This window comes from Indicator indicator, chromosome 17 (genome assembly GCF_027791375.1).
Source record: "Indicator indicator isolate 239-I01 chromosome 17, UM_Iind_1.1, whole genome shotgun sequence".
Taxonomy (NCBI): domain Eukaryota; kingdom Metazoa; phylum Chordata; class Aves; order Piciformes; family Indicatoridae; genus Indicator; species Indicator indicator.
In genome coordinates, this window is record NC_072026.1 from 14,254,231 (window position 1) to 14,326,319 (window position 72,089).

At 44.3% G+C, this 72,089-nt stretch overlaps 1 protein-coding gene across 1 annotated transcript; it reads right to left on the reverse strand.

Moving 5' to 3' along the window:
• Window positions 1-22,817: 22,817 nt before the first annotated feature.
• AMOT (angiomotin) lies at window positions 22,818-54,374 on the reverse strand. The gene is made up of 11 exons (XM_054388603.1): window positions 53,488-54,374; window positions 45,918-46,374; window positions 43,989-44,133; window positions 41,779-41,871; window positions 39,018-39,163; window positions 29,335-29,484; window positions 28,124-28,314; window positions 25,869-25,991; window positions 24,951-25,183; window positions 23,943-24,167; window positions 22,818-22,918 (listed from the first exon to the last, which is right to left on the reverse strand). The coding sequence occupies exons 1-11, from the start codon at window positions 54,357-54,359 to the stop codon at window positions 22,818-22,820; spliced, it is 2,736 nt and encodes a 911-aa protein (XP_054244578.1). The 5' UTR covers window positions 54,360-54,374.
• Window positions 54,375-72,089: the final 17,715 nt, after the last annotated feature.

Genomic DNA, 72,089 nt, shown 5'->3' on the forward strand with positions numbered 1-72,089 from the left:
TCACCCCATTTTGGTCACCATACAGGGCTCTCTCTACTTTCTTGGGAGCTTTATTCCCTGGCAGCTGAAATTCGATGCTGCTGCTTTTGAAGCTGCTTGGGAGAAGGAGGATAATTAGTAAGGAAGCATACGTGTTAAGAACATGCAATTAACACCCATTGGGTTATAATTTATATCTCATCATTCTGTGCAAAGTAATTAATACAGTAAAAGATTATTTATACCTAAGTGCCTGGAAGGCAAAGTTAGCTCTGCAGCGGAGAGGAAAGCCAGCTGCCCAACTGCGCCCTAACTGAGCTGGAAACCCAGTACAGGCAAGGAGAAGCAGATTCCAGCAGAATTTCTTCTTGAACAGACACTGATGGTTTGGATATCTTCTCTTCTGGGCACCTTTAAGTGGAGGAAAAGTTCTGCTAAACAGCAATGCGAGGCACCTTGCTGGTCCCAGCTCAGCCTTCTGCTCCTATCACATTTCCTCTTTGGGGCCTCCCCTGCTCTGTAAGATGGGTCCCTTAGAATCATAGAATGGTAGAGGTTGGAAGAGACTTCTGAACATTAACCAGACCAACATCCCCTGCTAAAGCAGGGTCACCCACAGCAGGTTGCCCAGGATCACAACCTCCAGGTGGATTTGAAATCTCTTTAGAGAAGGAGACTCCACAGCCTCTCTGAGCAGCCTGCTCCAGGGCTCTGGCACCCTCACACCAAAGAAGAGTCTCCTTAAGTGCAAACAAAACCTCCTGTGTTCTAGTTTGTGCCCATTGCTTCTTGTTCTATCATTGGGCAATACTGACAAGAGTCTGGCCCCAACCTCATGACTTGCACCCTTTAGCTATTGATGAACATTGAGAAGATCCCCCCTCAGTCTGCTCTTCTCCAGCTCCAGGTCTCTCGGTTTTTCCTGAGAGAAGAGAGATGCTCCTTGATCCTGCTGAGGCTTTAGACAATAGGACATTAGATTTGTTAAATCCTAATGCAGAGACCTTGTTTCTCATCTGGTAGCAGCTTCTCCTTGTCTCCTGGCCATATAAGCCTAGAGTAAGCAAAACAAAGCAAAGGCTGGACCTTCAGCAGGCTGGGTCCAGCAAGGTGGAGTAGAGCAGAACATGAGGCAGCTGGGACAGGAGACTTCAGCCAGTCACCAGTGTCACTTGGAAAGGAAAATGGGACCAGATTTCAGCTCTAACTACAGTCATGCCTATGCCTGTGCAACAGTTTATGAGCAAATTAGCAGGGACTAATTTATTCTTCAGAGGGTGCCCAAGCAGTTAGACCCCACGGTTTAATGAGCTTTCACTCATCAGCTCTGTCCTGCAGCTGGTCCCCACCAGCACAGCAGCCAAACACAGCATCAGTCTGATGCGCACACCAAAATTGCTGCAGACTCCTTCCAGGTCATGCAAAGAGGGAATTATCAACCCTCAGCAGGCCAGGGAAGGGTGCAACATGTCCACGATGCTGTAGGATGAGGTTTCCTTGCCCTGTCCCTCTTATTTCTGGAGCTGTATGCCCAGGGGATGGAGGCTGAAGGCAGCAGGGATGAACATAGTCCATTCTCCTGCCAAGTCCCCCCCCGTGGCTGCTCAGAGGCATATTTTGTTTGCCTTGGCTCTCTGTTTCCATGGCAATTTGCTTGGGAGCATCACTGCAGAGGGAGCCTCCACATGGGATGTACCTGGAAAAAGCAGGGGCAGCAGGGACGGATGCAGGGTGAGATGGTGCTGCTGTGTCTGACCTGGGCTGCTCTTGTGGGCTGGCACTGGGGTGGGCTGCTGGGTGTGCCCGTTAAATTGTGGAGAAGTAGCACAGAATTTGACTTTATCATTCAACTTACAAACTGCTGCACAGCTTCATGTTCACCTTCAGCTCCTGTTGGGCTGGTATGTCCTCTACATATATCACCTGGGCATCAAGGAGCTGTTTTAACTGGCAGATCCCAAACCAAAGGACCAGACGGTGCTGCCAGCCTCCAGCAAGGCCAGACCAGCTGCACAGGAGCATAAACACAGTGTCTAGGGCACCAAAACAGCTGTAATATCTCATCTGCCCACTGTCCCTATCTGTGAGAACCCACCTGCAGGGCTGAGTCTACCAGCATGGACCTGTTTGAGAGGGGCCAGAGGAGGCCCCAGCAATGATGGGAGGGCTGGAATCCCCCTGCTATGAAGACAGGCTGAGAGAGTTGGGATTGTTCAGCCTGGAGAAGAGAAGGCTCCAGGGAGACCTTCCTGTGGCCCTTCCACACTTAAAGGGGCCAGTCATAAAGTTGGGGACAGACTTCTGAGCAGGGCCTGTTGTGATGGGACAAGGGGTGATGGTTTGAACTAAAAGAGGGAGATTTAGACTAGATATAAAACATGTTTTACTATGTGGGTGGTGAGATCCTGGCCCAGGTTGCCCCTCTAGAAAGGTGGTAGATGTTCCATCTCTGGAACCATTCCAGGTCAGGTTGTTTGGGGCTCCAAGCAACCTGCTCTAGTTGCAGATGTCCCTCCTGACTACAGGGGGGTGAACTAGGTGAGCTTCAAAGGTCCTTTCCAACCCAAAGCATTCTGTGATTCTATGATTCAACACAAGACAAAAGACACAACCTGGATCCTGAGAGAGCCAGGTCTGTCTGGAGCAATCATAGCATGCTGAGGAGGAACATGAGGTCTCCCTGGGGCTGTGGCCTTGTGCAGAACCTCTCAGAGAGGCTTAGGCAAGTGCCCTACAAGTAAGACATCTGTAGATGCCAAAACCAGGTCCTGCTTGGGCTAAAAAGAAGCCACTGCAGGAGGTTTGGTGCCAGAATTGGCACAAGAGACTTTCAGCTGAACCATGTTGGAGCAAGAACAAGTTAAATGCAGTAGCCCCTTTGAAAATGAGAAGCTAGAGTTGTTCCTGAGTTTGCCACATGAAATAAATCTTACCAGGAAACCAACCTCAACAGCAGAAGCCTCCTCTGCTTCTCCAGGCACAGGTCACTGCTGCCGGAGGGACCCCAGGGCAGGACAGACACAGTCAGGTGTGCTGGGGAGCCCTGGTTTCTGCTGTCAGGCCAGAGCTGAATATTTCATTCTCGGAGTAAAAATGAGTATGAAAAAGCAGAAAAATAAGTCATTTACTGGAAGCACCCTAGTGATGGGTCCCTGATAAATCTCTCTGTACTTGTACTCACCACAGAAATTGCTCTAGATTCTGCTAGAGGTCTGCATGGGGATATACCAGGCACCAAGCTGGCCCACAGCCATCCCAAAAGGACCAAATTCACTTTGCTTTTTTTATTCTAACACAGCCTGCATCAAGAGTGATTGCCAAGGACCCTTTGACAGTCATTCCACCTCCTGGATAACTGGGATTTTTTTTCAAGGCCATGAAGTATTATTGCCCTTCATCAGGGCTGGAAATGCTCAGCTGATGTCAGCACAGATTCCACAGTTTTGTCCATCTGGCCCTAAGCCTGCCTTGGTGTCACTGGCCCTGGGATGCATCATTGGGCTGGTGAGCAGACCAGGAGCATCCTCAACCCTCTGAACAGCACTTGCTCCTCAGCCTGGTCCATTGTGTCTCTGAGAGCTCATCAGTACCACGGTGGATGCTCAGTTTTTGCCTTTCCCCATGGCAACAGGACATCCCATGTGCATGTATTTCATCTGGGGTGCTTGTGCTCCTCCTAAAGGTCACCGCAATCAATCAGAGACACTACTTCTCCATTCAGGCAACATTAAAACTTGAGAAGGCCTCATGAAATAAGGCTTAAAGCTCATTCTGCAGGGAGAGATGAGCATTAACGGGTATAAGAAGGATGTGCCAAATGACAGCACTGAAGTTTATCTTTTAAAGTCCTTCTGGTTCTGTAAAGAGGGGGACTTCAGCAACAGGGACCCCGGCTGCTGGTGATTTATGTTGCTCCATGATGGACATGATGCAGAAACAGCCACTACTTCTCCCTCTTCCCTTCCCTTGCTCAGACAAGACTTAGTCTGGAAGGACAAGCCACAGAAAGCTGTCCAGTTCTGTACAGTGTCTGCTCAGCTGCTGCCCTGGGCTCAAGTGCTGCTAAAGTGCTGGTGACCATGGGAGGTGCTTGTCAGCAGATTCTCTTCGCTGCTGCTTCCAGAAACTGTGTTATAAAATGTAATGCAAGGGGGGGAATTGGGAAAAAAAAATAGTAAAGGGAGCTCTCCAACTGCAGCTCTGCCAGCACATGCCTGCTCTGAAGGCCACATGGGCAACCTCCCTGGGGTACTGAGCTGATTTGTGCTGCTGGATCTCAGTGCCAGTGTCTCAGCTGGAGAACAGGAAGCCCCAAGGAGCTATTGGTGTGTGATGCTCAACCCTGTTATAGGCAGAAGCCAGTCCAGAAACACTTGGTGTGTCTCACCATTGTTGCAGCCAGATGGTGATGAGGGCTTTGATGTGCTGACAGAGGCTGATGGAGCATCACTGATGCCAGTGAGGACCTGAGTACCCAGCCCTGGCTGAATGCATGAGGGGAGGACCTGGGCATTGAGGGCATCCCAGCTCCCTGCCCAAACCTCGCTCCTTATTCCAGTGGGGTGAGCAGCCTTGGTGCCACCCTCCCTGCTGGTGACAAAGCACTTCCTTGTTGCACTGGGAGGTGGATCTGCTCTTTCGATATCCTCACTTCCCATGAGTGAGTGTTTTGGCAGAGCTGTGTGTGGAGATGGCAACTTTTCAGGGATTCACATTTTTCACTCTGCAATCACCAATATTCCCCCTGGAAACCGTTGGGAAGGGTAACAGAAGCTGGCTACGAATGGAAAGCAGAAAACCCTCATTGTGGCCATTCACATGCATCCTGAATTGATGGGGTAGGGAAAAAAAATAAAAAAGAGGGAAGAGAATCTCCTGCCCTGCTGCCCTGGGCAGAGGCTGTTTGGACGTGTTTTGATTGGAAGAGACCTTTAAGATCATCAAGTCGAACTGAGCACTGCCAAGGTTACTACTAAACAGAATCACAAAATCAAAGAAGCATTCAGGTTGGAAAAGACCCTCAGGATCACCAAGTCCAACCCAGAACCCTGCTCTAAAAAGTTCACCCCTAAACCATATCCCCAAGCACCACGTCTAAATGACCTTGAAACACATCCAGGGTTGGTGACTCTACCACCTCCCTGGGCAGCACATTCCAGTGACTGACCACTCTTGCTGGGAAAAACTTTTTTCCTAATGTCCAGTCTAAACCTACCCAGTCAGAGCTTTAGGCCATTCCCTCTTGTTCTATCACTAATTACCTGTGAGAAGAGACCAGCACCAGCCTCTCCATAGCTTTGAAATCTCTCTAGGGACAGGGACTTCACCACTGTCCTGGGTAGTCTGGGCCAGGCCTTGACAACCCTCAAGGGGAAGAAATTGTTCCTTATGTCCAACCTAAACCTGGCACAACCTGAGGCCACGTCCTCTTGTCCTAGCACTTGTTCCTTGGGAGAAAAGACCAACCCCACCTGGCTCCAGTCTCCCTTCAGGGAGTTGTAGAGAGCCAGAAGGGCTCTCTTCCAGGCTAAACAGTGCCAGGTCCCTCAGCTGCTCCTCACAGGCCATGTGCTCTAGACCCTTCACCAGCTTTGTCTCCCTTCTCTGGCCACACTCCAACACCTCAATGGCGTTGAAGTGAGGGGCCCAAACCTGAGCCCGGGACTCACGGTGCAGCCTGGTTGTGTGTCCTGACTGCCTGCCACACACCAGCCATGCTGTGGGGCCTCCTCCAGTGGGAAGGCTGCTGCAGGTCTTCTCTCACCTTTTCTTTGGCGGTTCAGGTGCACCCTGGTCTGCTCTGCAGATGAGGAGCTCAAAGGGCAGGAGGCCTCTGTTCTCCAGCAGGAAGCTGCAGCTTCTCCTGGTGCCGCTGACCATGGCCCCGCAGTCGAGCAGCGCCGCAGGGCTGATGCTGTACTGGCTGAACACAGCTCTGGCTGACAGCCTCACTGGGATGCTGGCAATGGGCTCCCCTCCTGCACCCAGGCTGGGGTCCAGCACCTGCAACCAGGGCAGGGCTTGGTAAATCCAGCAGAGACCAGCCTCTCTCTCTGTCCTGCGACCACATCCCAGGTGCCCATCACCTCATCACCCTGGTTTGAAGGCCTTCTCCAGAGCTGCCTTTCCAGCCTGTCTTAGAATCATGGAATGGGTTGGGTTGGAAGAGCCATTTGTTCAACCTCCCTGCAGTCAGTAGGAACATCTTGAGACCAGAGCAGGTGCTTCAGAGCCCCAGACAACCTGACCTGCAATGGTCCCAGGGATGGGACAATTACCACCTCCCTGGCCAACCTGGGCCAGGCTCTCACTACACTCAGTGTCAGATGTTTCTTCCTCCTATCCAGGCTGAATCTCCCTCTTTTAGTTTCAAATCATCACCTCTTGTCACAACAGGGCCCGATCAAAAGTCTGTCCCCAGCTTTCTTACTGGCCCCTTCAAGCACTGGAAGGACCACAACTGGTTTCTGAAAGTCTTTGTTGTGTACAAATAAGAGAAGGTTCCCCAGCTAAAGCTTTCCTTCCAGCAGAGCTATGTCCCCCTGACACCCTCAGCCCAGATGTGCTCACCCTGCCTGCCCCTGCCAGCTCACCTGGCACAGCAGGATGGTTTGTCCTCAATACTGATCTTCCTCTGGGGGTGGAAGAGCAGATGGACATTGACAGGGTGCTCAGAGGCAGGCAGCAGGCCCTGCTGTGGCTGCACAGTGAGGTGGGATGCCAGGTTACAGGTGGTAGGGTCTGTGGGGCGCAGCCTGAACCTGAAGATGATAAAGAATATTATCAATAATGTCCCTCAGCACATCTACACAGCTTTTAAATCCCTCCAGGGATGGAGACTCCACCACTGCCTTGGGCAGCCCAGTTCAGGCCTTGACAACCCTTTCAGGAAAGAAATTGTTCCTCATGCCCAAACCAAACCTCCCCTAGCACAACTTGAGGCCACCTCCTCTTGTCCTGTCACTTGTTCCTCCTTTCAGGGAGTTGTAGAGAGTGAGGAGGTCTCCCCTTGCCCTGCTTTTCTCCAGGCTGAACAACCCCAGTTCCCTCAGCTGCTCTAAATGCCTCCTCTTCTCTGTGACAAGGGCAGTCTGCCCACCACAGTGGGTAGAGAATGATTTGCAGGGGCACAGGTGTCCCACCACCCAGCAGGGCTCCCCAGCTGGCAAAGCACTGAAAGATTGCATCACTGCTAAGAAGTGGCTGTGACGGACCCCTGGCCCATGCTCCTTCACAGCCACCAGCACTCTACCCACCACTGTTTCATACAACCCTTTTGCATGCAGGGAGGATGCACCTGCCTTGGGCCCTTCAGAGGACCATTCATTCCCCTGAGAGAAAACCTGTAGAGCGTTCTGTTGCTTTTCAGCAGGACCTCAGTTCAGGCCAAGCTGCAACCTGCAGTGTAAAATCCTTTTCCCATTCACAGCTCTGCAGTGGGCAAAATCCTACAGGTGAGCAGGGATAAATGGCCCTGTGATGCTCCTGCTGAGCACCATCTTCCCTGCCCTGAGATGGGTTTTTCCATCATCTTCTATGTCCATTGTCACAAGATAGGCTTTTCCTTTGTAGAAGCTAGGACAAAGCCATCAGCAAGCATGGGATGAAGGCAGGGAGAAGCAGAAACAGCCAATGTGTTCCAGCCCCCTTTTCTCACACGTGGATCCACGATCAGGCACTGCAAAGTTCAGACACATGTCTTGGATTGCCCAGGCACAGAGCACCCCATCTCAGGGTAGATGTGATGAGGTTTGGTACCCAGCCACAGCTTCCAATCCTGCATCTTCTGCTCTGACCAACACATTCCTGCATGTCCAACACCCAAATATCCAGCAGGCTGCTGGGAGAGGAAATACTTAGGACAACATTTTGGCAGCTGCTGCAGGGGAGGCTTCAGGGCATCTCTGAGTTATCACAGCAGGAACATGGCTGTGAAGTGCCATGTGGCACTGAAGTGCCTTCTGGCATTGCCATTTGCCCTCCTGGCCAAAGGCACTGGAGGCTGCTGTTCCAAGAAGAGTCTCTGAAGCCAGTGGCTGCAGATGCAAGGGCAAAAGCCAAGCAGCGCTCAGAGCTGGCAGCTTCATATCTGGATTCTGCTGCAAAGGAAGTAATTAACAGGAATAATCACACCACAGCAGCAGTAGGCACAGGAGGTGAGCACATTTTATCAAGCCCAGTGTGCTGGCCAAGGAGATGTCTGCCTTCAGCAGCACCAGCAAGGGCAAACAGCAGATGGATGTAAAAATGCTCTGCAAAAGGAGAGACCAAAGCTCTGGGCAGAGCCTGGGGACTGTCCCTCCAGAGCAGAAACCAGGCTGATTTTTCAGAAGAGATGAATAATTCAGTGGTGGCCTGGCAGGGAAGCAGCATTGTCCTTTTCTAAACCCTTCCCTTTGCAGAGCAGTGATAAAGTGCCCCAGTTACTGGTGTGGGGAAAGAGGCAACGCTCAAAGAGAAAGATGAACTAGTCCTCTGTGGCGGCTGTCCCTATCACTGTGACTGCCAAAACAGAATGGGACCAATCCTGGCACCCATTACCTCTTGTCCCATTTGCTCCCTGGCATAGCGGCAGCTCCTCCTGCACCGGTTCTGCTGTATGGTCACAAAATTCCTCCCCACCACCTCATCCTCACAGGAGCTGAAAAATCCATGTAAAGTTAAATGAAACCACCTGAAGCACCCCTGGGAGCTTACAGGAAGGGCTCAGGTCCCCGTTTCTTGCTGACAGCCACCTCAGAAGGTGGGGATGCTCCCCACATGCCACTCCACTGGGGGACAACATCAGGTACTAGCAGTGGGACCTATGTGGGGACATGGAGCCTTGTGAGGGCAGGCAGGGGGCAGCAGCCACTCTGACTCATCCGGCTTGCAACAAAGGCTTGCAGATGGATGTTCAAGGCATTGAGTTTGAATTTTTGATGGTGTCTGATGGTTTATTTTTTAATTAAAGCTGTGCTTGAACAGGAAGGGCTGGAGCTGTTGCTTCTATGGCTGCTCTGTCCTAGCCGATGCTTGTGGTTGGTTTCGATGCTCCATGTCCCAGGCTCCTGGATATGATCAAGCTAAGAGGGTACTACACAAGAGTCTGCTCCACATCCCCTGCTTCTGGGTATGGCTGAGCTGAGCAAGTACCTCAGGTGAGGCTGCTCCACATCCTGCACTCCTGGCCAGGGCTAGTGGGGACTCCTGACCTCATTGCTCCAACCCAAACTAGAAGTACTTGGGAAACACAATTCCTAATGCAGAGACTCACTGGTTGGATCCAGCTGGAGTCAACCTGACCCATCTCTGGGAAAGAGAGACCAAAAAACTCCTGTCTTGGATGGATAGATGTATCGCAGTGGTGATGGCTGAATCAGTCCCTCCTTGTGTTGCTCTCCACAAGAGCCCTGTTCTTAGCCAGTCGCTAAATCAAGGCATAAAAGCAGATTTAATTACGTTAGCAAATCGCTCCCAGGAAATAATTGCCTCTTTTATGGAAGTGACCTCATTAGGCACCGTTAAATTGGGCAGTAACAGAGACATCTGGTGTCTCCGGCATCGCTGCACCAAGGGATGAGATGTGACCATGCCTATAATGCTTTCCCAGGTCCAGCCATGGGTTATTTTTCTGTCCCCAGTCTGATCTTATACTCATGGTCATGTCTGTGCTGAAAGACAGCAAACTGCCCAGTGCTGGTGTAATATGGGCTGTGCCAGCGAAATCTGGGAGTAGTTCCTGGACCACAAATCCTGCACAACCCCACCACACAGTGGGCTTTGACAAAGGGAAGACAGAAAAACCCTGATGAAGTCCTGAAGGATTCAGGGCTGCATAGGCTAGAAGCACATCTAAATCCATAACCAGGCAGCACAGTGTAAACGCAGAGAATCAATTGCCCTGTCTGCATTATTTATTATTCTAACGATTTCTCGTTTTCTTTAATGGTTCATTATTTTCTATTTGCTCCCTTCTTTGGCTCTTCATTCATGGCTGAGGGAACTTCCAGCCCCAGTGAAATACCTCATCAGATAAAACAAGTCCTCCAAAGATACTGGGAAAGCCCTTTGGTGCCCAGTAGGTCATCCTTCTCAGGAGAGATTTCATACCTGCCTGGACACAATCCTGGGCAACCTGCTCTAGGTGACCCTACTTTAGCAAGGGGGGGTGTTGGACTAGGTCTCCAGAGGTCTCTCCCAAACCCCACCATGCTGAGGATTCTGGGATCCTGTTTCTGACCCAGGGCAATGAACAGCCTCCTTTTTGGGAGGATGAGGGGAAAACTGGTGAGTGTGCTCAGCCACACTAGGTGACCACACTGGACTGTTCTTCTGGGGCTCTTGCTGCTCCCCACCCTGACCACAGATGCTATGCCTTCACCTGCATATATGTCTCATGGAGGTGGAAAGGGATGGAGGAGAAAGAGCCCAAGCACCTCCCTCGGAAAATCTTAATCTGTATCTGAGAAAAGTTGTTACCTGGGAACTGAAGGTGAAGTGTGGACAGAGAGATGAGCTAGCACTGTAAAATGAGTTGATGATACAGGATGACTTGGGAATGTGGAATGAGCCAGGGCAGCAGCATGAACCAGGGCTGTGGGATGAGCTGGGGCAGTGGGGTGAGCCAAGCCTTGTCCTTAGCTGGAAGTCAGATGCAGCAATAGCATCAAGTTGAGGGTCTTCATGTGACAGCCACCTGCCTTTCCTGCAGCTCCTGCAGCAGCTCAGCAATGCACAGAAAGCAGAGATGGGCAGTGGGGAGCAGAAGTGCCTGTGAGCGAACAGAAACAGAGCTGGGAGGTGACTCCTGCTTTTCCCCGTCTCCCGTCGCTGAAGCTGGAACCGGCATTTTATGATTCGATGGAAACCGCCATCAAACTCAAGGATTCCTCTCCAGACAGGACAAATCATCGAGGGTCGCTGTGAAGAAGCCGGTGGCTCCACGAGCCCCAGTTTTCCCAACGAGCTCCGTGTCAACCCGGGAAAGCAGAGCAGCCTCGGCAGCACTGCAAGAGATTGCCATCTAGAGGCTTCTGAGAGACCGATGACCTCAACCCTACCAACAGCCCGAGCTGGGGAGCACCTGGGCACGGTGACGTGGGTTGACTCCATCCAAGGCTGAAGATAGCTATAATGTGCCATGGAATCCACCCCAGCAGGTGCCCTCCAGCCCGCAGCAATGTGGTGGCTGGGATGGGATGAGAAGGTGGTGGCAGTGAAGTCACTGCCCTTCAGCCTGTGCTGGGACAGACTGAAAAAGAATGGGCCGACAATGGTTGGATTTGTCAGCTCCTAGAATGAACCCCAAAGGTCTGTAAGGGCAAGGGACAAACTGGTGTAGGACAAACCAGATCAGGGATGCTTTTGTGCCAGCTCCCAAGCTCCACTTCATGAGATGGCAAAGGGTAAAGATGCTCCAAAACAAGATTAGGTTGCAAAGATGCAACATCTACTTCACCCCACCCCAAATACATCATTTCGATATTGTATCATCTATGAAGTTTCTTCTTCAATATCAAGGTGACCTTGCAGTCTGTCCTACCTCCCATTCTCAGGTTCTGATGTGCTTAGGAAGAGGAGAGTGTGGAATGCTTTGATTTTTTATTTTTCAAAGTTAATTGCAGTTTAGATCTCTTTGCTTCTTAGTCTTCCAGTAGAGCCCCAGGCTGCTCCCCTGGGGCAGCATCACGTTTCATGCCTTCACCAGACCCATACTTTGCAGCTATGTAAGACCCAACCAGGTACCAGTTGTTTCCAGAAGCACAAACAAATGTAATAAGGGTCTCAGCAAGTTTTTGAGACCACAGTTGCCTTGACACACCTCCACCTTCCAGGCTGCATTTTCTTAGTGATGTGTTTATTGCCTGTGCTGAGAGTGCTGTTGGTCACCAGCACCAGAATCCAGCCTGAAGCATGGGGAGGATGCTGATGGGGGTACTTAGGTGATAAATGAGTCGTGCCTCTCATTTATGGTGTTTGTGGAGCATGAAGTATTCATTTTTTAAAGCACTGACTTCCAGAAAAGTCAGCAGTCAGTTCCTGATTCTTTCTGTAGGCATCTCACATCTGTGCTGGGCTGAGGGTGGAAATACCACTGCGAGCCCAAACGCTGCTGCTAAACTTTGGAGCTTTGCTTGAAGCTCTTTGGAATAAAGGCTGCTTGTGACCTTTCAGTACTTACATGAGGAGGGACATTTTACCAGAGCTTGCTGTGATAGGACAAGGGGTAATGGGTTTAAACTAAAAGAGGGAGATTCAGACTAGATCTGAGGGAGAAATTTTTTATCTGAGGGTGAGACCCTGTCTCAGGTTGCCCAAAGAGGTGGCAGATGCCCCATTCATGAAACCATTCCAGGTCAAGTTGTTTGAGGCACTGAGCAACCTACTTTAGTTGCAGATGTCCCTGCTGACTGCAGTGTTGTTGGACTAGATGATCTCCAGAGGTCTCTTCCAACCCCTATCATTCTGTGAGTCTATGAAAACCCCAACCACCAGCTCTCTTTTTTATATCACCTCTCACCAAGCTGCAGATTTTCTTCTAAACAATGCTTTTCTGTGACTGTAAGGAGGGGAACCAAGAAGGGATTTATTTTGCTGCAAAAGGCCAGTCTCCTAGGGCTGCACCATCCTCTCCTTCCAGCCTGGTTCGAACACCCAATCCCAGAAGCTACAGCCCAATCAAAACACAATGCACCTTTCCAGAGAAATCTCAGCTCCTGGAGGGGTCCTGCCTTAGAGGCTTTAGGACATTTTACAAGAGGAACTTAAGGTCTTCAGCAAAATCTGAAATTGGGTTTTAAATCCAGCATAATTAAAAAATATAAAGAGTGTTTCAGCATAGTTTGCACCTCAAGGACAAATATTGCTTTCTTCCCCTGATAACCTCTATGCAAAGGGGAATAAAAAAAAAAAAAAAAAAAGATGGGAGGATGAATTTAGCCATGAAAGCTGCTCAGATGCTTTGATGGCGGTTTATTTATTCTCAGCACTGGGGGATAACCATACTTAAAACAAAGTCCTACAATGCACAAACACATGAAGACAAAGCACCAGTGAGATGTTTAACATTAATCCAGAAAAAAAATTGCCTGGAATCCATCCCTGACATCCCCAAACACACGGTTTCATTCCTCCCTTCTTTCACACTAACAAAAAACAGAGAAAAAGGCACAGTAGGAACAGCACTGTGGTGGAAGAGGAGGGCACTCAAGGTGACCTATCCCAGCTTGGTCTGGTTTCCCCAATGTGCTGTACACTGGAAAATGAGCCTTTTCACTGTGCTGATACATTAAAGCTGGCTAATGCCCATCAACATACCTGCACCGTGAAGGAGGACAATGGGCTGAGCAGCACTTTGTGCCACGGCATCAGGGAGTATGGCAGAACATCATCTTGTGGGTGATGCTTGCTCAGGCAGCAGACAGGCCCAGTGTCCTGAACCGTGGAGTGCCTCTTCAGAGCAATCTGGCCAGCCTGGGTTGACAGATCAAGGCCAATGGGATGAGGTTCAACATGGCCAAGTGCTGGGTCCTGTACTTAGGTCACAACTCCATGCAATTCTTCAGGCTTGGGACACTGGCTGGAAACCTCCTGGTGTAAAATGATCTGGGAGTGTTGGTCAACAGCTGGCTGAACATGAGCCACTGTGTGCCCAGGGGACCAAGAATGCCAACATCAGGATTAGCGTGGCCAGCAGGAGTAGAGCAGTGATTGTCCCCCTGTATTCAGCACTGGAGAGGCCACACCCGAAGTACTGGGTTCAGTTTTAGGCCACTCACTCCAAGAAGAATAATAGGGTGCTAAACCTGGGGTTCAACTTTGTAACCATAGGTATTCACCCAGCAACATTCATTTGGGACTGATCATGGTGATACTTCACTATCTAAATCTCTTCACCCTTTGTAGGTAGAATGATAACCACCTCCTTAAGGAGCAAGCCTGAACAGAAAGGCTTTCTGCCAGATTGTCCAGATCCAAAACAACAGAACCTTAGTCTTGCTGGAGAACCTCACACAAATAGCACCTTTCTTTGCCTGCCTTAGGATGTACACGAAGCTACCTCAGATGTAACTGGGAGGGCTGAAAGCCTCAGCCTTGCCAATCTGTGGTTGCTGGTGAGCTGACCCCAATTTTTAACCCTCTGTAGCCAAGTCTTCCATGATACTGACTTCCAAGAACTCAGATCTGCCTAGAGAGAAGGGCTGGAAGACTTAATTAGCTGCCTGCTGGCACCCAGCAATTACTGCTGTGTGGAACGTCCCAATTATGGTACTATTAACTTAAGTTCTCTGGAAATTCAGTGATTAATAATACTAATAATTCTACTGACCTCAAAGTAATTGCAGAACATTAACAGAAAACTGCTTCTAATTAAGCAATACCCAATCCTTACTTTTTCTATTTTTCTAAACCTCTATTGCCCTCTCAACTGTCCCAGCCTAGGGTTTCCTTGGCTGGGGAGCTGGTATGTGTGGTGGGATAGAACTGATTTTTTCTCTCCCTCCAAGAAAAGTGACATCCCTGGAATGCTTCAGCATTTAAAAACTCAAAAGCCTGTGCAAATCATAATGCTGCACTCCATAAGTGACTTCTGATGGGAAGTCATTGTTTTAACCCCCAGCAGCCAACACTGGTCTCCGAAAACATTGCTACAAGCTGGAAAGCAGCAGAGACACTGGAACATCATCTCCCTCAAGCCTGGAGTCTATCCATCAAGCCAGGACTTAATCACAGAGCTGAATCAAAACAGTAAACATTTCCCTCTAGGAAAGCTCTTGAGGATGATGAAAGAGTCTGGACTGCTCTCAGCTTTACATGGAGGAGGCAAAAGGATGGGAATGAGTTGAACAAAGATGAAAGTTTATCAGGAAAAAAAAACACCAACTGACCTACCCCATTTCTACAGGCTTTTCCAGAGCTGGACAGGCTAAAGAGATGCACTCCTAGAGCATGCAGGATGCCAGGCATGGCAGTCACACCACAGGTTGTCCCTTTGATGCTGGTTGGCTTCAGAAGGAAAATGTTTGTGGTTTCTTCTTCCTTCTGCTGCAGACAGCAGTGAGGCTGGGGGCTGGGATGGGGCAGTGACCAAAATGCAGCTCAGGATCTGCTGGGTGCCACATTAGAAACTTTTGCAAGCAGGGTAAGAGGCAGAAATGTTCCTCTTCCCAAACTCGGAACTATCTCTCTCTATAGGGTGGTCAAGGAAAATCCAAATCCCTTCAAACAAAGGAAACAAAACAGCCCAGGGTGTTTGGAGATGAAGAAAAGGCCTAGGTCCCTTTGGCACTGCTGCTGTGCAAGCATCACTGCTGGCTGGCAGGGCTCTGACTCAGCCCCAGGCAGCCCCAGCTCCTACCTTCTTCCTGCCAACCTCTGAAAATGTTAATTTAATAAAAGTTAGTGCCAGTTCTCTTGATCTGAACATGATGCCTTTCCAAATGAGGAATAAACAGGAGTCCAGCCCCAATTGGTGCTGGCTACTCACAGCAGTGCCAGGTGAGGCTTGAAGCAGAGCAATAAAGAAAGCTGTGGTGAGCCCTGCTGATGCTGAAACCTAACAAGGACAGCGGCTACGTGCTGCAAAGCACCTTGCTCTGGGCCCTGCAGCTCAGTGGGGACAAAGCCCAGGTCGTGCTCAGCACACAAACAGCTTCAACAGCTCTCCACATGGCCCTTTGGCAGGGGGCAAATCCACGTCCTATCCTCTTGTGCTTCAATCAGCGAGGCAAAAGTGACTAAAACACCGCCAAAACACGGAAATAAAGAACTGAAACGCTGCAGGCAGAAGAGTTTCCTTATTTTTTTTAGTTCTAAAATGCAGCAATAGAAAACAGAAGAGTAGAGAAATAATAATGTCCCCAAATTGACAATTTCTGTTTAAAAAATGACTAGGGATGAAAAGAAAATTTCATCTTGTACAATGAGGTTCTCAAACTTCACAGCTTTCATATATTGCATGAATACATTTCATACATATGTATGTGTATGTGTGTGGGGGCATATATATAAAGGCTTTGTATTTCAAAGGTTAGTCCTCCTTTTGGCAAGTGATCAACAAACATTTTCCTCCACAGTTTACCTCCAAAACACAAAGTGACAATTATCTCATTCAAACACATAACTATATGTAAGCAGCACTTTAAAGGCACCTTTCTGAGGTCTTTTGTTGCCATTTTATACTACTGTTTCATTCAAAATTCAAAGAAATGTCCCAGAATATAGAAAATTATCAAATTTTGCTTGCCTTGGGGAACAGAGAGCTGTCTGTAGAAAGGTCTAGAGCTATTATGGAATTTTGCTTTTCTTCACAGGTATTTAAGAGCAATGATAGGAAAAGTTTTACAGTAAATACAAGTGAAAAAAATGCAATAAATAAAATAATGCAACTGTCTTAGTTTCTGGGAGCAACAGGAAACAACTGACCACTAGCTAAACTGCACTTAGGAAGGGCTTGGAGCAAAGCAGCCAGACCATTTAAAGGCTGAGCCAATTGAGAGGGAAAAAAACAACCAACCAAACAACAGAACACCCAAAACTCAAACCAACCAACCCTTAAATCCTTTTCTTCCCTTTTAAGCCCCAAATCTTGGCATACTAGAGCAGCATGAGATGGGATTGTCTTTACCATGCAAATGTCCAAGAGATGCATCCAACAGTTCCTGAAGGGACAGCCTCTAGCAGATGGCCATGTCCAAGTGGGCTGGTCAAGACGATTCCAGGAAAGGTAAGAGGACCTGAAAGTCCATGTCACCCTTGAACAGCTCCTTGCTTCTCCCCATTGAGCTGCAGCTGGCTTTCCACAGACTGTCCTCAGAGACTGAAGCCATGCTGACCAGCCCATCACACTACCTGGGGCATTGTGAAACATCCAAACACTCTGTTGACACCCATGTGCAGATGGGCCACAGCTGGTTTGCTCAATAACCCAGCTATCTGCAAGCTTCTGGAGCTGGTATTTTTTGTCAGGCTGGTTTTTGAATTTTGTTTTCACTCTGGCATGCCAGATTTATGGAAGCAACATCAAAGGGTCTGAAAGTGCCAGGGATGTGTGTGCTGGACCGGCCAGTACCCCCTCGCTCTGCCAAGCTGGTATTTATTATGGCACTGGCAAACACAGCAGGTGATAGCTACATTGAGATCAAATTCAAAAGTCAACAGTGAAAATGCATCAAGGCTGACCACTTGTCACCAGCTTCCCAGTAACCCTTGCTCTTTCCTTCCCACAGAGGGAGGAGAGAGGGAAGTGAGCGGGAGGCAACAAAATTCACCAAATATACAGGAACAAAAAGCATGCTGAAGAGAATCAGAAAATACTCACATGGCTGCAGGTTACCCGTGTGTTGGTATGCTTAGGCAGCTGAAAGAGTTCAGCCATCAAAGGAGAGATGATCTCCCTCATGAGATGGGGTTGAAACACTTGGGGCTGTTTGGCCTGAAGAAGAGCAGCCTGAGAGGGGATCTTCTCAATGCTCAGCAACAGCCAAAGGGTGGAGGGTGACAGGATGGGGCCAGACTCTTTTCAGTGGCACCCAGAGACAGGACAAGGGGAAATAGGCACAAACAGGAACCCAGTAAATTCTACCTAAACATAAGGAGAAACTCTTTGCTATGAGAATGCTAGAGCCCTGGAAGCAGGCTGCCCAGAGAGGTTGTGGAGTCTCCTTCTCTGGAAAGATTCCAGACCCACCTGGACATTGTGATCCTGGGCAAGCTGACTCTGCTTTAGCAGGGTGGCTGGCCTAGATGGCCTCCAGAGGTCCCTTCCAAGCCCCACCATGCTGGGATTCTGCGAAGGCACTGTCACCACAGCTCAAAGTTAGGGATCGATGTGGTGACGAAAAGGTGTGACAGCGGCCAAGCAGCAACAAGGACTAAATAAGGTGGTACACAGGTTTTGTTCTATAATCTGTAAGGCTTTCATACTAAGAAAATTTACTATGAAACAAGCAAATTAGTGGAAAAAATTGAAAACACAGTATCCATTCTTTAAAACACACAAAATATTTTTATAGCTAACTGCAAATATAGCAATAGACATTTACAAGCTTTCTTAGTGCATATTTACACTTACTCTTCTGTTTTCTTTCCTAGAATTAAAGCTGCTGTAACCTTCAAAGACTTTAGGGCTGTTTCAACAGCTGAATTACAAAACAGCTCAGGCCCAAATTACAAAATAAACTAGATGGTTTAAATAAAGAGGAAAAATTAATCCACAATTCACTTCAATATATATTCATGTAGGGAGGACCATTCTCCTGACATATTTTCTAAGGTTGCGAAATGGCAATTATTTATTTTTTTGTATTTATTCTTGGACATTTTGGTTCCTGGAGAGAAGCAGCTAACCCATCACTCATTGCTCACCTTTTAGGCCAGAACCTTGCTGAAAGAGAAACTGTGTTGAAGCCATTTGTCCCCCAAAGCTCCTCCTCTACACTTGGAAGACACCTAAATGACAGGAGTTCTGAGTGACTGTGATAAACCCTGCTCCACATACAAAACAAAAGGGCAGCTACTTCTGAGCTCACTTCAGACTCTCCACTTACTCCAGCATCTCCATCGGTGATCCTGAGCAGAGCCCAAATTCAACAAAAGTGTTCAAAGACTTCAGAACTTGGAACACCACTGGTTCTGCTTGAGTTTAGAGAACAGCTGGTCACCCTTTTCTTAAATCTCAATACATTAACACAACTCTAAAGGTGTAGTTGGGCAGCAGAGTGCAAACCAGAGGGGTTTTGATGCTTTTGAGAGCCTAAGAGATGACGTTGTTGAAAAGACTCGAAAACCAACTTAGAATAAGATCTTTTTGAAAAGAAATGTATTTTCTTCATAAATACAGTACAATTACATTTTACAATGTCTTTTTGCTTTCTAGACATAAAAATGCTATTTTTTTAAAAAAAGAGTTCCTATACAAATACATAAAAAGAGACTCCCCTGCTGCCCACAGCCCCCCACCCCTGACATGGAGCAAAACCATCGGCATGAAGCAGCACAGTGAATCCCAGGCTAACCTGTGCCAGCCGTCACAGAGAAGGAGAGGAAGCCAGATTATCCCTGGGGATTTGCTGGCCCTGATTGCACCAGTTTTCTGTTGCTACCATTTTCTGGGCAATGGAAAAAGCACATTGTGCAGTCACGGGTGTTGGGATTCACTGGCTCATGGAGGGGTGGGTGCTCCATGTGCCACATACTGCTGGTCATTGGTGTGGGCTCCTGGAGCAGCAGGTGTCCTTGGAAATAGTTCTGGCCTAAAACTCTGAAAGTCTCCTCCCTCAGGCAGCCTCCAAAGCAAAGCCAGTGCCAGTTTTCAGCCTTACTCCACTAACCTGCCAACAGAGGCAGAGACCACACAAAGAATTTCAGCCCCCTGACAGTACTTGCTGACTTCAGCCACCATTTGCAGTCTCCTGATGAGCATCTAAACAAATCCCCACGAATTCACAGACAGAAAATTCCTGCTCTAGACCCCACACAAGTTGCCAGATAGGAGCTATTTGAAATTAATGATGACATCGGGCCAGATGGGAACAAAAGTCTCTAGATTCCAGGCAGTTCTGAGCTGCCAAATCCCAAAGGAACTGCCCAAGGGAAGAAACTTGTGAGTTTGGCCACTGAAAACAGTGAAAGGAAGAGAGGAAAAATAACTAGATTTGATTTTTTTGTTCTGCTCTACAAAGAAGAATATGTGGCTTTCTTTATAAAAGCTACAATTCTGCTTCTAATATCCGAGTTTAAGAAAAACTCTTAGTCTAAACTTTTGGTTTGCAAAGGTCATTGCAATCATCATGTTAAAAATCACTTCCTACTAGAAATAAGCTCTATGGAAGGAAAAAGAACTAGGTGTGCAGTTTGTCTCCTTAAAGCAGTTCATGTTTAAAAAAAACAAAACAAAACAAAAAAATCTGTACAGAGGGACTGAAGACTATAGTACACATCTTCCTCAAAGCAAGCAGCTCTTTTACATTCACATCAGGATGGCTCTGAGGAAGCTCAAGGGAAAGAATACATTCCTGATGGCTCCAAGTTTGTCTGCACAGGAAAATGACACCAAACTTCCATGTTCGAAGTTTGGGGGGGTTTTGCTTTTAGAAGAAATCAAAACTGTAAAAGAGGCCAAAGAACCTGACCTAAGCAATGTAAAACTGCACCATCTTCTCCCAAATTAGCTTCCACAGGCACAGAATGGCTAAGGCTCCTACAATCCTGATGTTTTGGACTGTTAGAGACCACCTGGCTTCCATTTCTGGAGGAGACAGTTGCTGTTCATAATCTGTACTTTACTCACAGAAAGCTATTACGTCCTTTTTTGTTTATAAAATTAGATTAGAGTGGCATTCAGTTTGAAAACAATGAGCTGCAAGGAGGATAAACACATTATTTTTACCTAGTCCAGCTGGGCAGCCAGTTTTGATTGGGGAAAAATCAGTTTTCTAAAGCTTTTATCTCGTAAGCACATAGACATTTTTAAATGAATGTGAATAAGGCAAGTTGGAACTGTTTATCTAGAGCCCTGCAGCTACAAAGCTTCTCTCTTACTGATGAAAAGTACTTGTAAAGATGGAATTTAATTTTTCTGACTTGAAAAGAACAGAAAAGCACTCAGGTATCTCTCCTCCCTTCTCACACAGACACTCAATGGCATTTGATCTCCGTTATTGTTCATTCTCAGCCCAAACCACGAAATAGAATACAGAAAATTATGCTGAAATAGCGAAAAGATGAACACCTTGAACTAATGAGAAAAGCTTTTCCTGCATTTCCAACTGTGGAAAAGGAAGACAAATCACATCATCCAGAGTGGGCATTACTTCATATAATAGGATGGAATTAAGCCAAGAGAAATAAATGTGAGACATTGTCAGGGATGAGAACAAAGAGGTTGTGAACAGTTTGTCTAGAAAAGAGGAGAGAACTAATTTGGATTACTGGAGTACACTTAGGGAAGGTCTACCACATTGCCCAGAAAGATGCTGTCCCACAGGGCAGAGACAGTCAAAGTCTCAAAGTGAAGCTCTGAAGCGTCTTAAGTAGTGGTGATGAAAGAAGCTCGTGCTGCCTGTTAGAGCGGGCATGAGCAAAGCCAGGCCATGGAGACTTAGCTCACACCTCACCGTATACATTTTCCTCGAAGAACACTAACAAGCAGCACATCTGCTGGAAATGATGGGAAGTGCTTTCCTTGGGTTTTAGGTGATTATCACTAGAAGACAAAGAGAATCCAACTTATGGCTTATCTTTAGCACCACTAAGTCACCAGTGCAGCAGGGAAAAGGCACCTTCTTTACCCTCTCAACCCTCCTTGGTGACATTCATGTTGTATCTTGATCTGATAAGGCCACTTCAATTGGATACCATATCTGTAGTGTCAACTAAGTAAGAAATGAGGACATTCACTAACTGTCTGATGATTAATTACTGATTTTCCTTATTTCTGGGGTGAAACAATCTGAAATGAAAATATGGCTACTCTAATGCTGCACAGAAAGCTGAGACCAGACAGGTTCCCAATGTATGACCATTGGCTAATTAAATATTTTAACATTCAAGTAAAATGTAGTAGTTTTTAACAGAAATTAATATTGAAGTGTTTTAATAAAATGCAACAGTAACAAAATATTCTCATTTACGTCTACTGGACTTAATATCTCCTTGTACCATCTGCTAGTTCCCCAAAGTTTGAAAGTGAACCTGATGACTTAAACATTTAACTTTCTTCTGCAATGCCTCTGGGACCTTCTTTAATCTGCTCTCTCTGGTTAGATGGAGAAACAAACAAACAAAAATATTTTGTAAAGAAAGAATTTACTATCTGAAATTTTACAGAGCTTCTCTTTAAAGCTCTACCTCCACAGCTTTGCTATTGGAAGAATTTTATCTCTCCATGAAGGAGAGACATAGAAAATAGAAGGACATTTGAAATACAGACAAATCTGCTACAGAGAATGATCTCCACAGATGCAGCAGACGAAGTTGGCATCACTGAAAAGCAACAGAGCTTGCCACTAGCACTATAGTAAATTTGGAATAGTTCCACTAAAGCCAATGGAATTACAATGGCAGAAATATGATCTGAGCCTGTAAACCCTCCTTTTTTAATTTATGTAAAACATGAATGCAATGTATTATTTGCTATCCACTGTATATATTATTGAAAAGTACTTAAGTATTAAAGTGTGGCAAATCTTGCAATGAAACTAAAAAAGTGTGAAATGTGACATTAATCACCAGAGTCATTTTTTTAAAACAAAGACATAACACAATTTGGGATGTTAAAAAAGCAGAATGTTACCACACTGAAAATGGAATCTTTCCAGCCTCTGAATGTAAAAAACCTACTCTGAGCTCTTACACTGAGTATAAAGAGAAATATCCCTTGATCACAGCTCAGATTTTAGCATTTTCTCAGAACATCTGTAATGTAAACCCATAATGTGATGCTGACAGCAAAAGCCCTAGTTCCGATCGTTTTGAGGTTGTTATGCTCACTTGCTGCAGTCACACTGGACAGTTAACCAGTTATCAGAGCAGGTACTTCTGTTTAAGACATTTTAAAAATACTGAAATGAAATATCAGATGTAGTGCACCTAAGTTCTTGGGGTTTCTCCAAACGTTACCAGATTCAGTATTTAAAAAAGAAGAGGGGAAACTTTCAAAGAACAAGTGTTATGGGTTTTTTATAATTTAGAACAAATTATAAATTAACCTGTCCATACTTTTGAGACATAATATACAAGAGCAAACAGCTGAGTGTTCTTTTATTACTCAGGTACTACAATTTTTTTTCCCAATAAAAATGTCTTTTTAAAAATGTTTTGCTACTGTATCCCAGCACAGATCCCAGTCCAGCCTTTCAGATGAGGTATTCTACCATCTCTCCATCTGGGAGGTCCTGCCCCATGGCCTGAACAGGAGCTTTTCTTTCCAGAGTGCTGGAGTGGAAGAGTGGTCCATCTATGTGATGAGGAAACACAAGAGACAGACAATCAGAGCTGTAAATCCAAAGGGGTTAGAAAAATGATGTTAACATTTAAAATGTCATCTTCTATCATTGCCCAACAGCTGATAAACGTTTCATTTTAAAACAGTCAGTTCTTCAGGTATGTAGCCAGCCAGACAAATAAAGATATTTTATCAAATTCCCTTTGGGTATCTTCTCATTGATATACAATAGCATATAAAACTGGAGTGACTGCATTTAAACCAATGTAATCAGTGTAGACTTCCTCCACCAAACCTGTTCCCCTGTCTCCCTTGATGCCCATTAAACAGCATAGCATGGGCAAGACGCAGAGCAGAGCAGCCAAATCCACTCTTCCACAAAGAACAACATAATTGTAATGCGTCTGTGAGTAGAAGAGGCAAGGTTGTGTAATCTGCATTGATTTGGCAGAGTGGGCTGGAAAATGAGCAGCTCTTGCCAGCTTGGAGCTCTGTGGGAAGCAAATTCAGCTTCTGTGACAGTCACTGTCAACTGGATCTACTTGTGCCAGCGCTGGAGTCGCTCCTGTGGCTGGGACAGTGTAGCAGTGAGACAGTTTCATCACCAAAGCCACCTTTCCTTCTTCTGCCTTCCCCCTATTGAGTTCCACTTGGCTTCGAATACCAACCAAAATGCAATGGCCACTTTCTACAGCTCATTCTCACACGCTGTTTAAACCCTGTACACTAGTCAATTTACTTCAGGGTAGACACTGACTCAGAGACTACCCTGAGATTTGTTCAATTCTTCAGTCTCACCATACCTCTTTACCCTGTGTGTCCATGCTTATGCTACCACTCTTAAAGCTTTTTTCCTTCAGGGTGTTTGAGACCCCTCAGGATCGTCAAACCTGCCTCTGAATCCCAGCTTTCCTCATAAAAACTAACTCCAGATTTTTTGAACAGAAAAAGGGATGGCAGGGCCTGCACCACAGAGCAGAACTGATGGTGGGTCAGTGGCAGGGGTCCCACTAGAAGAGCAGCTGAGCTTCGTTACCTGTTTTGTCTGCACTGTAGGCCAGATTGGTACTGGGAAGTCGTCCTGGTGTGGGAGCTGCAGTGGAAGGTGTAGCTTTGCTTTGTTCACTCCCCCGGTCAGTTTGGGTGCTGCAGTCTCTGCTGCCTGTTTTTGAGTGGGCTGACAACAATGGGGTGGAAGGAAGGACAGGAGAGGGGGTGGAGGGAATGGATTCGGAGCGATATTCTGTTCCCAGTAGAACACCTTTGTGGAAAAAGGGAAGGAAATTTCACAATCCCAGAAAACTAACTGGTACAGGGTCTACACCTCTCTGTAGTGCTTGCTCTAGGGTCTGTGCTTCAGCAGACAGTGCTGATTTACCTCCCTATAGTACCTTTCACTTCTGGGTGCCAAAGTACCTGAATAACAGCAGTATCCTCATGTTGCTGCATGCAGCTGCTCAAGTGGGCACTAACACCTTCCCTCCTTGTCTCTAAGCAGTGGTTGGGTAAATCTGTGGCAGGCTATATCTGCACTCTAAAATCAGCTGCAATTGATTCTCATTCACATTTCAAGGTCTTTCAGTCTCACAGGAAGGGCCTTTGGACCCAACTTCTCAGAAAAATAATACATCATCTAAGATTTTCTTTCTTACAACTTTGTTCATTCAGGCACAACACTACAGAAGAGCAATCCTGATTAGTATCTCTGCTCCTACTCAAGGAGACTTCACACTTTCAGACAGCAGAAACAACCCAGCTGAAAGCAGGTGTTTGGGAACTCTGAAAACAACTCCTAACTCTTAGTCAGGTATCTCGTTGGGAATGAAGGCTTACATATTTTAACGACAGAACCTGGACATCACAAATCACTATTTCCCAGAAACAATTACAACAAGCAGTTGTTCCAAATGGGTCCCATCTCGTAGTCAGCATTCATTCATGCTAGGCCAGCTGATCCATCTGTCCTGTACCTTTCTCCTCCTGCTTCCCTCCCCTCTAAGCAGTGACTTGCAGCTCTGCATTGCCACTGGTATTTAAAACTTACCTAGGCTGCCTTTCCAGCTCTTGTCCTCCCTCTTCTCCTCCAGGATGGGAGTGCTGCTCAGTGTGGATGAGTGGGACAGCAAGCCAGAGCCAGCATTTGAGATGGACATGAGGGACTTGGCCGGTCTCATGGAGGAGAGCTGGTCTGTCTTACCAGGCTCCTTCCGGGAGCGCTGCTGCAGGACTTTGATCATGGCATCCTTCTCAATGATCTGAGCATGCAGAGTCTTAATCCTTTTCAAGAAGAACAAAGAAGGACAATGCATTTGAACTCCTGTCTCCTTGGACTGAAGCCTCAGCGCCCCCATGGCTGTGACAAGGACTCACTTAGGCATTTGGGGAGGCAGAGAGGAGGATGTCAGTGAGCTTACTGCTCACAGTATCAGCTGCTCACTGACCCACCACAGCAGATCATGCATAAGACTTTCTGTATACATGCACAGGAGAACAGCACTGAGAAACCCACCTTTCCCTTAGGTACTAGAAGCAGCTCTAAACAGCCATGAAGGGGCTTTGAGACAAAGCAGAGGGTTATGGGCAGGACATGAAACCAACAGAAAAGAAGAGGATTAACACACTTGGAGGCATCTGCAGTGAACCTAACCCCAGAGAAAACAGGTCTGAGAGATTGTGAAGATGTAGCTGGAGTTTGGGATCTGATGAAGATGCCCCAAACAGAGAAGAGGAACAAGCTAGATGCAAAAATTCTAAGATTTTTTTTTTTTTTGCATTAGTCCTCAATATCAAGACAGGTTTTGAATTGCTATGTAGATACTTCCTTGGCCAAACAAGTGTCTGGCATCCTACATTGTTGCTATCAGTGACAACATAAGAATTTCTGGTTCTGAGGAGTCTACCCAGGCAATTAATTTAAAACATCTGTCCTAAAGCAGCCAGATAGGATCAAACTGCATTTTACCTTCCCTCCATATCAAGACATCTTCTGTTGGCAAGCAAGATCTCTTCCTCTTCCTTCTGAATGCGAGCTTCCAGCGAAGTGTCGTAACTAGGGTTAGGCGAGTGGTTGATCACTGTTGTGTCCCTGAGAACAAGCAATAGAACAGATGAAGTAACAAAAGTAACAAACGAGTTTGGGTTGGGTCAATCTACTGTCTATTTTGGGCCAATCTATAATCTGATTCTATGATCTATAATCTAATGGGGGGTTGGACTAGAAGATCTCTAGAGGTCACTTCCAACCCAGTGCATTCTATGATTCTTTATACTACTGTAAACTGATGGATGAGGCAAATCCAAGGACATGGGGAGGAAAAGGATGGTATCACCAGATACTTTTCATTAGTTAAAAGAGCACAAACATCACTTCAGATAGCAAGCTTTTTCCCATCCCCTTCCAACAGCATCATACAAAGAATCTGAATATCAAGGCAGGCTAAGCATGCAAGTTTCTTAAGCAGCCTGGTCGAAAAAAACTTGGGAGTGGGCTGAAAACAATTTTAGACTGAGTCCATATAGAGCCTGATGTAAACACTGTGATAGCTGTTCTGTCCACTAACCACAACATAACGGAGTATTTTATTCTATTTGTTGCTGTTCAGTCAGAACAGAGTCACTGTGCTGTGTTCTGTATCACTCTATGACTCATAACATCAGGAGCACGATACTGACAGAGCTGTGCATTAACATAACTAGAAAAAAAATACAACACACAAATAATATGGAGCTACCAAGAGCTCCAACTGACTGTAAGAAATCTGTTTTCTCAGACCCTGCAGGTCTAAGAACTGTCCAGTAAATGTGCCTTTACCTCTGCAAAAATTCAGATTGTGAACAACAAAACACCTATGTGAGCAGCCCAAGAAGATAATTTATTAAAGAAGCCTAATGCCACCCAGACTCCTGTCTGGGCTACGGAGCATCCTTCCTGCAACCTCAGTTTCAAAGAAAAGGGAAATTTGTGCACAAGTTGCCACTGAAATTGGTGGAATCCTTCACAGCCTATATTTGTGACAGTTCCAACTGCATATGAACTTGCAGAAGTATGGACACTAATGGAATATTCTCTTTTAGGGGAGAAGCACCTAGAAGGAAATGGAAAAACATAGGCTGGCTCTCTCCTGACTAGAGAGTATTCTTACTCATTTAAAAAACTTGGACAGGCCTAACACATCCCCTCTCATTCCATGATAAACAATAGACCAAGCCCCTACTTATCAGCACACGCTGAAAATGTAACATGGTCTCTAAGGGCAAGCAGTAGCAAGAGCCTGTAAAGAATCTCGGGGGGGGGTGGAAAACTATATACAAAAAACATCAATACCCTAAAAAAACAGCCTACTTCTGGAGCAAGATAAAGTGTTTAAATGCTAACACAGCAGATCTGCAACTTTATCCCTGTAATTCTAGTATGATCTTATGAGTTAGGAAGCCAGCTGTCATAATATCCCTGTTTGAGTCTGGTTCTTGAAGCAACCTAAAATAAAATCTGCCATCAAGAACCAGAAAGTAAAGAATGAAATGATACATAAGCAATACCTAACACTAAAGAGCTGCACTCTGGTAACAGCTCTTGTTTACCAACTAGCTAAAGCACTTGGGCCTATTTACAGACATAATAAGTGTTTCTGTAGTTTTTTTGGAATGTGAGCTTGTTACCAAATTTCAGACACCCTTCCCACCCCCACAAGCAGTGCTCTCCATACACAGCAGAATGTTTTAAGCAGATTTCCTAGTAGATGTTTCTGGTTAGTAATCATGTTGAGGACAATACCACAAAGTAATTTGCAAAAACATTCTGGAGAACAAGCAAGCCATTCAGTGTGAACAACATGAATCACCAAGCTCACCCCATCTCACATGACTTCAGCAAGGACTGATTTCTGCTTAAAAAAAATAAATATAAAAACAACCCTCTTCTCATATACCTATTTTTGTACCAACAGCTTCTAGGAATGGCTCAGAACAATTGCAGTCTGGAAAATGGCTCCTGCATGTGGAAGAGTCTTCCTCTGGAAAAAAGCTTCTCATTGTTGGCAATTGCATGGCTCCCAGGAAAGGCAGCCAAGCTACACTTGGATACAGAAGTCTGAGAATCTGTTCAGACCACAAGGCATGGTATCATGGGAGAGTGGTATGACAGCATTCCTTGGTGGGAAATATGGCATTGAACTGGAAAAAGAAAATAATCCTTGCACTATGAAAAGTCTTATTTACCTCTGAGCAGCCACAGTTGCAGCTGCATCCAAAGCAAACTGTCTCATCACACTCTCCTCCAGGTATTTCTGTTCCCACTTGGTCATGTCAGCTTCCAGAGCAAGAATCCTTTCCTCTTTCTCACGCAGGAGTTCCATAAGGGCTGTGGCATTGTACTCTGCGACGTTGGCAGCCTGAGATGTACCCTGACGCTGATTTTCAGAAGTGAAAAAAAAACCAACAACAACAACAAAGAAGTCTCAGGATGCATCTCTAAGAGTCAGGGTTGGCTTGTTTGCTTTTTGTCTGAAGGACAGAAGTTGGTCCAGAGCAGTACTGGTGTGATGCAAGAACCCCCCCAGAGTGAAACCATGTTGGGCAGACTAGGTGGTGGTAATGGTCTCCTTGAGAGCTTAATCTGAAACATCTGCAGAGGCAGTTCTGCCTTCCCTCTGTCAAAACCAGGAAACAAGCTCACATAATCTAAAAAAGGCTCCTTTTATTTTCCAAATATTGGAGCTCAAAAGTCATAAAACATCACACACTGCTCCCAAGAAAGGGAGCTTTGCTTCTAGTGCCCATGCTTCCTGGTGCCATTCCAGAGTTCATCAATTTTAACAACCAAATATCTGACGTAGAAAATATTCCTCCTAAGGCCTTTTTCCATGTGCAAAGCCCCACATGCATCTGAGAACTAGATTATACTGTTCAGGTCTGATGTCTACAACCCACCCATAATTCCTAAAGTACACAGACATTTCAACACCATTCCAGCAAAACACTACGAGAGCTACCACACATTTAAAAAAAAAAATATCCAAAACGTTTTTAAAGGATTTGGTTATTAAATCAATATGATCAGTGTATACCTGAGGATTAAGTAGCTGGGGATCAAAAATAATCCAGGTCTAAAGCAGTATTTGGAAGACAAGCAGTGTTTCAAAACTGGAGAGTAGAAATTTCCTGAACTAATAGTTCAGCTGATAAAAAGCATAGTTTTATATGTAAGATTAACAGGATATTTGACTTAAATAGTTTAAAAGGCAAGAAATAGGGCAGAGAGGTTATTTCATGTTCGGCTCAGAATCCTTAACCATGACAAGAAAGTGTTTTGGGCTTCTTTTTGTGTTGACAGAGTATCTAATCTTCCAAAGACAACCTGAAAAGTCACCACCCTTCTTTCTTGTGTGGCGTAGAGTAGAATGTACAACCCTACAAGACACAGTGGGTACCTGCTGCATCCGGAGAGATTCCAGTTCTCTCTCCAGCCGGGTCCTCAGCCTGTGTTCCAGCTGCTCCCGTTTCTCACATGCTGCCTGCAGCTGAACCAAGGCCTGCTGCATCTTCTCCACCTTCTCAACATAGACCTGCTTCTTTTTGAGCTGAAACAAAGGAAGAAAATGCAATAGAGAAGCACAATGTCAAACACAGGCTCCCTTATGTGAGTTCAAAGAGCTACTCTGCAGTTTCGTGGAAGTCCGCTGAGGGATAATAAAGACAAAAGATGCCACTCTTGGCTCAGAAGTCCTTGAAAGTGCAAAGGATTCTAGGAAATAATCACTGTTGGTTGACCCGTCTTGACTGTGCTCCCTAGGACTCTGCTGTAAGTTTCTGTGCAGACAGGACATTAGGCTTGCTAGGCTTTGATCTGAACAACACAAGCCACTCTTATATTGCACCTTTCTTCTGAGAAGGTCTTATCATGTGTTTCTTCAAAATTTTCCCTTTTCATACTCATGTTCCTTCAGGCAATCCAGAGACTGTGATGTGAATAGCAAAGAGAGCAAAAAAAATCTCCCAAGACTATTAATCCCAGACATAGTATCCTTCTCTTCTTTTCACAAAGTCAGCAGGCATCTAATCTCACAGCGTGAATGTTGCTGCCCTAGAGGATTTTCCTCAAACAAGTATTTTATAATAAAAGTTACAATAAATATCAAGTAATCCAGCCAAAGGCCTTCCCACCAGCACATGTACAGTAGAAAGGTATTTTTATTCTTTGGTTGCACAAGATTTCAAGCAGGGAGGGACAAGAACCTTTTACTAAAATTTAATATTCCAGTCTGCTCTGCAGAGAATCAATAAAAATGTTATACTAAACAAATCTTTTTATTCCAAATCATTGGAATTTAAGCTTTGTCAGATTCCAATAAAGCATAGATTAATGCACTAGTTTTACACTTAGATTAATAGCAGCTCAATATTGCTCTGTAACTAGCCAAAAATTATAAACTATGTGTCAGGAGAACCCAGAAATGGAGAGCACTCAATATCGTGGTTTTGCATATCAGCTGACTGATATGCACACGAGTAGGAGCAACCTAATAAATTCACCAGCAGCAAAGTACTATGCATGGTGCTGAATAATAATCTCTTAAAAAAAAAAAAAAAAAACAAAAATCAGTTCTCCTCCCCTAGCCTGCTGCATAAAAAAAAATAAGGAAAGAAGGATGGACATTTGATCTCTTATTATCTACCACAAAGCAGTTAAATTTCTGAGAAGTTTTTTAAACATGCAAGTAAAATTCTCCTTGCAGAAGGCACCACTGACAACATTTAACTAGTTTCATAATTAATAAACCTGAGTATGCCTATGCATGGATTAACATTTTGGCCTGTGTTCAAAGAATACCAAGAGCCCAGCCAAAAAAAGAATGAGGACACAGAAATTCCACTGAAATATTCACTTTGAAAATGCTCCCATCAGCCAAACCTGCAGGTGAAATGTTGCAACACAAGCTGTTGCCCAACTTAGCAGCGCTGCCTACACATGCCTAACCCATGCTCCAGACCTAACGTACAGGCATGGCTTGTTCAATGGCTTTTCATAAAGACAAGGTGGATTTTTCATAGCCCCTTCACAAAATAAACTTCAACTTCCAGCACCAGGAAGAGTTAGGAATGTTAGAAATCTTACTGCAGGGGGGTTGGACTAGATGTTGTTTAAATGTCTCTTCCAATCCAGCACATTCTATGATCCTACTCTAAAATTTGGGGGGTGGTGTAATTTTTTTAACGGCTTAAAAAAAAGAAATTAATTCAGGAATTCCCTAAATCATATTCATTTTTTTAAGATACGTGTTCAGTGAGCTTTAAAGGCATGTCTGTGCTCCAGATCACTCAGCTTTCCTAAGGTACCTTTTGACACAACTACTCTTTCTAGATCAGATTGTTTCATTTCATGTACTCATTGCACACCACATTATTCTGGCAGTGAGGTTCATTTCCAACTCTGCCATCTCTACTACTGTAAGTATGTGTGAGGAACAATTTACCTGTCTGTGAACCAGGATTCCCCAGAAGCGGTACCAGTGAAATCTCTAATTTTTTTTTTTTTAAATATTTCTGACTTGACCTCTCCTCTCAATGTAATCAAGGATCAGGGAATAATTCTTTCAAGCACAGAGGAATTTCATTACCATAAATTGAGAGTATGACCATGTCTTCCTAAGACAGGAATTGGATACAGTTTTCTGAGCATTGCCAGGATGCTGCAGACATAAGTGAGATGGAAGGAATTTAAAAAGGCAGCATGCTGAGGCTTGTTCTTGGTCATTTGCCATGGATTCCCCACCCTCTCTCTTCCAGCAATGAACCAAAACTGGATGCTCAGTGCCAAGGGCCACAGCAACACCTACCATGGGGGAGATAGCATCAAAAGATTCTGGAATTCTCTGCTCTGCAACAGGCCTTGCAGTGAACATGTGCTTTAGATAAGAGTTGGTTCCTGAAGCTTTGCAAGGATGCAGTCACACCCTTTGGTATAGAATTTTAAATCCATTTGACAGGATAGTAATTTTCCTTTTGACGGTGCTGCATTTGACTAAGAAGCAAGCTCATGCTCATGTAATGTACTGTAACTGTTTCACCTTGAAGAATGCTCTGAAAATGCAAAGCATGTCACTCACAATAATGTCTTTATTATAACACCTCTTTAAGATGGTAAGATCTCAAACAACTTCAGTACATGTCTGGAAAGCACAGCAGAAAATTTCAGCATGACTGTATCCCTTCCCAGCATTTCCTACAGCACATGGCACAACTTAACTGTGCGCATTATCTTTTCCAGGTCAGTCCCTGAATGCTTTGGAAAATGCCCTACCCAATGAGCAGAGGTCAGGCTTTAACTCTATCAACAAGATTTTCTCATTAAACCACTGTAAACAAGATCAGCCACTCTCTAGTTCACACTCACTACAATGTTTACACAAATTCTGTATAAGGATCGAGGACAAGAAAATACAACAGGCAAAGACTGGCTTGGGACTGCAGAAATCCAGTACGCAATAGTGTGAATCAATGGAGGGAATACCCCTGAAGCATTCCCTGGCCTCCTGATCAAGTATTTGTCTTCATTTTATTTCCTCTATCCCTTGTCAAGATTACTTTCTGCACTTGAGCGCCAGCTGGGAGAAGCAGAATACACTTGGGATTCAGAGGCTTCATGGCTCACAAGAGTCTGGCTGACCTGGAGAACAATCTGTTTCCAAGTTAGGCAAAAAGATTTACTGCCTGAAAACGTCTGCACACCAACATCCCTGCACTGCAGGGCCTCCAGCAATGGAAAATGAATCAACCACTCTAAAATTCACTGAACACAGAAAACTGAAACTAGGCCTTCTGAATCACAGGAGAAAAGATTTCCCAAGACAACGTAACACCTGGCAGCAGGCAACCTGCTACAGAATTTGCACGGTCTGTAATCAATGGCCAAGGAGAAAACCCTCCTTCAGAAATAGGGACATTTGCTTATTGCTACAATTGCCCATTGCTAACATCCTAAAATCAAACAAACCCTGTTCTTGCATTTGCTCTAGGCTTTAACAAACCACTCTTCCAGAGGTCCTGGGCCTTTGCAAAAGCAAGGCTCTGAAGAGGGCATGGAGGTTTCATGCACACAACACAGAGAGCAAGGATCTACAGGAACGAGGAATTTTCACTGTCAAATCACTAGAAGCAAGTGAGATGAAGGCTGTAGCATTCTCTGGACTGCAGCTGCCACTGCAGGACAAATGGACTCTGGGACATTGCAGGTGAGGGGTAAAGAAGGATCATCTTTTGCAAAGAAATCCATTGCTTCCAGATGCGTTACTCAGCAAAGAGTTTTTCTAGGGAAGGAAACTTCCTGCACAGCTAGCAGTGATTCAGAAACTCTCCCAGGCATTTTGACAAACCCAGCCATTACCCTCTTGGACAGCTCCCATTTCAGCAAATTGCTAACACTCGTCAGCATCTGCTTGTCTTCCACCCACTATTTCTGATGTCTTTAAAGTCCTTTATTTAATATGTTCAGGGTGTTTTCATTACACTTGGGGTTTATCCTAAAGCTGAATCCATTCAGATGCAGCTGAAAACGTGTTTCCCCACAAGAATTTGCCTGCTATGGCAGAAACGCAGTGGGGGAAAGAAAAAAAAAAAAAAAAAAAGAGATAGCAAGCACATTTAAACCACTTCTCCCTCATGCAGTTGGAATATATTCCTCTAGGATGCCTTTGAACCCTCAGTTTGTTTGATTTCAGGCCCAGTAAGGCACCACTGGCCTCAGCAAGAACTCATACTGAAGCAATTTGGTAACACTATCCTTTTGCTAGAGAATTGCATTTGTTGCAGGGGAGTGTCATAATGTCCTCTCTCTGTGTTAAAGTAAGTTTTAACTCTCAGAGCCACCTCTGGAAAATGACCAAGAGGCAGAATATGAGAAGTAGTGACAGGGCAATAAAAAGCCAGCCCTGTGTTACGAGAACACAGGTCATTAGAGACTTGAACACACATCAGCTACAGGGAAGAGAGGGAGTTTTCTCTCTCCACCTTACCCATCCACAAATGACAAGCCATTCAAAAACTGTTCTCTCTAAAAGCAGCTCTGGCCTGAAAGGAATAGTTATGTAGCTCTGAGAGTTTGAGCATTTAAGTGAGACAAAGCTGTGGAGGCTCAGATTAACGTTTTTATAGACCCAGAGAAGCGACTGGGACAAAAAAAAAAACCAAAAGAAACCCAGACAAGCCTTCAAGCACACAAACTCTCTTCCCTACAAGTCAGAGCTCAGATACAAGCCAGTATCTCACACAACAGATGTCACTTGGAAATGAGTATTTCTACATTTCCCCACGGACAGAACCCTCCATGTTATCAGAGCTAGCGTGCTACTTCTCTCCACAATAGCTGAGTGGGAAATGAATATAACAACTTAGCTCAGATAGCTGGTTTATGCTGAATTCTGATGGCTGAAACATCTCACAGCTTCTACATGCAAGTCACCTGTAAGTCACTTGTAGGAAAGGTATTTAATTCAAACTTCTTCCCCCCCAGTTTGCACCCATTAGAGTTGATTTCTGCAAGACATGCAGGAGGATGGCAAGGTGTATTTATAACTTCTCAGTGGTAGGCACTATTTTTCAAAGCTGCCTCCTTGAGGCACTCATTAAAACAGTGGCTTGTCAAGTGGTGGAGTGAAGGAGTACAAGTTACACTACTATGAAAGAAACCACAGCCTTTTTTAAGTTGAACTGTGGTCTTCCACAGCATGAATTACCAGGATAAGCAGAAATGACCAAGTTCAATAAAAGTTCTGGAAATTCCTTGTTTTTATAAAGTGTAAAAACAGTAGCAATTGTACCCTCTACATCCAGCAGTTGTAGTTAGATAAAGTATTTGGCATCAAACTCTCTCCTGCAATATTACAAGCCTGGTGAGGACTCAGAGTAAGGCAGTGTCTACCCAGTCTTGGGCTGGGCAGGATGGTCCTTTGTGTAAACTCAGAAGTTTTGCCCTTGGCCCAGAGCAAAGCAAAGTTCAACCATCTGCTGTTGCTGAAGGCCCTCAAGGTGGATGCTAGCAGATGTTGGGTAAATCATGATAATGTGACTATTTTCAAAGTTCATACATACAGGCCATCTGCAACTACCAGCTACAAACCTGCTGCATGCTGCATTAATTCAAATATTTACATCAAAAGCTTGATATAGGTTAGACATTAGGAAGAAATTCTCCCCTATGAGGGTGGTGAGGCACTGGAACAGGTTGCCCAGGGAGGCTGTAGAGGCTCCAATCCTGGAAGTGTTCCAAGTCAGGTTGGATGGGGCCTTGAGTAACCTGATCTAGTGGGAGGTGTCCCTGCCTATGGCAGAAGGTTTGGAATTAGATGGTCTTTAAGGTCTCTTCCAATTCAAACCACAATTTCTGACCATGATATATGTTTTGAAACCAACATGAATTTTACCTCAAATACATTAATCTCAAATTCATTGCATGCAATGATTTGAAGTTTTGACGTAAAAAAAAACAAAAACAGATTAATAATTCACTAGAAAAACTTTCAATAAGCTGCTGACTTATGCATAAGTGTGGAACACCTCCCAAAGGGAAGAATTAAAATGAGAAGTGAAAAATGGGGGTTAATAACTGGGTATCTTTATGTAGAGAAGTAGTAAAGTATAAATATTACGTATAAAATTTACTTAGCAAGCCTGTTCATAGACATATTTAAGTTTGTTTTAAATAATCGTGATCACTCACCCTTTTTAGCACTTAGCAGAAATAAACTCCACACTATTGAAAACTTCAGTGGCGGCTCGTTCTAAATTTCACATCATCTCACCCCTCCTAACAGACCAGGGGAATGTATACTTCTGCTTCCAACTGCTTCACACTATACTTTAGTACCTCCAAGATCATTCCTTTCTCCATCACATTTAGCATCTCTTTATCTCTCCCCTCCATCTCACTTGGGTGCTAAAATCCAGTATATATAAAAGCTCTCAAATCTCTATAGGAGTAGACAAGCATCTACATTTTACAGATGGGTGGTTTTGTCCAAACTGGCAATTCAGGCAAAGGATTTTAAAAAAAATCTGGCAGTTCCAATTCCAATGTAACATTTAAATTCAGTTGCAGTGATGTATGGCTTATAGCTCTCATTCAAACAGAAATACCCTTTTTATGAAGACTCTGGTGCACATGAGGCAAGGTAACTCTGATTTATAGGAAGTCAAAACAGAAGGAAAAAGGAAAAAAAGCTGAAAACTTAGATTACAGGATGCAACAACCGAAATAAGCACACCCCCCTCAGGCCCTGCGCCAGACTGGCTGCCAAACCTTAGCCTAAGAAACTCCACCCTCTTCTGCAGGACTAGTCTGGAAACTCCTGACATTTACAGGGACTAGTAACTCAGATTAAGCAGGAATAAAAGAAATACTTGACAAATTATCCATGTATCTTGGTCACTGGAAGTCACTAACTCAAGCTGACAATTACAGGCCCTTCTGAATGGTGTCCTGAGCATTGAATGGTTTGCTTGCCTGTCTTCTGGAAAGTCACCAAACAGCTTGAGCTTTTGAGAAGTTCCTACAATTTAATACTAATGCTTTATAATCCTAAGTATTTCATTAAAAGGTCATTTAGGAAACCTGCAAAAGTGATTCTTTAGTCCTGCTTCGCCTTACTGCCTGCCCCTCACCTCTAGGAAAAAGCAGAGTTAATTCCTGCTGCCTCACTGAGACGCTTCCATATTTATCTACAACAGGAAGGGTGGCACTTCCTGCACAGCCGGGGATTCGAGCAAAGGTTGGATGCTAACGACCACAAGCCCTCATGCAGGGCATTTTACTCCGGATCAGATCTGTGGTTTTTAAGCTATCATGCAATCTAGCCTGGAGTTAGTTACTTATTTTACTGTTCCACCTAGGCAGAAATACTTTGCAACAGCACTGAACCCAATTCTTCTACTAAAACAAGATAGGTCTTTCGGAAAAAAGAAAAGCCACACACAATGATTATTACCCCTAGAGGCTTCAGCTTCACTGTGAGGGACCAATACTGGTTCCTTCACAGAGGCTGAACGTAGACAAGTGCTGTGTGTGCCGGTCTGGATGCTTATAGCACCTCTACAGAGGTTGGCTCCAAGCATGTGAAGAGTTCCTGGGAAGCCCCAAGGATGTCTATGTACTTAAAGTTAGTTACACAGCAGATTTTAGCATAATAAGGTGCTGAAAACTGAACGAAAGCCAGAGCTCAAATACACTTCAGGATCAAATGACAGAAGACTTTTAGAGCCAAAGAGAATCATGTCACATTTAAATTACCCAATAACCTAATGCTCCCTGTCCCCCTGAGCAACAAAGGTGCAAGTCAGCCCTGCCAGGAGATGCTGCAATTAGTGAAATCAACTGACTTGTCAACTATGTGCAAGGCTGAGCATGGCCAGAGAGGTTTAAGCATTTATCTGACTCTGCTCTTCTTTTCTTAGTTCTGTAATTTGCGTTGCACAGAATCTGGTTTGCCCAGTGATGGACCACAGCCTCATGATGCTAAGGGCTATACAAATGAAAGCCCACTGCCCTGAAAGCTCACAGCCTGAGCCTGGGACTGGAGGCAACAGGTGGAAATATGCAGGTAGGATAGGCCAAGCCAAGCAGTCTGGGTTAGTGTGAACAGCAGTAGGCTGTGCTCCTAGACCCTGCCAACCATGTTGTGAGCATCACACCAAGGAATGCTTCAAAGCTGCCTTGGCAGTGTCTGGAGTGAAGGTGAGGACAGTCTGAGAGAAAGCAGAGAAGTACTTGTTTGGGGTGGGAGGAAGGAGCGGTTGGAAATTGAGAAGGACAAAGATAGAAGATATCCTCTCAGCAACAAGGGGAGAAGGGAAAAAGAGATGGGTAAACCATGGACTCAGTGACCTTAAAGGTCTTTTCCAAACTAAACTATTCTAAGATTAGTATGGAAGGTGAATAGCAACTGCCTGAATTTGATGTGGTTGAGAAAGGAGAGTGAAGTGGACCACTGGCAAGAAAGGCTAATAAGGTAGGATGGCAGGTAATCCTTCAAAGACATCCTGAAAGAGCTGCACAGGTTAAAAGAAGGTTTCTGCAAGGAGCAAAAATTAAGGACAACAGAGAAAGAAACACAGGAAGGTTCGGGGGAAGGGCTACTGAGGTAATTACAGATCTTAGAAAAGAGGTGGCTAGAATTAATAAGGCAGCTACATTGGTACCTGGAAGAAGGCAAGCAAGACAAGACAGGAAGATGTCCCTTTGTATTTGGTCACTCCTTCTATCTTGGCACAGTGGGATTCTGAATGGAGAGAGAAGCAGAAGTAGGCAAGGGGAGGGTTTGAAGAATGTCTCTGAAGACAGCAAAATGCAGGTGGATATGGGCACAGTGCTCAAATGAAGGTGATGGTGAGCACTGGCAGGCAGGAAGATGGCAGAATTGAAGGAGAGAACGAATCTGCAGTGGAGGAAGTGAGACTTCCTCCAGAGGCTCTCCATGGAGGAAGAGTAGGAGTAAAGGAAGCAGAGGCTGGGAGTGGGAAATGGAGCCTTTGAGAGGAAAGGAGTAGGTGGGAGGAAAGAGGACGGGCACTGTGACGCAGAAGGGCAGTGAGGTGAGAGCCATGAGTGAGTGGCAGGGACAAGACTACAAAAGAAACTGCTGTGAACACTGCCCAGCTAAGCAGCTCAAATGCATCATCCTCTCCTGTGAGGACAGGGAGAGAAAACAACCAAGGTCATGGTGATCTGCACCATGCAGTGCGATAACCTGTTGTAAGCAGAACACCTGGCAAGGGGTCAAGCTACATTCATTTGATATTAGTTAAAAGTCCATCCAGATTTGAACTACTGCCAGGTTCAGGAGGTTGCCAGGGCTGGGAGTTCAGTTCCAGCCCATTTTTATCAGTAGAAACAAAAAGAAAACGAAACATGGATGCTTAGACAAAAGCACTTTCAAGGAAATACAAATTTGTGGCTTATCAGAGCACAGTTCAGTGGTTTAGCAAACCAACACAAAGCTAAGCTGATAGAAACAGCTTTGAAGACAGCAGATTACCTTACAATTTGCACAACACGAACTCATTCCCACAGCCACTTTTACTGGAATCCAAGGTACCCTAATTTCTCACTCCCCAGCATCCTTACCTCCTCCTCCAGTTTCACAACCTTGGCCTGAGCATTGTTCAAGGCCTGGTCTCGGATCTCGATGTGTCTCCGTTGGTCCTCATTGGTGGAGCGTGCAGCAGCCAATTCTATTTCCAGTTTCTCTTTTTCCCGCTGCGTTTCCTTGTCTATCAAAACAAGTGAGAGTTATCAATGGGCAGCACTGATCTCTGCTCCAGCTTTCAGGAGTCTTTCACTGCAGAGGCGAAGGAAAGATTGTACTGGAGCTTCTCATAAAAGAGAATGCAAATATAGTGCTAAGGGGGAAAATAAATACATGGCTTTCAAGGAAGAGGACTCGTAACCCTGAAAAACAAGCATGGCACCTCCAACTAACAATGTGCCACAGCACTAGTGAGAAGAAATAGAAGGTGCATCACTCAGTACAGTTAGGCAATTTGCTCTGATTATGCAGATGGTTAGTGAAACCTGGCACTTCTTTACCTCTGAGCTTTCAGCAGTGGAAAACAAACTGGGTAATTTAAATATCCTGGGCTGGGGAGAGGAGATAGCAGACTTCTGTGCCTGAAAAACTTGGTGCTCCTTTCTTTCCCACTAACCCAAGAAAAAAGAAGGCTGTTCTGCCTGGGGCAGCTGTTCTCATTCTCAAATTAACACCCAGTTGTCCCACTTTACTGGCAGTACCTTCAGAGGAGTCAGAAAACAAATGAGCAACAAGAACTACTCGGTCTTTTTCTACTGCCCTTAAAACTGACTCCCTCAGCCAGAACTGAGGCACATACATCTGTCACTGCTCAAAGCAGGCCTGCAGCTCAAGAAAGCCTTTTGCCCAGCACTGAGTTCATACCTGATGCTTTAAAGTCACCCCAAGCACAGCAGCCAGTCCTCTCCTAATGCTGTCCAGAAACAGTTGAGGTTAGTGGGACCAGCTATGTTGTATGTTTGAGGAACAGGGCAACTGCCTTCACGGAAGAACATAAATAGGACAAAATAACTGGGGACTGGAGACTATCACACAGGGGTGTAAAGCAAAGCCACAACACAGAGCTGACGTCCTCCGTGTATGCTGTCATTCCCAGATCAAGCCGACCAGCTACAATGATAACATTAACACACTTGCTGGGTACAAAACCACAGAATACTCCCTGCAGTGATCTACACCCAGCACTGATGACACCAGAGAAACTGCATTCCAGAAAGCAATATCCCACGACAAAGGAATGAGGACAAGGAGTGGAAGGCTTGAAAAACAGGAACTAGATCCTGGGTGTTAGGACAGACTGCATATGAAGTACACAGGCCCATTTGTGCAACCATGTGCATAACTATATTTACAGGGCCACAATTATTCCCTTTCTTCTGCCAGCAGAGAGCCAGGAACAAAGCTTTAGCAAAAGAGTAGCTAAAGATTCCCTCTGCTAGGGAAGCAACGCAGCCCACACACGGGTTGCAAAACAAACCTGTCCACCAGCAGAACTCTGCAGAGCTAACTCACATGGCAGCTCAGAGCTGGCCTGTGACATAAGATACAAGGACAAAGGCTAATGTCACTGTCTGCCTATTCTTCCCCATCTCTCCCATCCTAGTATTTCTCCTCCACCCAGGAAATGAGCTGCTGAGTGTCAACACACTAAAATATATTACAGAAAATGGGCAGAGATGAGATGGGGTGGCATTATGCCAGCAGGTATCAGACACTGCTGGCAGTCCATTTTCTTAATCTCTAAGTGCCAACAGCAAGGCTTTTGGAGGTTTTGTTCCAGATTTTTCCCCAAAGGAGTACTGCTTCACTTGACAAGTGCCTCCAGCACACCTAGAAATGCTGGGGCTGGTGATATGTAGCACTACGGTTTCCATATCCATCCAAAAGGAGAAATTGAATGTGAGGCTTCATAGCTTTAACCTCCACACCTACGAATCTCAAAGTCCATCCAGTCTGGATGTGAGACTAAACTCACAGACTTTGCACTACCACCAGCAATTTTCAATTCACACCCTGACAGCAATCTGCAATGTAAGCCACAAGGAATATGCTGAAGACAACACAAGAGAGAGACAGCAGCATTTGTCAGAGTAGAAACTGTGTGTGTTACACCACTGAAAATTCCTATTTTGCAATTTTATTGCATTACCTTTTTATATAACAACTGGAGAAAAGTGAGCATTGTCAGAAGGGTGGAGTACGCTATGAGATGAGAGAAAAGTTGGCTTGCTGCTGCCAGCCTCAAGACATGTCAGTACAAAGCAAAAACCACCATTTCACATCTATCATTTTAGTTTGCCTTGTGATAAATCCAGTTTTGGACAGTAGTAATGACCCTTACCCAGCACAGCACACTGCAGGCTGTGTTCATCCCCTCTGTTTCCCCTCAATAGGGAAAGTGGCAAATTAAAGAGGAAAAAGATAGAAGATCTACCAGGTTCCAGTCCTACTGGTCTTAACTCATTCTGGAACTGTTGTCAGTCTGGACAGGTTTAAGTCCAATGCTATCAAGGGACAAAATAGGTGGACAAAATATCCTGTAGGTTATGGGGTAAATAGTAACTTCACAGCTTAACTGCAAACTCCACTTGCTCCAAAATCTCTAATAAATGCCATCAGAAGGACACTACACTCTTCAATCCCTCCTCCTTTCTCCACTGGCACTTTTGGACTGTCACTGCCCTGATTTCTGTCCCAGCAGAAACCTGACAAATCTGAACTATGGTAACCTGCTGCAGTGTTACCCTTCCCAGGATGAGTGGAGCATTTCTACTGACCCATAATGACTATGTAACTCACTTTGTGCAAAGAGCTGAGAGATGGTTTTCCGATTGTCTTCAGAGCCTTCAAATTCCTTCTCAGCAAGCTGCTTGTTGGCTGTCTCCATACGTTCTGTAACACATTTCAGCAAAAGGAACTTCAATAATAATTACAAACTTTCAAGCATTAAGTGACATTTCCTCAAGACACTTCTAATGCAAGCAAGGGGAATGGATCTCCTAATTTTACACAGTCAAAAGTAAAATGCCTGTCAGAAGCTGGCACACACTTTTGAAACGTTTCTAGTTATATCCTTGAGAAAATACTCTAAATGTGATAAAACAGGTTAAATAGAGTTCCAAAGAAATTACTTTAAACAATTCTAACACATAAGTTTATTTTTTCCATTTTTATAAATCCTAAGATGCCTGATTTTTACCATCCAGATAAATTTCACCATGCAATTAAAAGATCCCCTTATAATTCTCCAATAAATCTTAATAGTTAAAAGATTAAATCACTATTGTCTGATTACCTGACTTTAGGGAAAAGTGTAAAACCCTAAGTACAGCTTAACAGTTGTGCTGCTGCAGGCTGTGAGGAATTTATGTGTCTATGAAAATAAGAATGAAATGTTTATGCTGTGCTTTATTACGAGTAACATTATTTAATGCAGGCCTTTGTGTAGTGTCCTTCTCAACAACATTGGACACTGTATAGCCTTCCTTCTTGGAGGCAAAACAATTCTGGGAGCACTGCCTTGGTGAGAGACATGGGGCAGTGAGAGCAGATGACACAGAAGCACAGAATTGCTGAATTGTGGTTAGAAAAGACCTTCAAGATCATTGAGTCCAACCATTACCTAACACTACCAAGCCTGGTGCTAAACCATGTCCCTTGGCACCACATCTCTGCATACCTCCAGGGATGGGGATTCAGCCACCTCCATAGGGAGCCTGTTTCAGTGTTTGAGAACCCTTTCAGTGAAGAAGTTTCTTCTAACATCCAACCCAAACCTACCCTGGCACAACTACGAGGATGATTAGGGGACTTGAGCATCTCCCCTATGACGACAGACTGAGATCCCTGGAGCTATTTAGTCTGGAGAAAGGAAGACTGAGAGGGGATCTCATAAATGTATATAAATATCTGAGGGGTGGGTGTCAACTGGAGGGGGCCAGGCTCTTTTCAGTGGTTCACAGTGATAAGACAAGGAACAGTGGGTTCAAACTAGAACATAGAAGACTTCACCTTAACATGAGGAGAAACTTCTTTACAGTGAGGGTGACAGAGCACTGGAACAGGCTGCCCAGGGGGGCTGTGGAGTCTCCTTCTCTGGAGACTTTCAAAACCCACCTGGATGCATTCCTGTGTGGACTACCCTAAGTGATCCTGCTCTGGCAGGTGGGTTGGACCTGATGATCTCTTGAGGTCCCTTCCAACCTCTGATATACTGTGATTTCCTGAACAACCCCAGTTCCCTAGGCCACTCCTAGGGACTGCAGGACAGTCAGAAGTCTTTCATTAAAAAAGATAAGTTTACAGTTTAAAAGATTGTGCACCTTTAAGCATCTCAAATTGCAGATGTTTTTTGCCTCTCAAACTAATGCTTAAACTTTTACCTCTGTTAAGGTCAAATACCATTCAACATCACTCTTCACTGCCAGCCGCCACATTGCCTCAGCCTCTTAGCAAGAACCAGACACTAATAACATCTCACTCTGGAAAAGGAAGCGAGATCCAAAAAACCAGATGCCTAAACTGATAAGGACTGACAAGACCTTCAGGAAGAACAGACAGTCTGCAGTTTGTGTGTCAGTGCAAAAGGGTCACTGGACAGGAAATAAAGTGAACATGCCTGGTGTGGGATAAGGCAGTCAGCAAAACGTCTTTCCACTTGTATAAACTCAACAAATTGTACAAATTGTCTCTGGGATATAAGACAAGGGAGAATTCCAGGCTTGCATCTGGTTTATGGTATTTGGCTTGTCAGATGTTTCTTCTCAATGAGAAACAGGCTGGAAATGTGAGACAACACATTTAGGAGCACCCTCCTAAACCTGTCTTTTCCATACTGCCAGCAAGAGCTTAAAATCTGAGACTACTGAATACACCAGAGTATCCCGTCATCTTCTGCTTGTGTCAGCAGGCACAGTGAATTCTGCAGCAAAACACTGACCTGTCAAGAACATAAAACAATTAAAAAGAAAAAAAAAATCACTAAAATAAGGAAATTTTACTTCATTCACCTCGTAGATCCCTGTTGAAATCATGAAGCCTACGAATTTCTCCTTCCAGCTTGTTTCTCATGGCCTTTTCCAGGGCATCCCGCTTAGAGGATGATTTCTCCAGGTTTTTGTATGCCTCTGAAACTTGCTGAATTTCTGTTTCCAGCTGCAGTGGAAGCAAAAACAAACACTATTTTTATCACTAATAATTCTTTTCATTCTGTTTCAAAAGGGAGATTGCTTTCTCCCAAGTTTTCTTTATTGAAAGAACCCTACACCTATACATTAGGTGAAACAACTATCTCAGGTTTGTGATGGATTCTTCTGTATAAAGAATACCAACAACTGAAGCAAAGATCCGGGCCCTCCTTCCAGACTCTAACTGTTATCCATATATGAAAGAAAAAAAAAAACAAAAAACAAAAAGTGCAAATGTAGTCTGGTTTGTTTTTTTTTTTCCTGAGATTAGGGCTGTTTGGCAACTACTGTTTGGGGAAAAAAAAAGTAAAAAACTAATGTGATATCAAGTTGACCAAGTAAAATAAAACAGAGAGGCAGACAAAACTGAGTTAGAAAAAAATGGTAGTGGCACATCCTGCCTTAGTGATGAGCTTGCAAATCTGTAATTGTTATGGTCCCAAATTCACAACAAAACCTCCTGATGTTCTGTATTTACACTTCTACAACTTAGAAATTGTACTTTCTTCAAGTTTCATTTACTAAATGGAAAGAAGCAAACATTTGCAGCAATGAATGTTTAATCCTTCCTTTAGCCTTCAGTGTAGAGATTCTCTGACCACCCAGAGGACAAGTTCACTTGCAGCCCTCCTTACTAGGCATGGAAGTATGGATCCACAGAACAGCCCTGTCTACAGTGAGAGATCAACAGGAGGGTGGAGAGAAGTGCATTTTTATCCTTCTTTCATTCTCAGGAAGCTCTCAAACATTTCTTTAAAGCATTTCCTGACCATGAATCTTCAAAACAAAACAAAACAAACAAAAAAACCACCAACAAAGCAAACATATGTCCCTGGCAAGAGGTAACACAGAGAATAATGAGTGCCACCTGGACTCAGAAAAGTGTTTTTAAGCAGCCACACATTTTTAAGGCCCTGGAGACTGCTCAGTACAAAGGGCGCAGCAAGGCTCACCAAGTCGTAAATTGCAAGTATTTCAGCCTTTTCACAGCTGCAAGGCAACAGCCAAGCTGACCTGCTGCACAGCCTTAAACTACTGGTCAGCAAGAAGTCATTCCTATGAGTGCAAATACCTCTACACATGCATCCTAATGCATGAATACTTTTGTTTTAATGTTTTAGCATCACTTACTCTACTTATTTCACAAAGACAAGGATGGCAAATAGCTTGGTCCAAAACAAGCTATGAAGTTTTCATGGAGGTTATGTGGTATTGAGAGAGTGACGAAAAAAGTGTTAGTTTCAGTCCTATGGTCCAAACATCTGATGTAGCCATAACAGCCATACTTGCCCTGCACACTGTTCTGCCAGCCAGTTCTCTAACCACATCCCCTGTTGCCTCCTTAAGTGACTATGATCTTGTGTCATTCCAAATAGACCCTTCCTGCAAGTCTATAAAGTTTTTTAAACTGATGGGAAAACGAAACCAGCTGCTACCCTGGGCATATGAACACTAGCTTTAATTTAACCAAGCAAGCCAAGAAGTCAGCCGCTTCTAGACAGCTGATGAGGATGCTCTTTTGAGCATGGTCAATAAGCTGTTAGAATAAAACTGAAGGCTTTGATTCTATCTTCTGACAAAGTCAAGTTGCTGCCCAGAGGGACAGGCTACAGACTAAGCAATCTGCATATAAAAGACTCTGAAGTAGATAATCAGTCCCTTAGGCAAGGAATGTAACAGTTGCAGATTGGATGATTCAATTATGGGCAATACTAAGACACAGGAGAGTGCCTGACATCCAGACCCACCCACCTTCTGCAGCCGGGCCACTTTCTCATAACAACCATCCAGCTCCTGCCGTAGAGATCGATTCTCTTCCGACAGGATTTCCACCATCTGCTGGGCCCTGGAAACTATGGCAAAAGGATCTACTGGCATCTGCTGATATGGAGAAGGTATCTGCTGAGCCCGGGACATTACTGAATAGGAATCGCCTTGCTGCTGCTGCTGCGGGCCTAGGAAGGGCTGGCATAGTCGGTACAAATCTCCCTGATGGACTTGGTTGGACAAGAATGGCTGCTGGGTCCGTGGCAGAAGGCCAGGATCTCCCTGGCTTGGAGTCAAAGGTTGCTGGTGCTGGGAAGGGGACAACCTGGATGGTGGTGGAGACTGAAGCAAAGTCAAAGATCCCAGGGATGTCAAGGAAGAAGTTGGGCTGTGGTGGTGAGGTGGTCTCTGTTGTAACTGCAGCTGTACATCTGGGTTCTGCCTGGAAAAGAGAGCACAAAAACTTCAAAGTCATGCAGCAGACAGTGCACAAATGGAGTTACAAGGTATAGGATGATCTGTGTACAAATCTATGCACAAATCTTCCCACACAAAAGACTCATATATGAAGTTTTCCTCACTTTTGTAATTTATTATTAAAAAAAAAAAAAAAGAAAAGGCTTCAAAGTCACATAATTCTCAGAAAATAGAGTCTCAGTACACAAAGGTCTTTCCTCTTGAGTTTATTTTGCACAGAAACAGTAAGAGAAAATCCATCAACAACTACTGACCAAAGTTACTTTTAGAACTTTTCTCCACATTTCGTGGATAAAATGGCTAAACTGAGCACTGTTAGGAATGAGCTTTTTTGTTATGTTCTGAAACATGCCATCTCCCAGAGAGAAAAAAAAGATTTCATCTTTCTGGAATATCAACCAAGTAGCTGATGCCTGGTCAAATGAGACACTTAAAAGGATTTGCAAACCAACCTAAGAATGAGAAGCAGCCTTTCGATTCAGAACCACCCTCAGTCCTGTGCAGAACGTATGTTTACTGCTCCTAACAATAACCTCTACAGGATATCAAAGACAAACCTAGCAATCTATAACTTCCTTGAGACTATCACAGAAACTAACTCCAAGCTACACCAGCTCACATTTCCCAGGCACTGGAGATCCTTAGCTGAATTTCTGCTGCATTAGCCAAGTGGGAAATCTCTCTTAAAAGATTATGTTGATTTATCGTTCTTGGATGACCTCAGGAGGCAGGGTTTGCTTCCTCCTCCAAAGATATCCAACCTTTAACTTCTCTGTATGTTCTTTATTCTAACAGCTGAAGTCACTCTCCATACTATAGCCAGTATCTTCTCAAACACAGAGCGCAGGCTGGTGCAGACCCAGTTTGGCAGCTCAGTATGTTCTGAAACTCTCCTGCTCTGATAAAATTTCCCAGCCTTTGGGATACAGTTCAACCTTGCAGTTGGAAAAGCACACACTGTTGTTACACCTGGTCAGAATAGCTTCTGCCACCATAGCTGCTACAGAATACCTGGATGTCTGCCGTCACAGGAAAGGCCCTACACACTGGCTTTGTGGACTGCAGCAGGGATACTGGGTGTAGAAGACAGCCCACAGCACAGTTCTCCCACCACACCAAGAGCATTAGTGGCATGTCAACTGACGGAACCAACCATGAAGCTGAACTGGGAACTAAAGGGTTACACAATGGCCTCCTCAGCCACTGTGCAAACACTCAGCATCATCCTTCCTGTTCTCTGCAGAAAGAACGCATCCCCTCTTCATTGAATCCAAAGAGGAAACGTCTGCATTACTCACATCTGGTTGGCAGCACATGTAGGACCTCATATTCAATTCTCAGCCCAGGGTTTGCTGTTTCAATCTCATACATCTCACATCTTACATATCATTTTCCTTGCTTTCCCACAGATAAGGTGCAGAGAAACCTCCAAGCTGATGCTCAGATTCTTAACAGGGACACAAATCTAGCCATTTTTCTTTGGGGAAAGACAAATAATTACTGCTCTGGTCACTGCTTCTCTCTTTCTCATGCTCATGTGACTGTGATCCCTGCCAGTAACATCATTTCAGGAGCTGTGTTCCCCTCCCAGAAACGCTCATCTTCAGCGTGAGGATCTCAGGGGTCATGCAGAAGAGAGACGTGCAGTTAATTTCCTCAGGAATGTTAAGTTTAGTAGCAGCAATTTGGTTCTTCCCCTCCTGGGAGGTCAGCTCCGTTCACCGTTCCATTTATTTTGTTACCTTCAGTTGCCAATTCTCACAATGAAGAATGAGGCAAATCACATGCCATGCTCAAGGTTACCTGCTTTGTCACAGGTGTTTCCAGCTCCTTTCCCTGTTGACCCAGATATGCGCAGAGTTAAAACTTTGCATCTTCAGAAACCACTCATCAGCTTGAGCTGATTTCTTTACCTAACACCCCACTCTTCTGCTTTGATTTTACAATCAGTTAGGGAATAACCTTGCTGTGACATGTAAACTGTGATGACCTGCAGAAGTTTGATCAAGAGATACATTGCTCTATATGCCTCACGGATGCAAAAAACCACCCTCCCAACTTGGAACCTACAAAATACTGTCTTCCAGTCTGACAACTCCAGGAGACTGACTCTGGGGATCTCAGTGTGTAGATAATATAAGGCTGATGAGGACTATTTAGATGCCAATTTGAGCTACTTGACTAAAAGCATCTCATTATTCTGCCAGCAGAGAAACCCTGGCAGAACTTCATCATTTCTGCAGGACCTGAGCACTAATGAACACAAAGATGGCCAAAGGAAAACAACAGCAGCAGCTACGTTCTGAAGGGACAGTCTTTGTACTGACAAGCATGGTAACAACTTTTTTTTTTTTTTTAAACCTATTGTAAGGAACAACTCTAGGAAATCATGGCTGGGTATTTCTAAACAAAATACATTTCCAAGATTTCCAGCATTGTGGCACTCACATCCGAAGCCTCTTGCCATCTTGAAATGATACCAATCTTGTGGGTTCAAACTGAAAAATGAGAGCCTCTGGTTCTGTCGTAATACCAACAGGATTAGATCTTCCAAAATGTCACAAGGGGGTTTATATTCCCAGCAAAACAAGATAACACAACTGGGGTAATGCATCCTATTATCAAAAAAAACCCAACCAAACAAACAAAAAAACCCCAACAACACAAAAACATGATTTTAAATCCTTGTAACCTCATGGTGACAACCAGACCTTTTAAGATCTAATATACAAGCTTCTACATACACAGAGAACTTTTCAGCATCCCCACTACTTTATCTTATGAAATATTTTTATGTATTTTTGGGGCTTAAAATACCTGGCTATGAGATCCCACAATTTAACACGAGAATTGTAGAAATTATTTCTCTGGCAAACCAATTTGGGACTGAGAGATTCAGAAATAAATGTGCACAACTGAACTTTTAAATTTTATTTGGAAAAGGCCTTTAAGATCATTGACTCCCATTATTACCTAACTCTACCAAGTCTGGTGCTAACCCATGTCCCTCAGCACCCCATCTATTAAACACCTCCAGGGATGGGGGATTTGACCACTTGCCCAGGGAGCCTGTTCCAGTTTCACCTGTTCAGCGAAAAAATTCCTTCTAATATTCAATCTAAATCTCACCTAGGTGCAACCTGAGGCCCTTTCCTCTCATCCTATTGCTTATTACTAGAGAGTCTGACACCCAACTCACTCCAACCATCTTTCAAGTAGAAGATCTTCCTACAGCCTCCTTTTCTCCAGCCTAAACAATTTCAGTTCCCTCAGCCACTCCTCACAAGACCTGTTCTCTAGACCGTTTGCCACATTCTGTGCCCTTCTCTGGACTCACTCCAGCACCAAAACGTCCTTCTTGTAGCAAAGGCCCCAAAATTGAACCCAGTACTGACGATGTGGTCTCACCAGTGCCGAGTATAGAGACAATCAACACTTCCATGGTCCTGCTTGTCACACTGCTACTGATCCAGGTCAGGATGCTGTTAGCCCTCCCGGCCTGTGTCAAGATTTTTCAAGACTTTTAATCCAGACTGAAAGTTTTTAAGGTATAAATCACCATTGGGGTCACTTAACAGAATTGCTGATAGAACAGTAGTACAAACTTCCCTCCATGGGAGATTAGTCCTCAGGTGACCCTGCAGTAGTAATCAAAATTATATCTAAACTTCCCTCCATGAGAGATCAGTCCTTGAGTAACCCTGCAGCAATAACCAAAACTACATCCAAACTAACCACTTCATGCAAAAATGCAGCAGCAAGACTCTCAAAATACATGGAAAACAGAATTATGCAATCTCCTTCCATTTGCTGCAGTCATAAAAAAGCTGAAAACCCCAAGTGAAGGAAAGAAGCTCAGAGCAATAATTTCCACAAGAGTTTAAGCCTGAAAGCACAACTTTAACTCTCATTTTGGAGATTGCATCATGCACAGATCTCTGCTTCCCTGGTGCGTATCGGAGAAACGCACCACGCAGGCCAAGTACAAACCTGGATTTACTGTCTTGCAACTACAAGGGTGACATTGGCTTTTAAGTCATGAAGACAGAGATTTGGATTAAGGGCAGCTCTGCAAGCAAACTTCACCATCAGGAGTCCTGAGGCTGCCAGGATTGCAAACATCAAGTCACGTAGAAGATCGGTGGGTAGAGCAACAAAGTGAGGGGGGCAGAAGAATGATGAGATCAGGAAAGGTCTCTGGCTCATAAAAATTTTTTCTTCCTTCCCAGCATCTCCTGCCTGTTACATGTTGAAGAAACTACAGTTCCCCTCTCTTCCCCAGCTCTCCTGCACAAACCAGGAAATGCTGACTGCAGGAGGGAGCAGACTCCACTTCATTAGACCACTGAAATCAAACCCATGCATTTTTGTTCTGCTCCCTAGTCATACCTGATTATCCCCCACTTTGATGCTGCTCAGGGGAATGCAGTGCACAGAAGTGATTTACTAATTATGGGACAAGTTCTGCAGAACTCCTTCTCCAAAAGTTTCTGTGAAGTCAATGGGATTAATCACCACAGCAGGAGCTCAGCCATTTGGGCTCCGGACAGAGGATGGCGCTTGAATCAGAGAGACAGCGAGCTTCCTCTGCACCCAAAACTACATCAACAGGAGCCCTTTCTCCTCATTTCTCACTGTTCTGCCACAGGAGACCTCCCAAACCCATGGGACACTGAACCCAAGGCATTTATTTGTCTTCCCCTCTTAGACCTGAAGGGTGTTTTTTTTCGTTGCTGATGCTGAAGTGCAGTTATTAGGGAAGAAAACAGGATTTTGGAGTTTCACATGCTGCCATCCCCCTTCTGAACCTTCTTTAGATTTCCAAATAACAGCTCAGATGCCTCAGGCACGCACAGTATTTACATTAAACCAACATCATTAGGAACATATAAGTGTTCCCAAACTTACACCACCCAAGAGCAGGTGAGGCAAACTGTTTGCAGACTGGTTTAAACTTACCACACAGCCCCATTCCTTTCCCAGACTGGGGAGGGTGAAGCATGAGAATGCTGTGAATTCCCCAATGTTTATCTTGCTCAACGAGTTTTATTTAACCGCATCGTTAGGTCACCCTCAAATTCCCCTGAACAATGAGGGGAAAAACCCGCAGAAAAGGGTGTGGCTTCACCAGCAGAAAGAAGGGGCTTTGTTTCCTTGACGCACAGTTCAAAAAATGCACACATTTACCAATCCAAATTAACCCAGAGGAACGCAGAGCTGCTGCACAGGAAAGCTGGAGGCTCTGCAAACACTTTATCACTCCAGCCAGGCTGCAAAGACGCTCGTTAGCACTGCCTGGTGCGAGGCAAATGTGCTCCCCGAAGTTGTCTTTAAAATCCTCACACCATTACCCAGCTGCACCTTTAGTAACACAGAAGATTTCTTGTCTAAATGACAGTTTCTCTTAAAGTGTGTGGGAGAGGGAGGGGAATAGAGGACTCACTCCCTTCCCTTGCTACCCTGCTCTGTAATTTATGGATTAGTCTTGCAATTGTTCTACTGCTGCAGCATTTGCTTGCAAAGGAAACCTCTTCACTGTGAAGCTATTTAGGTTAAAAAGTAACCTCATTAGATTCCCAATGCTTTGAAGAAAAATTTCAGTTGCTTCCCCTACTGGAAACCTTGCCAGCTGAACCTTTCTCCTCCTCCTCCTCTTCCCCCCCCATGTTCTTTCAAAGCAGCCAGGATCCATCCAATACAGACAAAAATCTCCCTGTCTAGAGGAGCTGACTGTTGGCATGTTTTCAAATACCTCTCCTTGAACAGTGAGCAGGCTATGTTTCAGACTCACTCTATGTAATATTATGAGTATTTCTGGTGCTGCAGAACCATCCAGGATCTCTTTCCCTTTCCTGTGTGCACAGAGATTTGAGGCCTTTGATTTTTCAAAATCATTTGCAATGAGCTTCTACAATCATTACCCCCCTAAAACCTTTACTTCCCCTTTTCCTGGCCTCTTTATTATTTATTTAGCCAGATCAAAGGGCCTTTTCATCAGGCTTGTATGCTGCTGAAGTCATTTCAGATCACAAACAATAGTGGACAAACTCTGAAAATAGCTTACCATAGGACTAGGAAGGTTTTGAGCAGCTTCACATTCCCCTCAGCACAGACTCTAGTCCCAGATACAGACTGGATTTCTTCTTCATGATCCCCGCAAAACACAACACAGTATGTGCAAGCACAAATGCACAGAGACCTCATCATTTCTCCTATTTCTCCTTTGTATCACCCTTTTAGCTTCAAAATGAGGCCAAAATCGTTATACCAAATCCCACCTTGTCTTGGAGAGAGACAGGAAGGAAACAGGTATAGCAAAGCCTGCTCTATTTTTAGCCCACCTGAATAAAACTTCATCTTTACTCACATGGTCACCAGAGTTTGGTGCAAGCCAAATCTAGCTCCTTATCTAAAGGAAGCCAGAACAGGCTGACATTTCAAATGATGCAAAGGAAATCAGCAAAACCAAAGCTGGGACGAGATACAAAGCAAGCTCCACTTTCCAATCCTACACTTGGGTCCACTAAAAATAACATCTGAAGAACTCTAAAGGAAACTCAGGTGACTTTTGTTACCTGCATCGTTGCTTACATGTCACTTTCTCCTTTCCTATATGGCATCTAGATGCAGTTTAAACCTAAAAGAAATCCTTTGTCTGGGCAAGTGTAATTAAAGAGCAGCTTAAGCCTTGCAGTAAGTAACTGCAAGGTTCTCCAATGAATCACACCATAACTCTGGCTTTTGTAACAAACCTTGTGAGGCTCTGGAGCTTCAGCATTAAACTTCTCCATGCCATCAAATCAAGCTGGCTTGTTTTAGTTTGGGTTTTTTGTTTTGGTTTGTTTTTTTTCAGGTCCCTCTAGGTAAGCTACTGAAATAGGATAGTCCTTCCAGAAAGAGTCCTTCCAGACATGATCTGTAGCTGAACTCAATATGTCATCTCACATAATAAACCACCACACATATCATCTATGACAATAAAGATGGGATCTTTCCTGGAAGAAAACCTCACAGGTGTGAGGGCAATGGACTGAGTTCTATGCTGGTTTTCCTCATGGAATTCTAAGATCTTGCTTACCTGACTGACCCATACTCAGGGGGATGCTGATACCTCATCATAGGCCCATCCGATCTTCCCTGCTGGCTCATGCGATGATCACTATAGAAATGCCCCGAGTCCTGAGGTTTGCAGTTCATAGATGGGGTGGACACATTTTTGTAAGGATACTCCGGAGGAGGACCCCGCTGCTCCATTCCTTTCATGTTGGGCTGGGAAGGGGGCTGTACTGAGTTCTTGTAGAACTCATTGGAGCCAGAATTTTTGTAAGGGTCGCTGGACTGCTGAGGTGAAAGCGGAGAGAGGGGGGAGAGCGGCGCGCTCGTGACAGGCGCGTGGGCCTTGACACCACTGGTGGCCAAGGACAGCTGCATCAGCCTCTCGCTCAAGGAGCGGACATGCCCTTGCTTGAGGTCCTTAAGTCCTTCATCCTGATGGACCTTCCCCGGGCTCACCCGCTGAACCGTGGGCCGCCCTTCAGTCCTCATTTTTTGGTTGGTGACCCCTGTTACATAAAACGCTGCCCCAACACTAGCATGTGGCTGGCCCCTGAAATACTGTGACTGGACTTTGGCTTCCTCATAGGTTGGGAGATCCTCGCTGTTCTGAAGTCGCGGGGAGAGCTGCTTCTCCATGATGCTGTTGTCCACCTGTATCTCCTGGCCCTGGGGCTCCTGACGGGCAGCATGAGTCACAAGCTGGTGGTCCTGGGAGCTCAGCCCTTCATTCTGAGATGCTGGACTCCCAGTGCTGTTGAAAGGGGGGGCATTTCCTGTGGCTTGCTGGTGTAAGGCAAGAAGGTTACGGTTGTCATTTGGGTTTCCGTATCTGAGCTGCTCCTGCAGCAGGCGTTGTAAAACTGTCGTAGCTGCTTGTTCTTCTGAATTCCTCATCTCAAACTGTGGTGCCTTTTGGGTAGAATGTAAAAGCTGCCCTTGACCTAAGGAAAGGAGACATGGTTATTAGCGCCTGAGTGGATCAAGCAAGAGACATTTAAGAGCAATGGCTTGAAATACAGGAAAAAAGCAGGTTAGATTACCAAAGGTTCCCATAACAATAAGGGTCATTAAGCCCCTTGACCTAAGGAGGACTTGCATGCCAGGGGGCAATGCTTGGGAAGGTGATGAAAGGTGACTTGCAAGTTTATAGGAATATCAATCAAATATAGGCTGTGGGGATGCATGCCAATCCCTCAGACAGCAAGGCTGCTTTCAGGCAGAAAGGAGACATAACTCACAGGACAGGCTAAAATGCCTAAGACCTGTTTGCTTTACACTGAGGGCTATCAACAGTGAAATACACTTCCCATATTTGCAGGCAGACAAGGATTAAAGGATGAAATCAGCAATTTGTCAGTTTTAAGAAAAAAAAAAAAAGGAGAGACAGCAGATGGTTCAAATGAAGTAAAGAAATCTCTTAGCTTAGATTTTTTTAAAGCAATTAATGAATACCTTGTTAACCAGCAGGTTTTTAGAGCAGGTTTTTATGTGAAATAGCCAGAGTGAGATCAGCACCTGAGTCTCTCTGCTGCAGAAAACACTACCGACTGGTGAGGACTCTGCAGCTTCCTGCTGTACAAAAGCAACCAAATCCTCACACATCTAAATATCATCAGCTGAAGGCATGCAAATAGAAAGGGAGGAGAAAGCATTGTCTGATCTAAGGTACAGAAAAAGATCTGTGAGTGGCAGGAAAAAACCCACTGTGTACCAGTGGGAGAAACACAGAGAGCCAATGTCAAGCACACCCTAAATACAGATTAAATCAGTGACCAGCAGTAATTACACTTCGTGCAATCTCCCAGTGGAGTCGGGAATTTGTCATGGAAACTCAAAAGCCCATTGGCCTTGCATGAGTAGAAATACCCCAAATTAACAATACCTTTGAGACATTCAATTAAAAGCAAAGCTATTTTTGAGAGTAAGCTTTAAAGAATTATAGAATTGTTTTGGTTGGAAAAAGACCTCTAAGATCATTGAGTCCAACCATCAACACAACACCACCATGGCTGTTAAACCATGTCCCAAAGAACCACGTCCACACATTTCTTGAATACCTCCAGGGATGGTGACTCCACCAACTCTCTGGGCAGCCAGTTCCAATGCCTGCCCACTCTTGCAGGGAAGAAATGTTTCCTAATATCCAACCTAAACTTCCCCTGGCACAATTTCAGGCCATTTCCATTCATTCTATCACCTGATACTAGGGAGAAGAGACTGACCTTACTTGCTGTCCAGCCTGCCCTGGCAGCAGACTGCATGTTGGTATTCTAGCATTTTATTTTGACACCTTTTTTCTGTATTGTCCCTTAGTATAAGATAACTTGCTCCTAACAGTTTGTTCCATGGCAGAACCATGGATGAACTGCAGGAGTAGAGAGACCTTGAAGGGTCTGCTTTGTTTTATGTCTTCCCAACCACCCCGTTTCCTTCCTCATGCCAGCCCATGGCAATAGTCTACCCCTGTAACAAAAGGGCCTCAAGGCATCAACGCCCCTCTGCAAATGTTAATGAAGAGAAAGTTAAAATCCATCTCACTTCAGGCTGTCACATCAAACCAGGAATTCAGGCTGTGTTAACTGGCTTGGAACATGATTCTTCTGAAACCCTATTTGAAGTGACACATACCTATTTCCTTCACTTTGAGTTCCTTGGCAAGAAGGAACAGTTCTGCCACATGGGGTGACACACAGCCTTCCTCCTGCCAGTCCAAGCTTTCCACTCAGAGATGGTTTCAGTCTCTTCTTCTGTAGGCCAGATCACTTGACACTTTCTTCACTTCCAAAATAATTCTGAGGAAAGCATTGAAAACATCATTTTAATCAACAGATAAGACCCTTAAAATAATAAACCTTGGCCCATTTTAATTTTTCTTTTGTAGCTTCATTTTCTCCCACAGCTCATCAATTTGGATCACTTTAGGATGATCAAACCCCCCTGTTTCTCGCAATCCTCTCCAGCTGCTGCTTTAATCATGACAATTTCTGGTCCAAGATTAAATGTTGCCAAGTAATGCTCTGTCCCATCTGTGCCTCCAAGTGAAACAGTGATTAAAAACTTGCTAATTCTTTAACTCCATTGTTTTAGTTTTTGCTCAGAATGAAAGCTGCAGCACAGATGATGATACTGTGTGCTCATGGCTCCTTTTCCAGCAGTGCTGAGTTTTTCAAAATACATCAGGAAAAATCCTTTGATGAAAGGTTTTACACTTTACAAACTTTGACAAATTATGCCTCAGAAACGACAGCAAGAATGATCAATATATGAATACTAGTTTTATTTTACAGGCTGGGAAAGTGAGGGGAAGAAAAGGATACTGACAAAGCGTATGCCAGAAATATATTGCAGAGCACAGCTGTAATTCCCAAAACATTCTTTAATTACATTACTTTTCTCTATTAGAATATAAAGCACTAAAGAAACATTAACCATTGAAAGGAAAAACAGAGAAATATATTAAAAAATTAGTATTTAGGCACATTATTCAGGAAGCAGTTGTATCTACTAGCAAAAGCGTCTTAAAGAAAAAGGCAAACAACATAAAAGAAGTGGAACATACTTGTGCACACAGTATGCTTGTACTTTCAGGGCAGGCAAACAAACCAGAACTAGTGAAATCAGAAATATTCATTGAGATGTATAATTTAACTTAATTTCCTGAAACGCTGCAAAAACTGAAGTGAGCAGATGTAGTGAAGGAATGCAGACATGGATACTTCTGTCTCTGTCTTATTATGGCACACATCCACACCCAACAAAAATTATCTCTGATCTGCAAGTTAAATACTTGAGGTGTCAACAGCAATTTCAAGGCACATGAACAATATCTAACCAGAGAACAAGGCTGTGTTGTGTGGTACAGTACTTCAAGATGGTGGTTGCAAAAAAACCCATCTAATGTCAAATTCTTAACTGGTGACTTAGCTTGAGAGGGATATATTGAAAACAGCTGCCAGAAAACATGCAGTAAAGAACCTTTAAACCAGGCATTAAGATAGCAGATAACTAGAGCAATTGCTAGCCTCTCGTCCCAGTGTTGCACAAATTAAGGATTCCTTGTCCCCGTCATACCAGGATCATCACTGTCTCCTTTTTTTCCTTCTTTCCTTTTTTTTTTTTTTAAAAAAAAAAAAAAAAAAAAGTTGCCCTAAGCAACCTTTTTTTATTAGAGCATAGAAAGGATTTTATTATGCAATATGATGCTGCCTTTCCACCCAAAGATTTCTTTTGTCTCAACTGGAAAAACCTAAGGGGGTAGGGGGGAGGAGATGTTTATTTTTTTTAATACAAAGATACAACCCAGCTTGAGATTCTGCCTCTCTGCTTCACAGATTTTCTCAACAGACAAATTCAATCTGTGCATAATTAACTCCTTCAAACATTCAGGGAAGTAACTCTGTGTGCAAGCATTTCACACACAGCTTTGACTTCACAGCAATAAGCTCATTCTGCTGATCTGATGATGGGAGAGAACAGTTAACACTGAAAGTATTTGCTGGAACTGAATCCTACTAATTTTAGAGTGGAAGCAACCTAGGAATCAGCCTGGAAATCCAGAACAGAAAGTGGACTGATGTACCATAAGAAGATATTCTGGCCAACAAATCCACTTTTTAAATTGCCAACCGTTAGCATTAAGCCTCTTTTTTTTTTTCCCAGTTTTATCCCATTATTTCTAATTAACAAAGAAAATCTTGTGCAACTAACTTGGGTGGCAGCATTCCTGGAATCTACTTTCTGAGCAAGCTGGAAACCCATGGCAGAAGCAGGGAGTTAACCCTTCTATGTAATGAAACACAGAAACGAGCAGCACAACCGGTACTGAAGTCCATGTGTTATTTATCTGGACATCAAATTCTATTTGTGTTCAATTCTTCCAGCAGTTTCAGTTCTCAGCCTGCCAAAGATGGAAATTAGTGAGGTGCACTGACAAAGTTGTTATGACAGAGCTGGAAGGAAATTGGAATGGATTCTGCCGACATTTTAAACAGACACATCTGGGGTTTAGCCTCAACTTATTACAATGCATAAGGCTGAATTCAAACTACTAAAAACTCTGCAAAACTGGCTTATGGAATGGAGCTGCACTCTTCATAACCACTAACCCTAGAAACACCTTGCTTTCCAAGTGGAAAATTCAGGTTTAGACCAATTCTATCCCAAGAAACCACAGTGAGACAGATTCCCCAGACTGAATCAATTTTGCAGCCTGCCCCTGAGCACTGCAGCTCTATCATAGACTCAGAATGAATCATCCAATGGTTTGAGTTGGAAAGAATCTTAAACATCATTTAGTTACAACCCCCCTGCTATGGGCAGGGTCACCTTCCACTAAACCAGGTTGCTCTCATCTTAACTACCTTATTTAACTTCTAGTCTGAAATCATTAATGATAACTTTATATTTGTACATTCCTGAGTGAAATGTCAGTCTAGAACTGGTAGAACTAACACAGGAAATGCAAAAAGTGTTGCATATAAACATGCTGAGATCAAGAATGGGCATCAAAGAGGAGGCTGCATAGGTACTATTTAAGGAAGAAAAGACTCATGTTTGCAGGGCATTGTGTAAAACACTCAGTAGCTGAGGCTTCTGCCTTAAACATCATGTAATTATGCACAGGAACCTTGCCAGTCCCTCATGAGGAAGAAAGATTAATGAAGAATTTCAAATTATACCACTGCCAGGCTGTAAGGAACCAAAGCAGCACATTTCTGTACAGCATGCAAATATTTTTCAGCATTATAAAAATAAACAAGCTTAGACAAGTGAGCTACTCACCAGTGTTTCATGAGTGGCTATAATGCTATAGCTCAATTAACCAGCATGGAGCAATAATAACCTCACTAGAGAAGAGAAGCATCTTTCTTGAGCTTGTGAAATGAAGAGGAATGCAAGAGTCTCTGTGGGGACAGCCTGCACATACTTGCCCAGAATTACTGCTTAGCCAAGAAGCTAATTAGCTTACACATCAGGTGGGATGGGAACAGGTTCACCATCTCAAAATGGCTGCAGTACAGTTAAACACTTTCAGTTTTACTGCTATATTTTGTGTTGCTCATACACAGTGACAGACTTCAAACTCATGCAGTGAATGTTGCTAAGAAAAATTAGTTCTATGTTTTCCTGAAAAGATGTGCCTGTGATACTGCTTATCCTGGCTGGCAGCAGGTGATGGGATGCTGTCAGTGAGATGAAGTCTTCAGTTGTTTTTTTAGGTGCAGAGTTATCTTCAGACACACCTGCACACTATAATAGAGGAAGGGAACACCAAATGGAGATCATACAATCATCGTGGTTGGAAAAGACCTTTAAGATTATTGAGTCCAACCATTATCTAACTCTGCCAAATCTGGTGCTAAACCACATCCCTCAGCACCACATCTGTCTTTTAAACACCTCCAAGGATGGGCATTAAGCCACTCCCCTGGGGAGCCTGTTCCAGTGTTTCACCCTTCCAGTGAAAAAAGCGTCTTCTAATATCCAGTCAAAACCTCCCCTGGTATAATTTCTGTTTGGGTTGTTTTTTTTGGTTTTCCCTCTCATCATTTGTTACTAGGGAAGAGACCAACTCCCACCTCACTCTGACCTCCTTTCATGTAGTTGTAAAGAGCCAGGTCTCACCTCAGCCTCCTTTTCTCCAGGCTAAACAACTCCACTTCCCTGAGCCACTCCTTAGAAGACTTGTTCACTAGATCCTTCACCAGCTATTGCCCTTCTCTGGACCTGCTCTGGCACCTCAATGTCTGTCTTGCAGTGAGGGCCCCTGAACTGAACCCAGCACTCAAGATGTGTCCTCACCAGTGATGGGTACAGGGGGCCAATCTCTTCCCTGGTCCCTCTGTTAGCATAGAAAGGATCAGCTGTGAAGTGCCCAGGCAATCAGAGAGAGCAGCTCAGAGGCTGTCGCCCACTGTTTAATAGAAACATGCCTTTGCTACGTGGCCTGTGCAAAACCCAGCAGCCTGATTGCCTGGTCCTGCAGAATTTGCTTAACACGGTCTGTGAGACCAGTGCAAAAGCAGCTGTTCTTCACAGTCACTTTGAGGTGACTAGGAGCTCACAAGGGGAGGGTCCAAAATTATTGAATGAATAGTGCAGCTTATCACTGAATGCTCTTTGTTTCATTTCAGTCCTACCCAAGGAGGAGGAAAGGACAAAAGACACACTAGGATAGTCCGTCAGAACCAAGGTTCCCAACATCTGGTGCAAACACCCAAACCTGCAAGGCAGCACACAGCAAATCCCAGAGTTGTGACACTGTTTTAGCAGCTGCTCCTAACCCAAAGTAGGTTTCAGATTCGTGCCATAAACACCTCCCTAGCTTTCATTGAACCATCCCACCTCTGCTTGCCTCAATCTGCTGACAGCAGCTCAGGTGATCTTGGAGGGTGGCACTGAGCAGGTGCATGGAGCAGTGCCAACATGACTCATCTTCATACCAGAAGGACAGAGTCACTAGGCAAACAAGAAAAACTTCCTTCTTTTAACTAAAATCAAGACCAATGTCAGCCAGAGGGGTGCAAATAATACACATACTCATTATATTAGATCATCAGGCAACTACAGCAAGAGGACACCACAATACCCGAAGACTGATCATGGTTCTAACAACTCTCTGGGCCAAACCCAGTCAACCTTCAGCAAGGACTAGACTGCCTTGCTGAGAGCCACTAACTGTTCTCCTCAGATACTTGTGGTAACTGGAACTGAGCACAGAATGGCCCAAGAAAGCCTGGAAGGGCTTAAGAAAAAACAGCAGGGCACTTGGCCTGGCTTGGGTTAAATAAGTCACAGGACACGAAAAAAGGAAGGCCCCCTCTAAATAATATCTCTAAGGAAAAATCTGAGATTAACTTACTTGACCTTTGAAGTACTGCTCCCTCACTATAAAGCATCAATTTCTTCACAGGGAAGTTGCTGTAATCTTCACTAACATAATTTAGGTTTTATATTACAGAGGGGAAAAAAGAAAAAAGAAGTGAGAGAAGAATAAACACTTACAAAGAGGCTAGAACAAATGGGAATGCTTCATGGCTTTGAAGCGTTTTGATAAGAATGCTATGGAATTTCAAGTTGCTCCATAAAATTTCAAGCATCAGATGGGCAGGAGAATTTATCCTCATTATGCTAGTCTAATAGCAAAACCAGTCTAGGTACATTCATCCAACCGGTTTTATTGAGAGTATGTCTACATGAATACATCACACCATTAAAATTCTTAATCTGTTGTGCAGCACTATCCAGCACTGCTCACGCATCTGCAGAGAAACAACCTCTTAGTGCCCTGTCCTGTGCTTTCTGCATGTTTAATGAAACACTAATTCCAGCACAGGTGACACAAGCTCTCCTATTAACTTCATAAAGGCCAAAATCTCACCTTTTAGATGTTGTCTTGATAAAACCAGATCAAGCTCACAGACGTTTAGTCACATCAGGTCTTATTGCAGAGAGACTCTCAGCGCACGGCAAACAAGATTCATCTGCTTCAGACTTCACAGATTTCCAATAATTATCCTTCTAGAACTGGGGAATTGCTGCAAATCCGAGATGCAATTTTAAGTTTTGTTTTGTCTTTTAAGAAAGCTCCACTTCTTGCTGCTGCTAGCACTCAGGCAGCGCCCTGCTTCTGTCGTCAGCAGGCCCTGTCCCACAACTATCCCAAGTATGCCTCTGCACCATTTTCATTGCATTGTGTGGTTTCTCCATTCCTTTGCTGATTTAGTCCAGGCCTCTCCTCGGGGCTCTCAGATAATGAAAACCATGCGAGAGTAAAATGTAATCTCCAAACATGCAAACCAGTTTCATGTGCATTATCAGAAGGGAGCAAAATGTTGACAGTGCATCATTTGTCCCTACAGATAGGATCAGGCTGGTTTAATTGCTGGTGAGATAAAACCAGATTAAAATCCCCCTCTATATTAAAAAGAAAGTCAAAATTTGACCCTAAAAGCCACGAAAACAATGGAAATACAATCCCCAAACAATTATTTCTGTCTTATGCTACCATACGGTAGTTTTTCCTCAGTATCAGTTGCACCACCCTGAAAATTTGTACACAAAGCTGACACAAATAAAAAACGCAGGTGGAGAAGTGTGTAGAGAAGAGAACCACTCTGGCCTAACTTCAGCATGGAATTTTCTCGCTTTTTCTAGCATTACCTCAATTTAAACTATTTTAAGCCCCCATATGGAGGAGCTCTTTTAAAGAATTTAACAGGACTAGCCACAGAATAGGGAAACTGAGCAGGCGTGGCTCCTCCTCTGTTCAAAGGGATGGTGAGTTTTGTTCTTTATGAAAAGAAGCAATAAAAATACAGGTAACTTCTCAGTGTCAGTACGCCTGACAGAGCTAGCAACACTCAGTCTGAGATGCTGAAGGAAGGGGACAACCCTAAGAGGCTGAGGAAGACCTCATTGCTCTCCTCAACTAACTAAAAGAAGGTTGTGGTGATGTGGGGGTCGGTCTCTTCTCCCTAGTATCAAGTGACAGAATGACAGTAAATGGCCTGAAATTGTGCCAGGCAGGTTCAGGTTGGATACTAGTTAAAAATCCTCTAGTGAAAGAGTGAACAGGCTGCCATGGGAGGTGGTGTAGTCACCATCCTTGGAGGTGTTCAAGAAATGTGTGGACTCGGCACTTTGAGACATGGTATAACAGCCACGGTGGTGTTGACTTGATGATCTTAGAGGTCTTTTCCAACCAAAACAGTTCTATGATTCTAATGCAGTGCTGGGACAACCCAATATCATGAAGCAAGCCCACTTTGTGATCTCATGGGTAGCATGAGTTAAAAAGATGGATCTGCTTTTTTGTTTTTTGAAGTAAAATCCAAGAGAAGATCCAGACCACCACATTTTTTAGAAAGTAAGGATGTAATAAAAGCGGTTTTCGTGTTGCTCTTTTATCATAACCACCTGGACTTTTCACATGCACCTTGTAAAAAACCTTTAACGACTTGTAAGATGATTAATTAAGCCTCACCACCACAGGGAAGAAGATGTTACTACCTTAGTTTCAGTGCAGCATGGATTGGCTAAGTCCAGGCCCTCACGCAGGGTTTTGTTGCCACAATTATGTCACTCAGGGAATTGATTTCTTTCAGTGCAACTATTCCAGCAGCCACTCAAAAGCAGATGCATTTACCCTGGGAAATAATTTGGTTTAGGTATATCACTTAGGAAATCTTGTGTAAGGCATACCAGCTAAACTTCTTCCTTGCTTATATAAATTTCATCACTACTAGAGAGATTTTCCATTGTAACTGGAGCAGCAAATATTTTAAGCAGAAATCCTGCCTAAATGGCCTTGATCAAGGATGTAGGTAGGTATCCCAGAACTGGTACAACCAGAAGACAGGGAAACTTTCTGAGTATTTTCTAGAAGATACTTCTGCAAGGTATACCCAGCAGCTGCAGAAAAAGAAAGTTAGAACTAACGATATCCCCCTAATGAAGGAAATGTGCACATTTGTGTTTTGATGGTGCAGGGTCAGCAACTAGGAACACATCACAATCTTATGCCACTTCAGCACTGAGATGTGCTACAATGAACTCCTCTGAAGGCACAGAAACCACAGGTAACACAGACCTCAATTAATCTTACCCCAACTTCCATTCAGCAACAGCAGGAAATGCTCAGGCCTCTCTGGGGCTGGAAAACCTGCCACCCTGTTTCTGAAGTGCTCCCTCAGAGCCATCTGCCTCCCACAAGCACCATCTCCAGCCTGATCACCAGCCTTTTGAGGTGACTCCATAGAGACACCCCTCCAAAATGCCACCTAAGCAGTTTGGTATGGGGCCAGTCACCTCTCATACAAAATTTGCGGTCCCCACTTGCCCAAATCAGAAATGCACCCATCTTTCTCCAGGTGGTAAATTCCATCTTCCCCCACAGCTGCTAAGACTTTTAAATCACATTTTCTTTTTTCAAAAAAGATCTGAATGCTCCACACCCGACCCAAACTTGGCAACAGCAAAAGCTGGGGTTTTTATGTAACTTTGGAGTTTCTTTTCTGCCTGCTCTCTACCGTTACCTAAACGAGGATGGAGAGACCACATAACCACTCTCAGTCTTTTCAACCTTTACCATTCTGCAGTAAAAAGTGTTTCAAGTTGGTTTTTACCTACTATGAATATCAGCATTCAGTTGCAATGATTTCAGTGAGCTACAGGTGACCAGTTCCTTGCACACCTCCACAGGCCACCTTAAACTGATTTTATGTTCTGTGTCTTCAGAAATACAGAGGAGGTTTCAGCTTGCTTTCTTTTCCAAAAGACAATGGGAAAATTAGGAATATCTGTTTTCCCACCCTGTTTTTCCCAAGCCCCACAAGAAGACTGGCTAGTCCTAGTATGAAGCAGTAAGATTTGTTTCAGCTGAGCACAGAACCACCCAAATTAGACCAGCAGGAAAAGTCCACCAAACCCTGAAGCAAACAAAGTCACTGAAATGTGGAATTACTTTCCTTGAGGGTTACAGTAAATAATACAAAGAGATTATGTAATTCTCTACAAAAACAAGTTGTGCAGAGGCACGAAGCATTTTAAAGTAAACAGAGACTACTGTGATACAACTCTTAGACAAGGTCTAACAAATGCTCATTAATTCATTAAACAAATACATAAATTGGCTTAATTCATAGACATTCATGTAAGATCGACTCAACAACTTGACCTACAATTAAAACACTCTAAGGGCTTTGCTAATACAACTCATAGCAAGGCCTTCAGAAAACAATATTATTGGGTCAGTGAAATTTTTACGGTTTAAACAAAATCTTCATTCTGCATTCTAACCAATACCGATGAACCTTATACAGTCCAACAGTAATTACCAAGGAAAATGACCAAAGACCTCTCCAAACTCCCAAAGATTTTAAAATATTTAGTATTTTAGTAAAATAAAAGGTTATTTTAAGCTTAGACACGACCAAACTAGACAACAGTCACACTGAGAGAGGATGAGACAGTAAAAAAACACCAAGTATGAATGGCAGCATTTATCTCTGAAGCCCTTCTGCAGGGCCAAGAAAGCAGCCTGCGTGCCAGTAAAATATGAGACGATTCAGCTCTTAGCAAGAGGAAAGAGCACTCCCTCTTCCAGTGCCAGCCCAGCAACACGGGAGCTGCTCACAACACAGTATGACACAGCCTACAACCACCACGGAAGGATGACCACAGCTCATGATCCTTGGGCACTTCAGCACATGTTCTTCCTTCACTTCAGCTAAGCACCTCACATATCCACTACTGCAGCAAGACAATGTCAAGGCTTTAAGAAATGAGTTTCCACAGGCCTTTTCATTTTGTTCTCAGTTTTAGACTTTTTCTATTGATTCTCTATTAATTTTTTATTCACGAATCTCCTCCTTATATCAAATGTCTAATTTTCCTGAATCAGCTATTTCAGATGCCCCCATCCCTGGAACCATTCCAAGTCAAGTTGTCTGGGGCTCTGAGCAACTTGATCTGGCTGCAGACGTCCCTGCTGACTGCAGGGCAGTTGGACTGTATGACCTTTAAAGGTCCCTTCCAACCCAAACCACTCCATGATTCTATAATTTATACACAGGTAAGTTTCAAACATATGCTTACTTTAAAAATAACATCCAAGTCTCCAGGTAAACACAAATTTCATCAAACCTGAAAAACTCCTTTCACTTCCAGGTAGAGTAGGCAAAGAAAGACAAATACTATATTACACATTTAAAAATTAATTGCTCCTAGGAGCTCCTTTACATTATCATCCCCCAAAGTTGTTGAGATTTTTTTTCTGTCCTGAAGATTACATTTCAAGGCTACTCTAGAGAGCCAAGTAATGTGCAAGATTCGGATATATGCTGACTTTAGAGCTCTCCATACAGCACAGTGTTTTCACACGGATACAATTTCAGCATCAGATCTGTTCAAAGCATAAACCAAATACTTTTGGACAAGCTGAAGGTATGGCCACAGTGTGGAGACTGCAGTATACAACTCTTCCTGTGGCTGGCACTGCATTCCAAAGCTGTTTGGGAACACACTCTCTCCTGTCTAAAAGGGTTTAACAAGCTCCTGCAGCCAAACTGGATTCACAGGGCAGCTATGTGTCTATTCTTTCACAAAGACAATGGCTGAAAGCCTACAGTATGATGGTGCTATGTATGGGGCACATACAGAGAGAAGATCAGGGCCAAGAGGTAGAAGAAAGACTAATCTAGAAAGAAACTGCTCATCAGAAAGCAAAGAATTCCTGAAAGCAGAAAACGAGCTTACACAGATCAGTTGTGGCCCAGATTCAACACAATGGACTAAATTATTCTGACAAATCCCCTGGTGCTTCCTGAAACTTTATAACCCCAGCAACAGGCAATTTGGAACACTTCTATGAAGAACCAAGAGACCCAAGTCCTCTCTTGTATTTCAGTGGATAGAAGAGGAGAAAGAGAGCATTGAACCTTCTTGCCAATCACCAAGAACGGCTGTTCTCACACTATTATAAACATCTGGTCTCCATGAAGGGGGATACCTAACAGCAAACACTGGCAACCAGGAACATTCCACTCCCACTATATCATCCATAATAGCAAAGAGAGTAAAAAAAATCATAAGGCTGTTTTGATGAGGAAACCTTTAAGAAAACTTCTTCAAAAGTAAGTGTCTGAAAATATCTTCAAATATGGGAATGTGCAACAATGGTTAGACAGAGAAAACAGGCATTTTACTTTATTCTAAAAGCGTTTACACTTCACCCCCAAGAAGGAACGTCTAATAATCCACCAACCTGATGCCAAGAACAGGCTCATAGTTTTCTTTTTAACTCAGAACAGAACCTAACACACATCATATTCTGCACTGAAAAGTGAATCTCATAATTTACAGGTGTTTGGAAGTAGGTTTCAGTTTAACATAAACTCTTCACATGTGAGAACTTTCTCATACTGAGTTTTGTCTTCCTGTTGGGTCACAGTTCTGCAGCTCTTTAAAAGCTGACAGTAAGAATGAAGCAAGAACTTGCCACAGGAGACGTATGAACAGATAAACTCACTCACAGATAAAGAGTATTTATATATCAACATACACTTGGACTGCTGATAATTCCAGAATTAAAGACTTATCTCAGTAAATACATTAATATGACAATAAACTAAACCTACATCGTATTTTACTTCACATTAAGAAAATAAAGCCTTTAAGGAACTGATATTTTGTTTTGGCTGCTCATTCATTGCAGGGACAGTGAGCCTTAGCCATGGACCAAGAGATCTTTGTGCTGGGTGCTATACAAAATTAAATGGTGGAAGTTGTTCCATCAAAAAAAAAAAAAAAACCACACCAAAAAAAAAATCACATTACACTCAAGTGGAGACAAAAGGAAGGGATAGATGAGGGAGAAGTGTTTACACTTTGTGAACTTTGGGCCTGTGAGTTCTCAATCCCACTGCCATGGTTAGGAAAACGTGGCAGTAGAGCAATGCAACCTAATTTCTAAATAAACAAAAAGATTGGTCAGTTTGCTGATAAAAGACAGGATAAAGAGAACAAGAGAACTATTAAATTATCTACACTTCAGGGATTCTTGCTATTCTTTTGCAAAGTGAATGGCTTATGCTAATCAGGAGCCATCTGAAATACATCATTCAAGCCTTCTTGTACAAATATAGTTCTTATTTATCCAGAAAGATCCCCACCAGCTGGCAATGTTTGCATACAATATTAAACCCAACTTTCAGAGCTCATGCATTACAAGTCATTTCACATTTAAAAACATTAGTTATCTTCCCTCTTCTTGAAGATGCTGTATCCCATGAGAAGAATTTGAGTGAAATTCAACACTAATACACTACGTTATCATCCTACTTCCTCTAGCACAAAGAATTTACAAGCTTTTGTTATTTGGTAGAGTTTTTTTTCCTCCTAATGGTGCTCTGTCTACAGAACCAATCCCTTCTATATGAATCAAATATTTATGCTATGCCCTCTTTGAGCACTTTCATCTAGTAACCTGTGGAATGTGATCTCCTGACCTTAACACTCAAGCATGTCTAAATCAGCTGCCCTTTGAGCTGTAATACAGACTACAGAAAATTTTTATACATTTGTATTGCAGGCATAGGAAAACCTTGGGGCCCAGCTGCAGTATGTGGTGCTACAAAGCCACACACCAGCCCAAAGTCACTCAAGCATGCTTCAGGAAAGAGCAACAGTCCAATTCTTCCACGTTTATGGCACAATCTGATGTCATGTGTCATGATAAATAGGTAGAATGATGAGCCATGCTATCAGTAACCAGCTACCGCAATTTAAATATCTGTCATGCCAAACAAAACCACAATTAGGAGGTGCCAACACCACTGCAATTCCAGGACCCACTATACAGCTCATTCTGCCCAGCCTGCACTACTCAGCTTCCTTTCTGCCTACAGCTTATACTCCCCAGAACAGGCAGCGCTGACTGCAAAACATCTCAAGGTTCAGAAGCAACAAGAGTTTAGGGAAAGACCAGCTGCTCCTCTCCCACCTCCTGGAAATCGTATCCTTTCCTCAAGGAAGTGCTAGAGCAGAAAAAGCATCATTCTGTGCTGTGTTTGTGGCTCCCAAGAATGTTTTAAGGACAGGGGTTATGTTGGAAATAAGTGTCCCAGATGAACCTGCAACTCCAACTACGATGTCAGCTTATGACCCTACTCCTAGGACAAGCAGTCACTGAGGTAACCCCTGGTGAAAGTCTGACCCAATGGTTCAACAGGGTCATGGTCGTGATGGTAGAGTTCATGTTTCTATATCAGTCCTAAAAAACAATGGGATGCTGCCCATCACTCACATGGGAGCAGCACAAAGGTGCAGGTCAAGGGCAAAAAGATGGTTCTTGTTTTCCCACCCTGAGTTGGTAGAATGGGTCAGCCTGAAGAAAATGTCATGGGTAGCAGCAAAAAGTGAGACAGCAGCTAAAACCATTACTGTGTCCTCTGTCCCCAGAAGGATCCTGGTCAGTCAGCTGCCCCAGGTCCCTTGCAAAGTGCCTCACTGGCTATTGCACCTCAGCAGAGGCTTAGGTGCCCTCAGTTCTCCAAGAGTCTATCAGCTCCGAAAGCATGTTGACTTGCTACTCCTCTTTCAAGGCAGGAACAGGACACCTTTTCCATTTTCTTTTCCCACAGAAATCATTCCAGCAGAGAGGATGGGGAGCAAAGAAAGAGGAACAGAGACCACAACAGACCAACATGTAGTGTTTTCTGTATCACCTACAGGAAAGGTCTATGCAGTGGAGAAGAGCATGGTATCAAGGCTAGGTTCACCACATGAACAGCCAGATCCTTCTGCTGGGAGATGCTATGTATTCACACAGGGAACAATATACTTCTCCCTGCAAACACAAGTCCTGCTTCCAGCTCCACAAAATTCCATAGGCCCTTCCCTTGCACAAAAGGCTGGCAATGATGAAACCCTGGCCTTGGAAAACTGGGTACAGAGCTGGGGGAGAAGGCAAGTTAGCAATGCACAGTGGTTTAATCACTTGTAAAAGAGCACTTGGCCCCTATAGAAAGGGGTATGCTACAAAACTTGTTTCCCTGCACAGAGACTGGGCCTCCATCCAGTTATTATATGCACATGTCCCTGCTGTGTTTTCAGGCTTACTTTAAGAACAAAAAATATAAAACAAAGAAAATATACCCTTACATTCACTCTGTCCAGTGCCAAGCAGGTTCCTAGCCACGTTCAATCATCTATTATGGTGCGATAATGATGGGTTCAACACTTATACACCTTGTGACACAATGGTAAAGCACTTAAAGCAAAGCAAATTCCAGGGTGAAACAAATCTCAGGGAACTGTGAGAGCCCTGCTTACACATGTGCATATGGAAAGGCACATACATGCTTCTCTGTAGAGCATGACAAGCAAGAAAATCTTCAGCACATGGATTACAACACAACTGCAATTATTTTCTCAGAAGAGCACCATGAGAAACGTGGCTGCTTTCAAACACAGCCTGACACAAGCCCACTTCAGCCACTTCCACAGAATTTTACTTTGTCCCAGCACACACGATTAATTTTTGCTATTTACAGTTAGTGATGAAATGGGTGGACAAGTGTATTTAGATTTTTTTTTTTTTTTAATAAAGAGTAATACTTATAGGAGAGAGAAGTGATGCGCAGAAGCTGACAGAGAAGAGAGCCAGGCTAACTCCTAGGTTTATGCTGCAGGAAGGAATGTGAGTCCCCTGCGCCCATGCGCTGTGAGCCATGAGTCTCTTACCTACTGATCTGCTGAAGACAAAAGGGTTCTCTTCTTTTTAGAAACTGGACACTTGTAGCTCGTTGGGTCAGTCACAGAAAGCTTCCCCGCTGCCAAAGGTATTTCCCCCCCCTCTGGTTTTTGTTGTTGGTGGTTGGTTTTTGTACCCCAGAGAGTAAAGGGCAGAACAGTGGATTCAGCAGGGGCAAAGGGTGGAATTCGAGACTCAACAGGCAAACTGCAGAGCTCTCTCCAAAAGATGTTGTACTTCAAGGCGCTTTCATTTGCAAATCCTTCTTCATCCTCAGTGTCAATAAAACTGGAGGAAGGAGAGTAAACTTTTTTAACTGCAGAAATACACCCGACTCCACAGCAATGGGAAGGTGATATGAAGTGGATTTGTGGCTCAACTTTTTCTTTTATTAAAAATAAATATACTTTCAGAGAGACAATGAAGACAGACGGGTAAAAAATCCAGAACAGCCAGACAGGACGTGCCCGCAGCTCTTGGCAGAAGGATAGCGGTATCTCAAGAGCGGCAGAATAAACACAAAGCGCGGAAAATCTCCGTCCCGGTGGAGACGGCCCGGCGCAGGCTCCGCTGTCAGTGGCAGCAGCTGCGGCCCCGGCAGGGCAGCTCGGCCCGCAGCATTGCGGACAGGGGAGGCTGCGCTGGGTTGGGCTACTCCGCGCCTCCTTCTCCGCGGTTACCTGTGCACAGCGGGGCCGGGCGGCACACGCTCCCCGCGGCAGCAGCTCACATCGGCGGCGCCGGGCCCGGCAGCTCCACTCCGCTCCCTCCTCCGCCTCCTTCCGCCGGGCTCTGGCGGCGCGGCCGCCCCGCGGGACACTGCTCGGCCGGGGCGGGCAGGAAGCGCCCCACGGACCCGCCCGGAGACCGCCCCCCGCCGCCGGCACCGCCCCTGTCCCCGCCCCGCCCGTTTTCCATCGGGGCTGCAGGCTGCTAGAGGCCGCTGTTAACTGCTGGTGGCCTTGCGAGGCGGCAGAGCTCGGCCGGGAAGCGCATCCCGCTGGGATGAGGCAGCACCTCGGGGCTCCGGCCGTGATGCCCATTTAAGCCCCACGGCAGCCCGTAGCTGGGCACGGACGGGCTGGGAGATATTACTAGGGCAGCCACGTAGCCCCTTGTGGAAGCGTTCCCAGGAGTTCGTCCCAAGGATTCCAAACCATTCCACTAAGCCAGAGGAGTGAAATGGGTTCATCCCGAAGTACACCAACCAAGGATCTGACTCACCTGCTTTTTGCTGGCCAAATACTGAAAATAATTGGAAGCATGGCAAGAACTGACCATGATTTAAGTGCAGAGAAGCAGAATAGTAGAGGAATTTCTGGTATATAATGTCCTGCTCCAAACTACAGCATACATCAAGTAGTTCTTCA

What these genes read in the sequence shown, in the direction of transcription:
- AMOT (XM_054388603.1), bottom strand. Translation starts at nt 54,359, where the DNA reads ATGAGGAATTCAGAAGAACAAGCAGCTACGACAGTTTTACAACGCCTG. An exon ending in AATCTCTCCGGATGCAGCAG is followed by an intron (nt 28,315 to 29,334) that starts GTACCCACTGTG and finishes TCTGAAAATCAG; the next exon opens with CGTCAGGGTACATCTCAGGC. An exon ending in CTACAGTGCAGACAAAACAG is followed by an intron (nt 22,919 to 23,942) that starts GTAACGAAGCTC and finishes CTCATCACATAG; the next exon opens with ATGGACCACTCTTCCACTCC.